Source organism: Triticum urartu, chromosome 1, assembly GCF_003073215.2.
Source record: "Triticum urartu cultivar G1812 chromosome 1, Tu2.1, whole genome shotgun sequence".
Classification (NCBI taxonomy): Eukaryota; Viridiplantae; Streptophyta; class Magnoliopsida; order Poales; family Poaceae; genus Triticum; species Triticum urartu.
Window position 1 is genome coordinate 150,756,571 of NC_053022.1, and position 72,089 is coordinate 150,828,659.

Here is a 72,089-nt window from a genome sequence, read left to right on the forward strand (position 1 = left end):
ATCATCTCTTGTGCCACAAGTTTGTTCCCGCATATATACCATTGCTATCTTGGTTTGTGCATTTCGCATAGTGGCCAAAATAAAAATAAAAAATAAGCTTTTAAAAAAAGAGAAAGAGCAAAGAAGCTTGTAAGCAAGAGCCATAGCATCGTATCATAGTGCATTACAATATATCATGTGGTATCATATCCGATCATCTTGTGAAGAACACGGGGAACCATACATACATAGCATACTTGGGATAGAAAATTGATACATTTTGCATCTTATAGGTTGTGCACAAGTGTCATATCCACCTTTTGAGCAATCGTGCTAGCGTCTCTCCTGAGTTATGCAACACGAGCGTTTTTCGTGGATTCCACATTTTGTGCTCATTCCTTGGTTGCACGACCCCATTTATCTATCTGTGTGTGCGTTTCCGTGTGCCATTCATTGCTATTGGTCTACTTGTTTCACTTGCGAATTTGTGAATCTCTTTCAACATTATTGACTCTTGCTAACATTTTACATCAAATTTTGTGCCAATATCCTCACCAAGCTACTCCATAAGCTTTACTTGATAGGTGTGAGTGAACAAGTCCGGCACCAATTCCACTATTCTTTCATTTCACATTGAGTGAAACGGGATACATTCTCAACTTTGGGAAAAGGTAACTTGGTATTGTTTATCTCATTTCCTACTCACCTCTATTCGAGTCTTGTGATGGATAGGAAAAGCACACCACCTTCGGTCTACAACAACAACGATGAGTTCGATGCCATGAAGAACAACTTCGACACCAAGATGGATACTCAAATGGAAGAGATCAATGCCCTCATCAAGTCCTACAACAGATCTTCCTCATCTTCGAGAAAACACTCAAGTGCACATCCTTCCAAGCTAACATCTTTGGCAAGGTCACATCGGCATCGACACCATCACCAATAAGAACGTGAAGATCAAGAGCTCAACACCAACAACCGCTCAATGACTTCACCATCTCCCTTGGCATCTTCGCCAAGCGACTTCAAGGCATCTTTGCCTATGGACATACGACATCTTCGACAACAAGCACCTCAAGACTACTCTCAAGAGAAGCTCCCCAAGCTCAAGTCCACGACTTCCACGAGCTACACGACCTCGACATTGACCATGAGGTTCCTTTCTATGGAACTCTAGAACCCGAGGAGTATCTCGGGTGGGAATGCTTGACGGACGACTACCTCAACCTACATCAAGTTCCTCCCGAAGATCAAGTGAAGTGTGCCACAAGAAACTTCCACGACTACGCGTACACATGGTGGCTTCACACACCTTCGGAGAGCTACGATATGAGTTGGCCCAAGACGAAGAGAGCTATGCAGCGAGAGTTCGTGCCTCCAACCTACACAGAACAACTTCTATGCCAATTGGAGAACACCACCCAAGGATCCAAGTCCATCGACGAGTACTTCAAAGAGATGAAGATTGCATTGCGACGAGCCGGCATGGACGACCCCATTTCGATTAAGTTCCACTTCATGATGGTATTGCACAACGACATCTCCAAGAAGATCTTCCTCGAGAACTACAAGTCCCTCGACGACAACTACATTGGTGCTCTCAAGGCGGAACAATAACTCATGAAGTCCAAGGCTTCTCCACCCCAAGCACACTTCGCAATGACCAAGCTCCAAGAGAACAAGCATGAGGATAGTACCACCAAGATGTCCAAGCCCGACGAGCTCCAAGATGATGCTCCCAAGTTCGACTTCACCGCAATCCCTCTTTGTGGCATTAATGATGCCGACTCTACTTCGACTCTTTGTCAAGATGGTGCGGCGACAAGTACGACTATGGAGACCCTCAAGGACCAAGCTTTGGAGGCGAGCGACACAGTGGCGAGCAAGGAGGATGCTTCCATCTTAGGAGGCGAGAGTGATGATGTTCTATCTTCGGCCTTCATCCACGGCAACAGTGACGAGATGATTGGGCATGGGATTTTCTCTTCGGTCATGGAGGAGAGTGATGATGTGCCATCTTCGGCCTTCATCCATGGCGACAACAACGAGATGGTTGAGCATGGGATTTTCCCTTTGACCACGGCGATGTATGATGACTTGAGTGACTTGTGCCACCATATTGAGGATGAGAGTGACTTCACCACTAGCCCCATATATGATGTGTTGCCCCAATTCCCATGTGAGGAGAGCCACAACCCCCACCACTTGAGTGAGATGAGTGACTCCACCATACGTGAGATTGAGTGCACCTACCTTGAGGGAGTGAGTGAACCACCACATAGAGAGTGTGATAGTTGATAGGTATCATGAGGCCATTTGCGTTTCTAACAACTTGACCTCTACCTCTATTGTGTCTTATCATTTGGTTCTAGGTCCCATTTATGATGACGCACCGATCCTCGATGACTTCGTCCTCCCTTTGGACAAGACAATGGCCATGGTGGAATATTATGCACCCCCCACATGGTTCCATCAATATGAAGATGACCACCATTTGATCTTTCCCACCTCACCTACACCACTTGAGTGGGATGAAAAAAGGTAACATAGGTGAAGGTGATTCTCTAGTCACACTAGTGGACATTCTTGACATTGATTGCTTGCATGATGGTGATCCACCTATTACCATGCTTCATGCTAGTGCGACTTACCCATGCGATGATTTACCGATTTATGATGAGTATGATGATTGCCATGTGGAGTCTATTAGTTGTGATGCCATGTTAGATAGGATTTCTTGTGATTATTCTTTAGGTCACATCATGTTTGACAATCCGCTTGAATTGTCATATGCTATGCATGAGATCAATCATATGTCATATTTGCAATCTTATCATAGTAACTATGCATATGCCATTAAAATAAACCCAATTTGCACTTATGGCATAGATGACAAGACCATGGTTATTGGCATTTGTTTCTCTTGTGATGATATTGATATGCTCCCTTTGCATCATTTATCTCATATGTCATGCCATGACCACCTAGCTTCGGATATGCATTGTTTTGGATGTTGTCCATTTTCTCCATGTGATGTTTACGATATTGCTCATGAGGAGACCCCCATAGTTTCCTCATACATTTTAGGAGATTTTGATTCATCCCATTCATTGCATGATCCCAATACTTGTGTGCACCATATTCATCCCACACATGCACATACACATCATGATGGATGATGTGTACATTTACCACACACACAATTTCTTTCACTTGTGTATTTGTTTTGTAGGTACCCATGCTTACTTGTCAACCTCACAATCCCATGATTTGACAAAATGAGCTATAGAGAGCAACAATGATTTGGGATCCCATGGATTGTCTTTCCCACCGCTCTCTTCACGCAAATACTTCGTGCATTTCTTCTACATGGCCCTCACTTGGTTATGGGTTAGTTCCCATTATATATCATATGCCCATCTTGCCATGTTCACTTTGCATGATATGCTCACTCCAATGCCTTTGCCATGCATTTGTGACCCATGCTTTGCATTACACATGATGATTGATTCTCATACTTGTATGTGTATTTGCAAGCTTGGTGGAGATATCACTCATTATTGCCATGTTCCTTTTGTGACCCATTCCCATGATGATACTATGATCTTGCTTTCTTCTCATGCTTGCGATATGTCATGTGCATTGTCTATGCCTACTGTTTGCTCACATGACATGATTGCCATGATTTCACCTAGTGTGTTGCATCTTTGCTCCACTAGTTTGCACGACATGATTTCTATGACTGCTTGCCTTGTTGCATCACTAATGATTCATACTTGCTCTCTTCATGCGGTTGATGACAACCATCTACATGCTTTGCACATGATTGTTATTGCTTCTTGTCATATATCTACATGTGTTGCCTCTCTCATGCTAGATGATTTTCCATGTATAGAGTGCAACAATGATTTTAGTATTGCTAATGAGATTGCCCCCATAGCATTCTCGCATATATTTGGAGATTTTGACATATTTCTTGTGAAGCATGCTTGTCTTACCTCTTTGCACCATATGCCTAGTGCCATGAATATAGCCATTGTTGCATCATATTATTCATGCACTTGTGCTTCTAATGGTTATGTGCAAAAGATGAGAACCATCATGATGGATGATGTGTTTATCTACCATGTGCATACATTCTTTATTCTGTTGTGTGCATGTGTAGGATACTTGGACTTCGTGTCAACTTCCATGTCACGTGAGTTGACAATCTGAGCTCTTGAGAGTGAACCACGTTCTACCACGATGATTCTACATCGCACTTGCTTGTACTTTGACATTGTGAAGGATGCGCAAGGACATGGTTTCAAGGTGATATCCTTCTATTTTGAGAACCCTCAAACCATGAGCATGAATATTATGGATCATACTACTTGTGTTGCTTGCACCATGAGACTTATTGTTCATCTTGGACCACTTGATTGCACACATGTTAGAGATCTTGCTTTGACTTGTCATTTTCACCACTCCATGCATCATGATATATATGCCTTGTGTGTTATCATATGCTTGGTTGCAACAATATCATTTCTTCACCTATGCCATGTTCCATTGCTTGTCACATGATTGACTTGATTGCCTCACACATGATGAACAATTACTCTTTATATTGTGTTGAGTGCCACACTATATTCACTACACCCTATGCACGTTATGCTTGGATTGTCTTGCACTTGTCCCATGTGTTTAGACACTTCATTTTATTTGGTGTTGTGAATGCTTCTTATGCCTACCATCGACCATTTGTCGAGTGCTTTATGCATGATTGCTATGAACTTGAGGTAGATGCTTATTCTCTTGTCACACATATTTGCATCACTACCTCACATTTACATGCTTGTTTCCATGATGTCCTTGATTGTTCTCAATTTATGCGCTTACATGCCATGTCACAATCCTTTGTCACACTTTATGCTATGCTTGATGACGACACTTGTTTGGTGAATCACCTCTTGAATGCTTGGTTTTGCACTAATGCTAACCACATTTGTTTTTCCAAGTGTTTGTTGTCCTTAATCCTTTTCAAGGAATCATAAGACGGTGCGAGATTGGAGAGTGCCCATTTCAAGCTTCAAGATGACGAGTACTTGGTGAACGTCCACTTCTGCACGGCGAAGCCATCTCTTCCCATGGTGATTTGGTTTTCGATCCGAGGCCGGATCTTTCCCAAGGGGGGGAGATGATGCAGAGCATCCTATGGACATCACCATGTCAAGAGTCCGTTCGGCGAGTGACACGTGCGACATCTACTTCACATACACAAAGGTGAATCATCTCCTTTACACGTGCTCAGTTGACCCCTTCGAGGATGGTATACTACTTGACACTTCATCCGTGTGCATGCATAGGTATTGTCAGAGCTTCACAGATGTTGAGGAGGAGTGCAAGCGCCAAGGAACAACTACACCATCCGCAAGGGAAGTCTGGAAGCAATGACGGAAGAAGACGGAGCTGCTGACGCTACAGCGGCCGGACATCTGACGCCTGTGCAGCCTCCAAGGAACTGCACCAACAAACGGCCGAAGCATCAGTCGACGGACATCCGGCCCGTGTGCCACGACATCCAGTGCCTTGGCAACCCCCGGAAATCTGGCAGTGACGTATCCAGAGAGCAATCGGAGTGCCACTTCAGCCCGGACATCCGGCTCGTCCCGAAGCCCCGGACATCCGGCCCCCAGCCCGGACATCCAGCACCTGCGCATGCCTAACTGGGCCAAAGGCCCATGTATCCCCTCCTCACTTACCCCTTCATGGCCCTAGACTATATATACTCCTCCACCTCATTCTAGTTAGGGTTAGCAAATATGATAGCTCATTTAGAGATAGAGCTTTGCTCATCCATCCAGAACTACTCCACCAAGAGAGACCGCGGCCTCTACGGAGAAGATCCATCTTGGATTCAAGACCCCACAAGGGCAGATCCGTCTAGGATATCATCAAGAACACCTCATGGATATAAACTTTACCTTGTATCTTTCCTTTTGTTGTTCATGTACCTTATGGATCTTTGGTGTTTGATTGTCTAGTGGATGTGTGATTGGACTTGTTCTAGAGTGTTTCCCCTTTTGATTTCTCTCCATTCTTCCCCGTGTTCTTCGTGTTCTTCGAGGGAATCCACTCCAATCGTAAAAGATCGGCCTACACCGGGTTTGCCATGTATCAGCATCTAGGTTCTGCTATTGGTTATTGACCGGAGAGGTGTCTCGGTCATGTCTACATAGTTCTCGAACCCGTAGGATCCGCATGCTTAACGTTCGATGATGATTTTGTATTATGAGTTATGTGATTTGGTGACTGAATGTTGTTCAGAGTCCCGGATAAGATCATGGACATGACGAGGAGTCTCGAAATGGTCGAGAGGTAAAGATTCATATATAGGACGATAGTATTCAGACACCGGAAGTGTTCTCGGGGTACTGGGTACGTATTGGGTCACCGAAAGGGGTTCTGGGCAACCCCCGGCAAGCTATATGGGCCTAATGGGCCAAGAGTTGGACAGACCAGCCCCAAAAGGGGCTGGTGCGCCCCCTATAGTCCGAATAGGAGGGGAGGGAAGGGAAGTGAAGGGAGAAGGAAAGGGGAGGATTCGGCCTCCCCCTTTCTTTTCCTCCTCCCTCTCTTTCCTTCCCCCTCCGATGGATATGGAAGGGGGGAGGCCGACTTGGAGGAGGCGCCCAAGTAGGATTACTCCTACTTGGGGCGCCCCTTGCAGCCCCTCTCCCTCTCCCACCTATATATATGTGGGCGGCACTGCTAGAAGACACAACATTGATTCCTAGCCGTGTGTGGCGCCCCCCTCCACCGTTTACTCCTCTGGTCATATTGTCATAGTGCTTAGGCGAAGCCCTGCGCGGATCACTTCTCCATCACCATCACCATGTCGTCGTGCTGACGAAACTCTCCCTCGACACTTTGTTGGATCAAGAGTTCAAGGGACGTCATCGAGCTGAACGTGTGTAGAACTCGGAGGTGTCGTACGTTTGGTACTTGATCGGTTGAATCGAGAAGACGTTCGACTACATCAACCGCGTTAAACTAATGCTTCCGCTTTCGGTCTACGAGGGTACGTGGACACACTCTCCCCATCTTGTTTCTATGCATCTCCTAGATAGATCTTACGTGATCGTAGGAATTTTTTTTGAAATTGCATGCTACGTTTCCCAATAGTGGTATCAGAGCCAGGTCTATGCGTAGATGATATGCACGAGTAGAACACAAAGAGTTGTGGGCGGTGATCGTCATACTGCTTACCACCAATGTCTTATTTTGATTCGGTGGTATTGTTGGATGAAGCGGCCCAGACCAACCTTACATGACCACGTTCATGAGACCGGTTCCATCGATAGACATGCAACTAGTTTTGCATAAAGGTGGCTGGCGGGTGTCTGTTTCTCCAACTTTAGTTGAATCGAATTTGACTGCGGCCGGTCCTTGTTGAAGGTTAAAACAGCAAACTTGATAAATCACCGCTGTGATTTTGATGCATAGGTAAGAACGTTTCTTGCTAGAAACCCATCCACGTAAAACTTGCAACAACAAAGTAGAGGACGTCTAACTTGTTTTTGCAGGGCATGTTGTGATGTGATATGGTCAAGACATGATGTTATATACGTTATTGTATGAGATGATCATGTTTTGTAAAAGTTATCGGCAACTGGCAGGAGCCTTATGGTTGTCATTTTATTGTATGAAATGCAAACGCCATGTAATTGATTTACTTTATCACTATGCGTTAGCGATAGTTGTAGAAGCAATAGTTGGCGAGACGACAACGACGCTACGATGGAGATCAAGGTGTCAAGCCGGTGACGATGGAAATCATTGATACGTCTCCATCGTATCTTTAATTTTTGATTGTTCCATGCCAATATTCTACAATTTTCATATACTTTTGGCAACTTTTTATACTATTTTTGGGACTAACATATTGATCCAGTGCCCAGTGCTAGTTCCTGTTTGTTGCATGTTTTTTGTTTCGCAGAATATCCATTTAGTTGGCTTGTATATTCATTACTAGTGGGAATTTTAATTATAGAACTTGGCTTGTATATTCCAACGATGGGCTTCCTCAAATGCCCTATGTCTTCATGAACAAGCAAGTTGGATTCACACCCACTTAGTTTCAGTTGAGCTTTCATATACTTATAGCTCTAGTGCATCCGTTGCATGGCAATCCCTGCTCACTCACATTGATATCTATTGATGGGCATCTCCATAGACCGTTGCTACGCCTAGTTGATGTGAGACTCTCTTCTCCTTTTTGTCTTCTCCACAACCACCATTCTATTCCACCTATAGTGCTATATCCATGGCTCACGCTCATGTATTGCGTGAGGGTTGAAAATGCTGAAGCGCGTTAAAAAGTATGAACCAATTGCTCGGCTTGTCATCGGGGTTGTGCATGATGTGAATATTTTGTGTGGTGAAGATGGAGCATAGCCAGACTATATGATTTTGTAGGGATAACTTTCTTTGGCCTTGTTATTTTGAAAAGACATGATTGCTTTATTAGTGGGCTTGAAGTATTGTTGTTTTTATGTCAAATGATAGACTACAGCTTTGAATCACTCGTGTCTTAATATTCATGCCATGATTAGATATGTGATCAAGATTATGCTAGGTAGCATTTCACATCAAAAATTATCTTTTTTATCATTTACCTACTTGAGGACGAGCAGGAATTAAGCTTGGGGATGCTGATACGTCTCCGTCGTATCTATAATTTTTTATTGTTCCATGCCAATATTCTACAACTTTCATATACTTTTGGCAACTTTTTATACTATTTTTGGGACTAACATATTGGTCCAGTGCCCAGTGCTAGTTCCTGTTTGTTGCATGTTTTTTGTTTCGCAGAATATCCATATCAAATGGAGTCCAAAAGAAATAAAAACTGACAGAGATTTTTTTTGGAATATATATGATTTTGGGGAAGAAAAATCAACGCGAGATGATGCTCGAGGGGCCCACGAGGCAGGGGGCGCGCCCCTGACCCTCGTGGCCACCCCGTAAGGCAGTTTATGCCCTTCTTTCGCCGCAAGAAAGCTAATATCCGGATAGAGATCATGTTAAAATTTCAGCCCAATCGGAGTTACGGATCTCCGGGAATATAAGAAACGGTGAAAGGGTAGAATCTGAGAACGCAGAAACAGAGAGAGACAGAGAGACAGATCCAATCTCGGAGGGGCTCTCGCCCCTCCCACGCCATGCAGGCCAAGGACCAGAGGGGAAACCCTTCTCCCATCTAGGGAGGAGGTCAAGGAAGAAGAAGACGAAGGGGCCCCCTCTCCCCTTCTCTTCCGGTGGCGCCGGAACGCTGCCGTGGCCATCATCATCATCGCAATCTTCACCAACAACTTTACCGCCATCATCACCAACTCTTCCCCCCTCTATGCAGTGGTGTAACCTCTCTCTTACCCGTTGTAATCTCTACTTAAACATGGTGCTCAACGCTATATATTATTTCCCAATGATGTATGGCTATCCTATGATGTTTGAGTAGACCCGTTTTGTCCTATTGGCTATTTGATGATCAAGATTTGTTTGAGTTGCATGTTTTATTATTGGTGTTGTCCTATGGTGCTCTCCGTGTCGCGCAAGCGTGAGGGATCCCCGCTATAGGGTGTTGCAATACGTTCATGATTCGCTTATAGTGGGTTCCGTGAGTGACTGAAACACAAACCCAAGTAAGGGGGTTGTTGCGTATGGGATAAAGAGGACTTGATGCTTTAATGCTATGGTTGGGTTTTACCTTAATGATCTTTAGTAGTTGCGGATGCTTGCTAGAGTTCCAATCATAAGTGCATATGATCCAAGTAGAGAAAGTATGTTAGCTTATGTAACATCCCAAATTTTCAATTTGGAATGTTATACATAGATCATTCTTGCATATCATATTTTATTGCATTTCGTCTCGCGATCCTTGAAATCCTAAGCAACTCAAGGACCCTCGGAGAGAGTTGGGGATTTCCTCGGTTTTCAAATTTGATTTTATCAAATTTTGAAACGAGGATTTTTGGTTTTAATTATTTTTCTCTCCAAAAAAATTTCATATTAAAAATATATGAGAGGAGATAATATGACTTCTCCAAAATAATTGAAATATTGGGGGAAAATATTAAAATCAAATGTTTGTTTTATTTGGATTTTATTTGCAATTTTGTTTGCATTAGAAAAATAGCATGTTTTCAAAATTGCATTTTAGGGCCAAGAAAATGTCCATCTTGTTCTAAATATTTTATTTAGACGGTGAAAATTTGTTTTGTCATTTTTAGATTTTTATTTTATTTTCTAGGATTTTTTTTAGTTTCGGTGGAATTATTATTAAAAAAAAGTGCGCAGGCTAACTGGGCCGAAGCCCAGCCGCTGGCCCATCCCCTCCCGCGCGCCGTCTCCTTCCAGGAGACCAGCCGCGCCGCCGCCGCCCGACTCGAGGAGTCCGGCTAGGACTCCTCCCCGCCGCCTTTGCCCCCTCCCCAAGGCACACCCCCTCCTTATATACCCTCCCTCCCCCGCCGCCACCACCACCCACCACCGCCGCCCCACAGCCCAAGCCGCCGCAGCCGCCGCTTGCCCGCGCCGCCGCCGCCTCGCCCGCTGACGCGCCTCGCCTTGCCGTCGCCGCCGTGCCTCGCCGGACCGACGAGGTAGTCGCCGGTTTTAAAAAAACGATCAGTTTTTTTAAAGAAAACCCTAGTTTTTTTGGTTCGCCGGCTTTTCCCGGTTTTTCTTTTTAACGGGCGCTCATCTGTACGTTCATTTTAACGAACGGTTTTCGCTTGTTAGTTACAGACAACGAACGCTCGTTCGTTAGCCTGTTCGTCAGTTTTCTTTTATCGGATTTTTCCGCGGTTATTTCTGATCGCGATTTCTGATCCGATTTTTGTTCTAGTTTATCTTTTCGCTCGTTAGTCGGAATCAGGTGATTCAAGCGCCTAGATCTTCGTCTCGAGACCCTGTTTCCGCTTAACCAACTTGAATAAGTTTTTGCTACTATAAAATTTGACCTAGGTACAGATTAGTAAACGGATCTTGTTTCTTTCGCCGTTTGAGTTTCGTTGCTCTGTTTGATTTGATTCTTTTTGCAAACCGGAGTTCTTAAGTTGAACTTTCTGGTTATATCTTCTTATTTGAGTTTTACCCGTGCTTCTTTGTTTGATTGCTTATGTATGCTATTGTTTGTTTGCGATAGAATTCCCGGAGTGCGAAGCATGTTATTTGGAGTCTCTAGGCTACGCGGATCGTCAGCAAGGCAAGTAACACTTTGATCATACCCCTTTATCACCCAGTTTTATGCATTAGTTCCAATCCTCAAACATTGCATGGTTAGGATGTCATTAACATGTGGGTTGGGAAGTAGTTGATGAGGTAGAACCTATTGCCCTGTTACATTCAAACCCTTGGGAGTTACTTCTACGCGTTGCTTATATTGCTATGCTATGCTCATAGACGTGGTTTGGGAGAGTGAAATCCATGACATATGTGAGATTGTTAATTAATGGTTCGACTTAAGGTGGCAACTTAAATACACATCTGGGTGAACTGAGGCACCTGGAGTACCCAGTGTTGCCTGTATTTTTGGAAATCCCGGAGTACCCGTGTGATCTTCCTATGGACCGCCACCCAAGATCAAAGGGAACTGAGATTATTCATGCTAGAAACTTCCGTGTGCAGCCACAAGCTATTATGGGCTCTAGCATAGTTGAGTAAGTTATGTGAAGCTCTTGAAGAGGTGGATCAGCAGGTAGTGGGTTGTAGGTTTGGTATGGTCTGCCCGGAGTAGAGAGTTAATATTTCTGAAATACTGTGTCTCGGTCATCCGTTTCTCAAACATCATGTAGTGCGAGAAATTTAACGGAGGCGATCGAGTCTTGTGGGGAAAAGTGCGCAAACCTCTGCAAAGTGTACAAACTAATCATGGTTAGCCGTGTCCCCGGTTATGGACAATCTTGAGTATCTAGTACTTGGAGTATCTTAAGTATCTCATCACTCTAAATTAATATTGTTGGGTTGATAATTACCTCAATTGGGATTGAGTTGGAGGAACCTTCTCAATGATGTTTCAACTACCATGATAGTTAAATTAAAATTCTATTCCTTTGTTGTAGGGAAAAATTGGCTTTTCGCAAAACTATAACCATAGAGCTTTCCACCAGCCAAATATGCATGTAGTGATAGCATTATTCTGTTCTTGCTCTACTGTGTTACTTTGCCAGCATATTCCATGTGCTGACCCGTTTTCGGGCTGCAACATATTATGTTGCAAACTTTTCAGACGAGGAGTAAGGTTCGTTAGGTCATTGTCGTGCAGCTCAGCTATGTCGTTGGAGTTGATTGACTCACTTTATCTTCCAAGCCTTCCGCTATTATCGTATTAGATGGCCTTAAGCCATATTTATTGTATTAAGTTCTCTTTCGAGACATTCGATGTAATAAGTGTGTGATTGCTACTCTGTTATAAATCCTCGAGTACTGTGTGTGTCAGCATTATCGATCCAGGGATGGCACTGAAGCACAGAGACTTGACCGTTTGAGGTCGGGTCGCTACAAGATGTTATCAGAGCACACGCTGAGTGTAGGACACGACCATTAAGCTAAAACCATAGATCACTATTCTCTCCTCATTTCTGACTCCTCTCCATTTTCTACTCTTTAGGATGGCGGACGCAAGGAACAAGTTTGCACAACCGGATGAAGAAGCCCCTTTTGGACGACACTTGAAGGAAGTCACTAGGTACCTGAACATAGGAATACCAAGCTTCACCAGGACCTACAACGCCACTTTACCAGAAGAGGAGCGATGGATGATTCAAGTTCAAGTTCCAGGAAGAACCTTCACGCCAGTCACTAAACCCATAGAGTTTTCCTTCGATGCACCAACCTGGAGTTTAGGAAAGAGTATGAAAGCTCACATCACCATGGGACGCATTGGAGAAGTTTACCAAAAGGAGCTTAAGGATACTATCTACCAGATCTGTGGGTGCCGAGATGAGCAATGGGAGATGATCAACACCAGGAAGGATAGATCAATTGCAGCTTTCATCCAGGAACTAAACCAGCACATTCGACGCTAGGAGAATCAGATGTGCGCAGGCATGATATATCTGAAGAAGGCAATGACTAGGATCGCGGAACTGGAGGAAGAACTCAAGGCTACACGTGAAGATTATGAGGAGGAAATCGTTTTACTAGTGGAGAAGAATGACGACCTGATTAAGAAGATCGGAATATTCATGGGAGACCCCACCCCAGTAGAAGAAGACGAAGAACCCAAGGAGATTCGCCCGGAGGACTACATCATCATCGACGACACCGACTCCGACCTTAGCGATGATGACTTTGAAGACAAAGCTGGAGCAGATATCATGGAGTCTGCAACCGAGGAATATTTTTAGTAGACCACCACATCAGTAGTAGTATTCCACCATGTAAATAGTATAGTCCAAGCACTTTTACGATAGTTAGACCAATTGTATGCCTTGCTTGATTGATTGAGTGAAATGATTGTGTTTGTCTCATGTGCATATGGGTAGTGCTTTCTCATTAGACCTCATTCTATTCTAATCTCTCCCCTCTAAACCCATCAGATGCCTCCGAGACATGACCCCGGATTTGCTTTCCCACCGGAGCTCACTCAGTTGATCCAGCAACAGAATACCATGATGCAGTTGTTAGTTCAGAACCAAGGCAACAACAACAACAACAATAACAACAATCCACCACCACCACCACCAGTGGACAACTTAGCCCATTTTCTGAGGTTGCAGCCGCCGGTGTTTTCCAGTAGCACCGAGCCTATAGTAGCAGATGATTGGCTCCACAGGATTGGAAGGGAGTTAATCACTGCATGATGTACTGATGCTAAGAAGGTGTGTTTTGCCGCACATCAGTTGGATGGACCAGCAGCCTCATGGTGGGAGAATTACACTGTCACCTACCCTATAGCCACGGTGACATGGGACCAATTTCAGCAAGCCTTCCGTACATCCCATGTCTCAACTGGAGCCATGAATTTGAAGAAGCGTGAGTTTCGCAACTTATGCCAGGAGAACCGTACTGTGGCTCAGTACGCGGAGGAGTTTAGCAAGTTATCTCGCTATGCCCCTGATGATGTGGCCACAGATGCCGCAAAGCAGGAGAAGTTTATGGAAGGGCTAAATGATGAGATGAGTATGCAGTTGATGGTGGCAACATTCACCAACTACCAGGAGTTGGTAGATGAGGCTCCTATGATTGAAGGGAAGCAGCAGCAGATTGAGAGCCGTAAGAGGAAGTATGGACAAGGGAGGTATAACTCAGGAGCTCAGCAGAAGCCTCGTCTAACCCCGAACTCAGGAGGACTTGTTCATAACCATGGAGGTCACACCCATAATGGAGGAAGTAACCATAATCATACTGGCCCTATGTAACACCCTCGATGCGACTGTATCTCCCACGTGTCGCGGCACGACTTAGAGGCATAATCGCATTGAAGGCATATGTCGCAAGTTAGGCAATCTCCACAACATCCCATGTAATATGCATAATAAAGGGGAGATAACATAGTTGGCTTACACTCGCCATGTCAATCAAGTACATAAATAACATTACATCATCCAAACACTCATGGCCCGACTACGGCGCCAAAATAAAAGAGAACCCAACATGCGACAACGGTCCCAATCACCCCCAACTGGGCACCACTACTGATCATCGGGAAAGGAAACATAGTAACGTTGAGAGTCTTCGTCAACTCCCACTTGAGCTCATACGCGTCTCCTGGAGCGGAATCATCAGGCCCTGCATCTGGTGTAATAGTAATATGTGAGCCACAGGGACTCAGCAATCTCGCACCCTCGCGATCAAGACTATTTAAGCTTATAGGTATGGCAAGGTAAATATGAGTGGAGCTGCAGCAAGCGACTAGCAAGTATGGTGGCTAACTTATTCGCAAAAGAGAGCGAGAAGAGGAGGCAAGGCGCGAGCGAGAAACTAGAGAACCACCTGCGCAAACATTACTCCAACACCGTGTCCACTTCCCGGACTCCGCCGAGAAGAGGCCATCACGGTAACACACTCAATTGATTCATTTTAATTAAATTAAGGTTCAAGTTATCTACAACCGGACATTAACAAATTCCCATCTGCCCATAACCGCGGGCACGGCTTTCGAAAGTTCAATCCCTGCAGGGGAGTCCCAACTTAGCCCATGACAAGCTCTCACGGTCAACGAAGGAATAGACCTCCTCCCAAGACGTTCCGATCAGACTCGGTATCTCAGTAATTCAAGACACTTCGAGAGGTTAAAACAAGACCAGCAACACCGCCCGAATGTGCCGACAAATCCCGATAGGAGCTGCACATATCTGTTTCTCAGGGCACACTCAGATAAGAAATCCGTACAACTAAAACCAGCCCTCGAGTTTCCCCGAGGTGGCGCTGCAAGGGGCTCTAGTTTGGACCAACACTCAGAGGAGCACTGGCCCGGGGGGGTTAAAATAATGATGACCCTTGAGTCTGCAGAACCCAAGGGAAAGAAAAGGCTAGGTGGCGAATGGTAAAACCAAGGTTGGGCATTGCTGGAAAAGCTTTAATCAAGGCGAACTATCAAGGGGTTCCCATTATAACCCAACCGCGTAAGGAACGCAAAATCCGGGAACATAACACCGATATGACGGAAACTAGGGCGGCAAGAGTGGAACAAAACACTAGGAGAGAGGCCGAGCCTTCCACCCTTTACCAAGTATATAGATGCATTAAGATAACAAGATAATATAATGATATCCCAACAAGTAAATAAATGTTCCAACAAGGAACGGCCTCCAATCTTCACCTGCAACTAACAACGCTATAAGAGGGGCTGAGCAAAGCGGTAACATAGCCAATCAACGGTTTGCTAGGACAAGGTGGGTTAGAGGTTTGACATGGCAATTTGGGAGGCTTGCAAGCAAATGGTAGGCATCGTAGCATTGGCATAGCAAAAGAGCGAGCAACTAAGCAAGCAAAGATAGAAGTGATTTTAAGGGTATGGTCATCTTGCCTGCACAGTTGTGAGAGTTGACTGGATCCTCAAAAGCAAACTCAACGGGCTCCTAGTTAGCGAACTCGTCTCCCGGCTCTACCCAAACAAGACAAACAAGCAACAAGGATACAATCAACCACGTGCAAACTCAAACAACGCAATGCAAAGATGATATGCTATGCGGGATGCAATGCGGGATGCGAAATGCAAGATATGACGGGATATGCAAGAACCTGGCCTCAACTTGGGAATCCAAGTGTTCCACTTGAAAGATGAGATGAAATCGCTTGAAAACGATATAAAGAACACCGGAATCGGAGTTACGGTTTGGAAATGGCAAGCGATTCATGAATGACACCGGTCTGCGATTTACAGCAAGTAGGCATCTAAATGCAATGAGATGAACATGCTAAAGCACCCAAACATGACAACAAAATACATGGCAGGGATGCACACAAGATGCTTAACAAAAGTCTAGCACTGAGCTACGGCCAATTCATCCATTAACAGGTTCAAACAAGCATGGCAAAAATGTATATGGCAAACAAATCTCAGACTTAGTGAAATTAGCACTTGTCTGGAATTTCAGATCAGGTAGCCCTCTTCGGAGCAACAAAACTACATGCTACAGGAACTGAACATGGCAAAGTAAAGCATGGCATAGAGCTACTAAAAGAGCTTAACAAAAGTCCCTTAGTGACCTTGAGCCAAAAGGGGTCAGAAAATACAATTGCAAGCATGTGAACATAGCAAAAACATAATCAGTTTTTAGACTTTGTGAAAAACTGGCACATGCTGAAATATAACTCAAGTAGGCATGTTTACGAGCTCGATGCACTCACTACGGTGCAAGTCATGGCAAGACAAGCATAAACCCATCAAGAAGGCACAAAATGCAAGCTAGACATGGCAAGAACAATAGTATAGCATGCACGGATCAACTACAACATCATCGGCAAAATTGCAAACAAGTTGACAATCTGCCCCGATTCACAAAGTAGCAAAAGTAGAGCTCGATTGACTCAAGCTAGGGTTCTCCATAATTGCAAAAAAAGACATGGATGGATAGAGCACTACAATATTAACAAAACGTCCTTACTGATCATCCTCAAAAGAGGCACGGATCGTTAGGAAACAACATGAACATATGGCATCATGAGATGAACAGCTCCATGACTTAGTGAAATTGCTAAGTCCCTGAAAACAGAATTACCGAGTGCACCACTTTGCAAGCTTGCACAAGACACCTCACACATCAAAAAAATACATGGGTTGCACCTCTGGAAAGATGGCAAAACCCTTAATAAAACACATGTAGAGCATCATGGCATATCATGCACACATTAATCATGGCAAAAATGACAAAAACCTAAAACGGATTAGCAGATCAGACAAATAACTCAAGTAGCCCTCTTCTAACAGCATTCCGGGCATCAAGATGAGCTCAAATGAAAATGATGAAATGGAATGAAATGATGTACTCTCTGAGATGAACATTTTGATATGCTATATGCATGAATCGGAGCTACGGATGCAAAGTTACGGGGCTAGGAAGAAGGGCACATGGATCTGGAATTTCGGGACTTAGGAAAAATTCAACCTCCGGATTAGGGTTTGACCCGGCGCGGAAATGAAGGAGCTCGCCGGATCTGCACTGTAGCTCGCCGGATCCGTCATTCCCCGGCGACGGGAGCTTGCCGGACGGAGGGGGGCTCGCCGGGGCGGCCTTACCGGCGACGAGGGCTGCGAGGAGGCGGCGGGGCGACCGAGGCGAGGTGCGGCGCGGCGTCCCGGTCGCGGCGGAGCGGGCGGCGGGGGACGGCAGGCTCGGCGAGGTGGCGGCGACCACCGGAGCGGGGCGGCGTGGCACGGCGACGCGCGGCGGAGGCGGCGGAGTGCGGCAGGCGGCGGGAGGCGGCGGGCGCGGGGCGGCTGGGCCGGGAGGGCCTGCCCCGGGCCCGAGCAGGCTGCGGCGGCGGCGGTGGTGGGGCGGCCACGTGGCGCGCTGCCACTGGCTGCGGGCGGTGGAGCGGACGCGTCCGGCCGGCGCGGATCTGGGATTTAGGGTTTCGGGGAGAGGGGATTCGGATTTCGGGGAAGGGGTCTTTATATAGGCATAGGAGGAGCTAGGAGAGTCCAAATGAGGTGCAGTTTTCGGCCACGCGATCGTGATCGAACGCTCTAGATGATGGAGCAGAGTTAGGTGGGTTTTGGGCCAAATTGGAGGGGTGTTGGGCTGCAACACACACGAGGCCTTTTCGGTCCCTCGGTTAACCGTTGGAGTACCAAACGAAGTCCAAATGGTACGAAACTTGACAGGCGGTCTACCGGTAGTAAACCAAGGCCGCTTGGCAAGTCTTAGTCTAAGTCGGAAATGTTTAATCCCCACACATGAAAGAAAGCTAGAAATGACCACCGGAGGAGAACGAAGCGCCGGAATGCAAAACGGACAACGGGGAAAATGCTCGAATGCATGAGACGAACACGTATGCAAATGCAATGCACATGATGACATGATATGAGATGCATGACAACGATAACAACACACGGAGAAAAAGACCCGAACCCGAGGAAATAAATATAACTTAACGACGGAAACGGCAAGAGTTGGAGTACAAATTGGGAAATTTACATCCGGGGTGTTACACCCTAGGAAGGGAATGGGAATGGAGCAAGCAACAATCAGAACGGCCCCAATACAGCCACACCCACCAAGAGAGACCTAAGCCATGTTACTTGTTTCAAGTGCGGGAAGACTGGACACTATGCCACGGAGTGCCCTGAAGGGAAGAATGGAAACAGAAATGGGAGCGCTGGGAAGAAGCCCAATCCATTCAACAAAGGACAAGTAAACCACGTTAACGTGGAGGAGGTTGAAGAGCAGCCAGATGCGGTTATAGGTAAGTTTTTGGTTAAGGCATTTACCGCTCTTGTTCTTTTTGATACTGGTGCATCGCATTCATACATATCAAGGGAATTCATGGATAAGTTTAAACTACCGACCCAAACTCTTAGGACCCCTCTGTTAGTAAGCTCACCTGGAGCAGAGTATATGGCTAGTAGATGGTGTGACCAGATATCCTTAACCATTGGCAACCATGTTTTTCCGTCCGACCTAATTATCTTGGAGTCACAAGGGTTGGATGTGATATTAGGAATGGACTGGATGTCAAAGTACGGAGGAAGCATTGACTATGTTAGTAAGTCAATTTGTCTCATCACCCCGGAGGGAAAAAGGATCAAGTATATATCTAGGCATGCGCCAAGAAGTAGCCAAGTAAATACCCTCACAGGAGTTGTTCAGGAAGAAGTGCATGTAGTAAAGGATTGCCCGGATGTTTTCCCAGAGGAGTTACCAGGCATGCCACCGGACCGAGATATTGAGTTTTTGATAGAGCTATTGCCAGGCACAGGGCCAATATCCAAGAGACCCTATAGGATGCCCGCGAATGATCTGGAGGAGATTAAGAAACAGATCAAGGAGTTATTGGAGAAAGGTTACATTCGACGGAGTTCATCACCATGGGGAGCCCCAGTGCTTTTGGTTGAGAAGAAGGATAAATCCCTAAGAATGGTTGTTGATTATCGAGCCTTGAATGAAGTGACGATTAAGAACAAGTACCCATTGCCGATGATCAATGATCTGTTTGACCAGCTGCAAGGAGCTAAGGTGTTTTCGAAGATCGATCTGCGATCAGGATATCATCAGTTGAAGATACGAGAGAAGGATATACCAAAGACAGCCTTCACCACACGGTACGGGTTATACGAATATACGGTCATGTCATTCGGACTGACTAACTCCCCTGCCTATTTCATGAGCATGATGAACAAAGTATTCATGGAATATTTGGATAAGTTTGTTGTGGTGCTCATTGATGATATAATGGTATATTCGAAGAATGAAGAGGAACACAAGGAGCATTTGCGTTTAGTTCTCGAGAAACTCAGGGAACATCAGCTGTATGCCAAGTTCAGCAAATGCGAGTTTTGGTTGAAGGAAGTCGGATTCCTTGGACATGTTATATCAGGAGAAGGTATAGCAGTAGATCCCACCAAGGTTCAGTCAGTCATGGAATGGTTGGCACCCACTTCAGTTAGCAAGATCCGCAGTTTTCTTGGACTCGCGGGATACTACCGGAGATTCATTGAGAATTTTTCCAAGATCGCGAAGCCAATGACGGAGTTATTGAAGAAGGATACCAAGTTTAAATGGACGGAAGATTGCGAGGCAAGTTTCCAGGAGTTGAAGAAACGTTTGACTATAGCCCCAGTGCTGACACTGCCAGATATACGTAAGGATTTCCAAGTGTATTGCGATGCCTCTCGCTTAGGACTTGGAAGCGTGCTTGTGCAGGATGGAAGAGTTGTTTCGTATGCCTCACGACAACTAAAACCGCACGAGTTAAATTATGCCACGCGTGATTTGGAGCTAGCAGCCGTAGTTCATGCATTGAAGACTTGGAGACATTACCTTATTGGAAATCATTGTGATGTGTACAGGGATCATAAGAGTTTGAAGTACATTTTCACCCAGAAGGAACTGAACCTTAGGCAGAGAAGATGGTTGGAGCTTATAAAGGATTATGACATGAAGCTTCACTATCATCCAGGAAAGGCCAATGTCGTAGCAGACGCTTTGAGCCGGAAGAGTTATGCTAATACCCTAGAGATCACGGGATTGCCGAAGGAGTTAGCAGAGGATCTCCGGGAACTACGTTTGGAGATTGTTCCTAGAGGATTTGTTGCAACAATGGAGGTTCACTCTACATTTTTAGGAAAGATTCGAGAAGCTCGGGAGGATGACAAAGAGATTGCCGAGATAAAGGAGAAAATGAGCAAAGGAAAGGCCAAAGGTTTTCGTGAGGATGAACACGACACCTTATGGTTTGAGGACCGTGTTTATGTGCCCAATAACACAGAGATCAGGAAGTTAATACTTCAGGAGGCTCATGACTCACCATACTCGATACACCCCGGAAACACCAAGATGTATTTGGATTTAAAGGAACGTTTCTGGTGGACAGGGATGAAGAAGGATATCGCCGAGTATGTGGTCGTATGTGATGTATGTCAGAGAGTGAAGGCAGAGCATCAAAAGCTAGCAGGATTGCTACAGCCTATGCCTATACCCGAATGAAAGTGGGATAAACTTGGCATGGATTTTATCACCGGATTACCCAGGCCCAAATCAGGATATGAATCTATATGGGTAGTAGTTGATCGTTTGACCAAAGTGGCACACTTCATCCCAGTGAAAACAAGTTATACCAGTGCAAAATTGGCCAAGATATATATGACCAGGATCATATGTCTGCATGGAGTTCCGAGGACCATCGTATCGAATAGAGGAACACAGTTTACTTCAAAGTTTTGGCATCAGTTACACCAGACCTTAGGAACGAGATTGGAGTTCAGTACAGCTTTTCACCCGCAGACGGATGGACAGACCGAGAGAGTCAACCAGATTCTGGAGGATATGTTGAGAGCCTGTGCGCTAGATTATGGGTCTAGTTGGGATGAAAATTTGCCTTACGCAGAGTTCTCATACAACAATAGTTACCAAGCCAGTTTGAAGATGGCACCGTTTGAAGCCCTGTACGGCCGAAGGTGCAGAACACCGTTGATGTGGGATGAAGTTGGAGACCGACAGTTGTTTGGACCAGACTTGATCAAAGAGTCTGAGGAGAAGGTTAAACTGATTCGGGATAGACTGAAGATAGCTCAGTCCAGACAGAAGAGTTATGCAGATTCGAAACGCAAGGAGGTAACCTATGAAATTGGAGACAGAGCATATCTGCGAGTATCACCTTTGCGAGGAGTGAAACTTTTTGGAGTTAAGGTAAAGTTAGCCCCGAGATTTGTAGGACTGTATCATGTTTTGGAACGGATGGGAGAAGTTGCCTATAAGTTGGAGTTACCTGAAGGACTGTCAGGAGTTCACGATGTGTTTCACGTTTCCCAGTTGAAGAAGTGCCATGCTGAGATGGCCGACATACCGCTAAGAGATACCGTGTCCTTGGAGGCAATTCAGTTGGACAATGACTTGACTTATGAGGAGAAGCCAGTCAAGATTTTGGAGTTTGCTAGTCGAGTCACCCGCAGCAAGGTTATTAAGTTTTGCAAAGTTCAGTGGACCCACCATACCGAGGACGATGCCACATGGGAATGAGAGGATGATCTCTGCAAAGACCACCCACACCTATTTTCTAGCCAACCCGAATCTCAAGGGAGAGATTCATCTTAAGGGGGTAGGTTTGTAACATCCCAAATTTTCAATTTGGAATTTTATACATAGATCATTCTTGCATATCATATTTTATTGCATTTCGTCTCGCGATCCTCAAAATCCTAAGCAACTCAAGGACCCTCGGAGAGAGCTGGGGATTTCCCCGGTTTTCAAATTTGATTTTATCAAATTTTGAAACGAGGATTTTTGGTTTTAATTATTTTTCTCTCTAAAAATATTTCATATTAAAAATATATGAGAGGAGATAATATGACTTCTCCAAAATAATTTAAATATTGGGGGGGAAATATTAAATTCAAATGTTTGTTTTATTTGGATTTTATTTGCAATTTTGTTTGCATTAGAAACATTGCACGTTTTCAAAATTGCATTTTAGGGCCAAGAAAATATTCATCTCGTTCTAAATATTTTATTTAGACGGTGAAAATTTGTTTTGGCATTTCTAGATTTTTATTTTATTTTCTAGGATTTTTTTAGTTTCGGTGGAATTATTATAAAAAAAAGTGCGCAGGCTAACTGGGCCGAAGCCCAGCCGCCGGCCCGTCCCCTCCCGCACGCCATCTCCTTCCAGGAGACCGGCCGCGCCACCGCCGCCCGACTCGAGGAGTCCGGCTAGGACTCCTCCCCGCCGCCTTTGCCCCCTCCCCAAGGCACACCCCCTCCTTATATACCCTCCCTCCCCCGCCGCCACCACCACCCACCACCGCCGCCCCGCCTTGCCCCGCAGCCGAAGCCGCCGCAGCCTCTGCCCAAGCCGCCGCGCCGCCGCCGCCTGCCGCTGCCGCGCCGTGCCACCGCCGCCGCCTCGCCGGACCGACGAGGTAGTTGCCGGTTTTAAAAAAACGACCAGTTTTTTTAAAAGAAAACCCTAGTTGTTTTTGGTTCGCCGGTTTTCCCGGTTTTTCTTTTTAACCGACGTTCGTCCGTACGTTCGTTTTAACGAACGGTTTTCGCTCGTTAGTTACAGACAACGAACGCTCGTTCGTTAGCTTGTTCGTCAGTTTTCTTTTATCGGATTTTTCCACGGTTATTTCTGATCGCGATTTCTGATCCGATTTTCGTTCTAGTTTATCTTTTCGCTCGTTAGTCGGAATCAGGCAATTCAAGCGCATAGATCTTCGTCTTGAGACCCTCTTTCTGCTTAACCAACTTGAACAAGTTTTTACTACTGTAAAATTTGACCTAGGTCTAGATTAGTAAATGGATCTTGTTTCTTTCGCCGTTTGAGTTTCGTTGCTCCGTTTGATTTGATTCTTTTTGCAAACCGGAGTTCTTAAGTTGAACTTTCTGGTTAGATCTTCTTATTTGAGTTTTACCCGTGCTTCTTTGTTTGATTGCTTATGTATGCTATTGTTTGTTTGCGATAGAATTCCCGGAGTGCGAAGCGTGTTATTTGAAGTCTCTAGGTTACGCGGATCGTCGGCAAGGCAAGTAACACTTTGATCATACCCCTTTATCACCCAGTTTTTATGCATTAGTTCCAATCCTCAAACATTGCATGGTTAGGATGTCATTAACATGTGGGTTGGGAAGTAGTTGATGAGGTAGAACCTATTGCCCTGTTATATTCAATCCCTTGGGAGTTACTTCTACGCGTTGCTTATATTGCTAGGCTATGCTCGTAGACATGGTTTGGGAGAGTGAAATCCATGACAGATGTGAGATTGTTAATTAATGGTTCAACTTAAGGTGGCAACTTAAATACACATCTGGGTGGATTGAGGCACCTGGAGTACCCAGTGTTGCCTGTATTTTTAGAAATCCCGGAGTACCCATGTGATCTTCCTATGGACCGCCACCCAGGCTCAAAGGGAACTGAGATTATTCATGCTAGAAACTTCCGTGTGCAGCCACAAGCTATTATGGGCTCTAGCATAGTTGAGTAAGTTACGTGAAGCTCTTGAAGAGGTGGATCAGCAGGTAGTGGGTTATAGGTTTGGTATGGTCTGTCCGGAGTAGAGAGTTAATGTTTCTGAAAGACTGTGTCTCGGTCATCCGTTTCTCAAACATCATGTAGTGCGAGAAATTTAACGGAGGCGATCGAGTCTTGTGGAGAAAAGTGCGCAAACCTCTGCAGAGTGTACAAACTAATCATGGTTAGCCGTGTCCCTGGTTATGGACAATCTTGAGTATCTAGTACTTGGAGTATCTTAAGTATCTCATCACTCTAAATTAATATTGTTGGGTTGATAATTACCTTAATTGGGATTGAGTTGGAGGAACCTTCTCAATGATGTTTCAACTACCATGATAGTTAAATTAAAATTCTATTCCTTTGTTGTAGGGAAAATTGGCTTTTCGCAAAACTATAACCATAGAGCTTTCCACCAGCCAAATATGCATGTAGTGATAGCATTATTCTGTTCTTGCTCTACTGTGTTACTTTGCCAGCATATTCCATGTGCTGACCCATTTTCGGGCTGCAACGTATTATGTTGCAGACTTTTCAGACGAGGAGTAAGGTTCGTTAGGTCGTTGTCGTGCAGATCAACTATGATGTTGGAGTTGATGGACTCACTTTATCTTCCAAGCCTTCGGCTTTTATCGTATTAGATGGCCTTAAGCCATATTTATTGTATTAAGTTCTCTTTCGATACATTCGATGTAATAAGTGTGTGATTGCTACTCTGTTATAAATCCTCGAGTACTGTGTGTGTCAGCATTACCGATCCAGGGATGGCACTGAAGCACAGAGACTTGATCGTTTGAGGTCGGGTTGCTACAGCTTATGCCTCTCCCTCATATAAAATTGCAATAATGATTACCGGTCTAGTTATCGATTGCCTAGGGACAAATAACTTTCTCGTAACAACAAGCTCTTTACTAAACCTAACTTAGTTGTGTGTTTATCTAAACATCCCCTACTTTTTATTTACTTGCTCTTTACCTTAATGAACATTAGTAGTTGCGGATGCTTGCTAATAGTTCCAATCATAAGTGCATAGAATTCCAAGTCAGGGATGGCATGCTAGTAGTGGCCTCTCCCACATAAAACTTGCTATCGGTCTAGTAAAGTATTCAATTGCTTAGGGACAATTTCGCAACTCCTACCACCACTTTTCCACACTCGCTATACTAACTTTATTGCTTCTTTACCTAAAGCAGCCCCTAGTTTTTATTTACGTGCTCGCAAACCTATCCCATAACACCTACAAAGTAGTTCTAGTTTCATACTTGTTCTAGATAAAGCGAATGTCAAGCATGCGTAGAGTTGTATCGGTGGTTGATAGAACTTGAGGGAATATTTTTTCTGCCTTTAGCTCCTCGTTGGGTTCGACACTCTTACTTATCGAAAACTGTTGCGATCCCCTATACTTGTGGGTTATCAATCATGACGGTGCTTTGGAGATGGAGATCAAAGGTACAAGATGATGATGGCCATATCATGTCAGATATTTTGATTGCATGTGATGTTTATCTTTTATGCATCTTATTTTTCTTAGTACGACGGTAGCATTATAAGATGATCCCTCACTAAAATTTCAAGGTGTACAGTTCATCGTGTTGAGACACCACGTGATGATCGGGTGTGATAAGCTCTACGTTCACATACAACGGGTGCAAGACAGTTTTGCACATGCGGAATACTCGGGTTAAACTTGATGAGCCTAGCATGTACAGGCATGGCCTCGGAACACTGGAGACCGAAAGGTCGAACGTGAATCATATAGTAGATATGATCAACATAGAGATGTTCACCATTGAAAACTACACCATCTCACGTGATGATCGGACATGGTTTAGTTGATATGGATCACGTGATCATTTATATGACTCGAGGGATGTCTATCTAAGTGGGAGTTATTAAGTAATATGATTAATTGAACTTAATTTATCATGAACTTAGTCCTAATAGTATTTGCATAGCTATGTTGTAGATCAATAGCTCGCGTATAGCTCCCCTGTTTTATTTTTGATATGTTCCTAGAGAAAAACTATGTTGAAAAGATGATAGTAGCAATGATGCGGACTGCGTCCGTGATCTGAGGATTATCCTCATTGCTGCGTAGAAGAATTATGTCCTTGATGCACCGCTAGGTGACAGACCTATTGCAGGAGCAAATGCAGACATTATGAACATTTGACAAGCTCGGTATGATGACTATTTGATATTTTAGTGCACCGTGCTTTACGACTTAGAACCGGGACTTCAAAAATGTTTTGAACGCCATGGAGCGTATGAGATGTTTCGAGAGCTGAAAATGATATTTCAGACTCATGCCCGTGTTAAGAGATATGAGACCTCTCACAAGTACTTTGCCTACAAGATGGAGGAGAATAGCTCAGCTAGTGAGCATGTGCTTAGAATGTCTGGGTACTACAATCGCTTGAATCAAGTGGGAGTTAATCTTCCAGATAAGATAGTGATTGACAGAGTTCTCTAGTCACTATGACAAAGTTACTAGAACTTCGTGATGAACTATAATATGCAAGGGATGACGAAAATGATTCCCAAGCTTTTCACGATGCTAAAATCAGTGAAGGTAGAAATCAAGAAATAGCATCAAGTGTTGATGGTTAACAAGACCACTAGTTTCAACAAAAAGGGCAAGGGAAAGAAGGGGAACTTCAAAAAGAATGACAAGCAAGTTGCCACTCCCGTGAAGAAGCCCAAAGCTAGACCTAAGCCTGAAACTAAGTGCTTCTACTGCAAAGGGAATGGTCACTGGAAGCGAAACTACCCCAAATACTTGGCAGATAAGAAGGATAGCAAAGTGAACAAAGGTATATTTGATATACATGTTATTGATGTGTACTTTACTAGTGTTCATAGTATCCCCTGGGTATTTGATACCAGTTTAGTTGCTAAGATTAGTAACTCAAAATAGGAGTTGCAGAATGAACAGAGACTAGTTAAGAGCAAAGTGACGATGTGTGTTGGAAGTGATTCCAATGTTGATACTGTTGGGGAACGTAGCAGAAATTCAAAATTTTCTACGCATCACCTAGATCAATCTATGGAGTAATCTAGCAACGAGGGGAAGGAGAGTGCATCTACATACCCTTGTAGATCGCTAAGCGGAAGCGTTCAAGTGAACGGGGTTGATGGAGTCGTACTCATCGTGATTCAAATCACCGATGATCCTAGTGCCGAACGGACGGCACCTCCGCGTTCAACACACGTACAGCCCGGTGACATCTCCTACGCCTTGATCCAGCAAGGGGAGAAGGAGAGGTTGGGGAAGACTCCATCCAGCAGCAGCACGATGGCGTGGTGGTGGTGGAGGAGCACGGGACTCCAGCAGGGCTTCGCCAAGCACTACGAGAGACGAGGAGGAAGAGGGGTAGGGCTGCGCCAACAGGGAGATTGAATCGCGTGTTGGGCTGCCCCTTTGCTCAAGTATATATAGGGGGACGGGAGGGGCTGCGCCCCCACCTAGGGTTCCCTCCCTAGGGGTGGCGGCAGCCCCCAGATCCCATCTGGGAGGCGGCCAAGGGGGAGAGAGAGGGGGGCGCACCTATGGTGGGCCTTAGGGCCCATCTGCGCCTAGGGTTTGCCCCCTCTCCTCTTGAGGATGCCTTGGGCCTTGGTGGGAGGCGCCCCAGCCCACATAGGGGCTGGTCCCTTCCCACTATTGGCCCATGTAGGCCTCCGGGGCTGGTGGCCCCTCCCGGTGGACCCCCGGACCCCTCTGGTGGTCCCGGTACACTACCGGTGATGCCCGGAACACTTCCGGTGGCCAAAACCATACTTCCTATATATCAATCTTTACCTCCGAACCATTACGGAACTCCTCGTGACGTCCGGGATCTCATCTGGGACTCCGAACAACATTCGGTAAACGCGTACATACTTCCCCTATAACCCTAGCGTCATCGAACCTTAAGTGTGTAGACCCTACGGGTTCGGGAGTCATGCAGACATGGCCGAGAAAACTCTCCGGCCAATAACCAACAGCGGGATCTGGATACCCATGTTGGTTCCCACATATTTCATGATGATCTCATCGGATGAACCACGATGTCGAGGATTCAATCAATCCCGTATACAATTCCCTTTGTCCAGCGGTATTGTACTTGCCCGAGATTCGATCGTCGGTATCCCGATACCTTGTTCAATCTCGTCACCGGCAAGTCTCTTTACTCATTCCGTAACACATCATCCCGTGATCAACTCCTTGATCACATTGTGCACATTGTGATGATGTCCTACCGAGTGGGCCCAGAGATACCTCTCCGTTTACACGGAGTGACAAATCCCAGTCTCGATTCGTGCCAACCCAACAGACACTTTCGGAGATACATGTAGTGTACCTTTATAGCCACCCAGTTACGTTGTGACGTTTGGCACACCCAAAGCACTCCTACGGTATCCGGGAGTTGCACAATCTCATGGTCTAAGGAAATGATACTTGACATTAGAAAAGCTTTAGCAAACGAACTACACGATCTTGTGCTAGGCTTAGGATTGGGTCTTGTCCATCACATCATTCTCCTAATGATGTGATCCTGTTATCAATGACATCCAATGTCCATGGTTAGGAAACTGTAACCATCTATTGATCAACGAGCTAGTCAACTAGAGGCTTACTAGGGACATGGTGTTGTCTATGTATCCACACATGTATCTGAGTTTCCTATCAATACAATTCTAGCATGGATAATAAACGATTATCATGAACAATGAAATATAATATAATAATAACTAATTTATTATTGCCTCTAGGGCATATTTCCAACAGATACGATCACCATCGCACACTCCCTCTACCTTCGGGAGTAGTATTGAACCTAGAATAAATGTTATTTGGTGTTTGCATTGAGCGTGAATATGATTAGATCATGTTTACTGCAATACGGTTATTCATTTAAGTCGTAGAATAATGGTTGTTCTGTTTACATGAATAAAACCTTCTATGGTCATACACCCAAGGTGAATGGTTTATTGAATCTCGATCATAGTGATACACATATTCATAATATTGATGCCAAAAGATGCAATGATAGTGCAACATATTTGTGGCACTGCCGTTTAGGTCATATTGGTGTAAAGCGCATGAAGAAACTCCATGTGGATGGATTTTTGGAATCACTTGATTAGGAATCATTTGATACTTGTGAACCATGCCTCATGGGCAAGATGACTAAGACTTCATTCTCCGAAACAATGGAGCGAGCCATTGACTTATTGGAAATAATACATACCGATGTATGTGGTCCGATGAGTGTTGAGGCTCGCGGCGGGTATCATAATTTTCTAACATTGACAGATGATTTGAGCAGATATGGGTATATCTACTTAATGAAACACAAGTCCGAAACATTTGAAATGGTCAAAGAATTTCAGAGTGAAGTGGAGAATCGTCGTAACAAGAAAATAAAGTTTTCTACGATCTGATCGCGGAGGCAAATATTTGAGTTACGAGTTTGACCTTCATTTAAAACAATGTGGAATAGTTTCACAACTCATGCCACTTGGAACACAACAGCATAATGGTGTGCCCAAACGTCGTAACCGTACTTTATTGGATATGGTGCGATCTATGATGTCTCTTACTGATTTACCACTATCGTTTTGGGGTTATGCATTAGAGACAGTTGCATTCATGTTAACTAGGGTACCATCTAAATCCGTTGATACGACACCGTATGAACTGTGGTTTGGCAAGAAACCTAAGTTGTCGTTTCTTAAAGTTTGGGGTTGCGATGCTTATGTGAAAAAGTTTCAGCCTGATAAAGCTCGAACCCAAATCGGAGAAGTGTGTCTTCATAGAATACCCAAAAAGAAACTGTTGGGTACACCATCTACCACAGATCCAAAGGCAAGATCTTTGTTGCTAAGAATGGATCCTTTCTAGAGAAGAAGTTTCTCTCGAAAGAAGTGAGTGGGAGGAAAGTAGAACTTGATGAGGTAGTTGTACCTTCTCTCGAATTGGAAAGTAGCACATCAATCAAATCCGTTCCCGTGATGCCTACACCAACTAGAGAGGAAGCTAATGATAATGATCATGAAATTTTGGATCAAGTTACTATTGGACCTCGTAGGTCGAACAGAGCACGTTCTGCACCAGAGTGGTATGGTAATCCTGTCCTAGAAGTCATGTTATTAGACCATGGCGAACCTATGAACTATGAACAAGCTATGATGAGCCCAGATTCTGACATATGGCTTGAGGCCATGAAATCTGAGATAGGATCCATGTATGAGAACAAAGTATGGACTTTGGTGGACTTGCCCAATGATCGGCAAGCCATTGAGAATGAATGGATCTTCAAGAGGAAGACGAACACTGATGGTAGTGTTACTATCTACAAACATCGACTTGTCGTAAAAAGTTCTCGACAAGTTCAAGGTGTTGACTACGATGAGATTTTCTCACTCGTGGCGATGCTTGAGTCTGTCCGAATCATGTTAGCAATTGCCATATTTTATGAAATCTGGCAAATGGATATCAAAACTGCATTCCTTAATGGATTTCTTAAAGAAGAGTTGTATATGATGCAACCAAAAGGTTTTGTCGATCCTAAAGGTGCTAACAAAGTGTGCATACTCCAGCGATCCATCTATGGACTGGTGCCAGTATTTCAGACACGGGAAGATTCATATATAGGACGATAGTATTCAGACACCGAAAATGTTCTGCGGGTACCGGGTACGTATCGGGTCACCGGAAGGGGTTCTGGGCAACCCCCGGCAAGCTATATGGGCCTATTGGGCCAAGAGTTGGACAGACCAGCCCCAAATGGGGCTGGTGCGCCCCCTATAATAGAAGGAGAAGGAAACAAAGGGAAGGAAGAATGAAAGGGGAGGATTCGGCCTCCCCCTTTCCTTCCCCCTCCTCCCTCTCTTTCCTTCCCCCTCCGATGGATATGGAAGGGGGAGGCCAACTTGGAGGAGGAGCCCAAGTAGGATTACTCCTACTTGGGGTGCCCCTTGCAGCCCCTCTCCCTCTCCCACCTATATATATGTGGGGGGCACCGCTAGAAGACACAACATTGATTCCTAGCTGTGTGCAGCACCCCCCTCCATCGTTTACTCCTCCGGTCATATTGTCGTAGTGCTTAGGCGAAGCCCTGCGCGGATCACTTCACCATCACCGTCACCACGCCATCGTGCTAACAAAACTCTCCCTCGACACTTTGCTGGATCAAGAGTTTGAGGGACGCCATCGAGCTGAACGTGTGCAGAACTTGGAGGTGTCGTACGTTCGGTACTTGATCGGTTGAATCAAGAAGACGTTCGACTACATCAACTGCATTAAACTAACGCTTCCGCTTTCGGTCTATGAGGGTACGTGCACACTCCCCCCCTCATTGATATGCATCTCCTAGATAGATCTTGTGTGATCGTAGGAATTTTTGAAATTGCATGCTACATTTCCCAACACTAATGCAAACGCTACTAAAGAATCAGCTCAATCTGAGGCCAATCCTGAATGCGCGCTGGTTGTCACCACTGAAGCCAATCAGCCTCCTGCAACTAAGCCAATGATGCTGCAAGGACACCGTCATCACCAAAACTTTATCCGCCAACCTCTTTTTCGGGTCCTGATCCTTTCTACACAACTTTTGTGCCCTACATGGTCCTCGTAGTTTTCTGTAGGATTTTTGTGGCTTCTTTTGGCATTTTTTATCCACGCCCATTCTCTTGCTGCCAAGCTTCTTTCGCCGCATGTTTTCTTAGGCTATGATTTTGTGTGAAATGCCTCATTCTCTTGGTGTGCCAACTTGTTTTGACAAACATCTTCTATTGATACTTGCCTTGTATCTTCTACTGATGCGGTGTCTTCCTCTGACGTCATCTTCTTCGTTATCCCCTTTGGCTTGACTCTACAGGTTTTGAAGACTCTTCATGCTATGATAACACTCTCAAGATACGGATTTTGAATTATATTTGTTTTCTAATACTACACTTCAAATGTGAATGTTATTGCATGCACTCTGCATTTGAGGCAGGGGGGTGTTAAGGAGTATTAGTATTTGTCTAGAAGTAGTTATTACGCTAAATTTCCTTTCTTGTGCCTCAAGTTTTTTATACTATACATTTGCTTTTTTTCTTTTTTTTTCTAAAAATATATATTTGCCCCATGGCCCTTGCAATACAATCAAATTGCATCCATAACAGTGACACACTCAGGACAAGGTGGCATAAGATTAATTAGCTTATCTTTACAAATACTAAGCTCCCAAGAAAGGGAGCTTTGTGGTGAGGCTTGAGCATCGTGTAAGATGTACACGTGTGGACCTATGGTGTACGGTAATTGGGCCCACGTGCAGGTATGTGTGACGTGTGTGTAAAGCCCGGTGTATCACGTGTCACGCTAGTGGGATCTAGGTTGCATGGGGTGTAGGTAGGTAACTGTCCATGTGGTTGGCTCCTATCTAGAGTTGGTGGCGTTGCTACATGCCACTCTTTGCTAGATATGTGGTTGTGCCTATGGAATTTAGAGTTCGTTAAAGATAGCACACATTCCATTCTATTCTTTGATGCTGCCTCTCCTCTCTTCCGCTCAGGAGAGCACTCGTTCGTCTACTAGGTGTGTCCCGGGCTGATCGTGTTTTGACCTTAGATTTGACAAATCCAAAAAAAGCACCCCTCTAGCAAAAAAACAGCAGAAAAGCTTGCGTGTGAGTTATTAGCTTTAACATAATAACAAAAATGTTTGTACCAAACAGTCATCAATGCCACTGATCATGAAATTCCCTAACCCCAAACCTACACAAATACCTAGAATTTACATCACACCACCATTAATACAACTCCATAACAGTTAGACGCACTAGTCCCAGCTGCTTGTAGGAATAAATACGAGTCCACAACAAGTGAAAAATCACTAACAAAATAAAAATGACAAGCTGAGAAAAAAAGATCTTAAAAAATCTAGCCATGGCTGTCAGAATCTATTATCAATATTTCTCTCAAAAGGATTTCTCTTCTATATAAAGTATAATATTACAAGGGGCAGCTTAAATATCATGAAGTTGAAATGTAAAAAGGGTAATAATCAACACTACACGAGGCTCTCTTTTCCCAAGGTTGTTTCCTAAGACTGATTGACTGCTTCCCCGGCGATATGATCGCGTCTGCCCCTCCTCAACTTCCACCTTCCACCATGGAAGTTAAACCTCCAGCATGGACGCTGATGTGACCATCTGTATGCGACCTAGAGAAAGTCAGTTAGCTTGACCGTTGAATCAAGATAGAGCGCAATAGTGCCCATATGTCATAATTCACACTTTCACAGGCAAAGAAGTTTATGCTCGCAACAAGATCCAGAAGAACCAATCTGCCATAAGCAATGTACAACAATAATGATGCCTCGTGTCTACTTTCAGATAAATTACGGTGCAGTGAAACAGTGTTGTAACGTTTGTTTCACTTATGATCACAAAAATGCAAAGGGTTTGCACAAATGGCGACTTAAACACCAATGGGAGTACTAGAAGAAAAAAAATCAGCTGCCCAATCTTGTAAACTCCATGCTGTTTGTGCTAAAAACAACAGTGCTACTGAAATGCAATTAGAGAGCTGTGATGTCCTTCTAGTTGATACATACCTAAGGCATCATCGTCTGATTCTAGGCTTGCAACGGAATTCTGCTAAGAGTGCTATGTGATCTGATGACCATTCAGGTGAAGGGAGAGCAGTGTCTTTTCTTAAGCTCTCCTCATCCAGAAGCTCCAATAAAGACTCCACTGACAACGAATCCGCTGAAATAAGAAAGGAAACATGGCAACTGACAATCATCAAACATATCACGGTACTAAATGCTTATTCCAGAATAATGGAGATATCAAAAATGCAAACATAATATACAAATACAATGCATCAGGCACCTACCTGTGTAAAATATGTAATCAACAGTACCAGTGAAATCTCTTGTGCAATTTGTGAAAAGTGGTTCATTTGTTCCTGAGTCCATCCTCCTCCGCTGGTGCTCCAAATCATAACCGACACCTACCATCCTTGCAAATGAAGAATATGCACTGACCTATAAACAAGTAAAACCTTTGGTCAGAACAGTTGAAAAGGAGAAAGATAAACAAGTCATGGTAGTTTTACTGTACCAGAGGAAGCTGATGTGTCAGCTTGCTCACAGGGCGTAAAATTCCAAGGGGGTCAATGGCCAGATCTGGATGCAATTGATCAACTTTGCCTATCGCAAGAAGCCCGTGTGGAGTACTGAAAGGCAAAAGGAAGCACAAAGGGATTAAGAGTTGGAGAAAACAAATAAGTATGAAAAATATTGCTCCGATGGGATCTTGATACGCACCTCCCAGGGATTGAATTGAAATCCCCACAGACCAACATTGGAATGTCCGCACTGTTAGCTATCTTTTCCAATCCTTTCAAAAGTGTTTGAACCTGCAAAACCATACTTGCTGTTAATCTGAATATTTCAGATGTTGCCGAGTTCTAGCCTACAAAGAATGTGATGATACAGACCTCCCATAGCTTGACATCTTTGAGATCTTGGTGGACATTTACATGTGTATTGGCCTGCAAATTGGAAACATTTGAAAAGAATAAAAAATTGAGACACCCATAACATTAAAAGGCTTTCAAGCCTGGACCACTACGAATAATGACAGAGGTCAAGGACTAACATCATAAACTAAGCGCTATAAGGGGGAACTTGCAGTAAGATGCGCCTTTTACCAAGCACCCATCATTGACATACAGATGCTTTCCATGCATCTCAACTTATTAGTCATCATATATATGGTAGTATATATACACCCACGTCATCCTATATATCATGATAGTTCACCCATGTCTCATATACTACTATGTGGTACTCCCTCCGTCCCAAAATAAGTGTCTCACTTAGTACAAAGTTGAGACACTTATTTTGGGACGGAGGGAGTAGTATATATACTACTTTATCCTTACATATATAAAACTTCTAATTCCTAAATGTAGTGACTAAACAAGAAAAATAATGTCACGTGCTATTTTGCATTATACTGCTAGCAGTTCAACAGCTAAATATCTATATCTATACCAATATATAAAGACCCAAAGGGGCAGATCCAATTAGTCTTGGCCGTCAAACCATGTCAATCCAATGACCTAGATTGCTCCAATGGTGAGCGCTCAACATGTCTAGCGTGCAATTAATATCATACTCTTATATTTCTTTACGGAGTACCAAATATCATCACATAGTTAACAGGTAACTGATATCCTACCTAATATGAATATGCAATTAATTTCCTCCCTGATATCAACGTGTATCGACGTACACATTTACTATTATAGGAAAAGGTCCATTTTTGATCCGTTAGCTATTGTCTTGGTTTAACACTTTAACATACAACCTGTACTTCAAAACTGTCTAATTTACACATCAACTATCTAAATGTTCAAATTACGTCCTAAAGTAGTATTTGTGGGCGGTTTTGTGTGGCCTGGGATAAATGTCAACACGTTTTGCCACCCAATTCTCTACTGGGCACTTCCTTGGCCACTCTATGGCCTCCGCTATAGCTTCCGCTGCTCACAACTCTTTCATCACCCCTCTTCTGTTTCAGAGACAGTGCTTTGACACGTGGGGAGCAGGCGAAGAGAGGATGGCCAAGGAGGAAAAGGTGTTAGTGTTAAGAGCTAGGAAGGAGGAAAGGGAATAGAGAGCGCAGACAAGGATAGGGTAGAGAGAAACGGGCGCTTCCTGAATAATGTGGGGCTACTGCTAAGTAAAGAATGAAGTGCCAAAGTTGGCGATAAAGCAGCCTCCTCACCAGGTCCATTGACAAGGGTGGCCAAAATTGGCCGACCGCACAGGGCCCCCAAATTTTTGGGGCCCCCCAGTCCAGCAGGCAATAGGTATAGGTCAGGCCCAGCACACGGTCCACTTCAAGGCCTGGGATCATGTGCTGTTTATTTCTCGGTGCTGAAAGAAAGATCCAACACACGATACTCCTGATTGGCCCATCAATTCAACCAGTCTGGATCGATTAGCGACCGATCAACCTACGCATATGCACGCACAAAATCAGCGCGTTAGTTTCCCAAATCACAACTGACTAGATCCATTAGCGATCGTATATTGCAGGGATTTGCTCGGCATCGGTGATTCGCAATTTGAGGACTCGGGCAGGGATGCAGGAGACTGGACGACGGCGGCAGGTGCAGGCGGCCACGCCTCACGGCACTCACTGACTTGTACAGTTGCACGGTAGCGCTGTCCGATGCTGAGCGGAACGGAATTAGCCAGCTCAAGCCCTTTCGTGCTTTTCCACATAATATGAAGCCTTACTAATGTAGGCTACTTCATTGTTGAATATATTTTTTAGTAAGTATTAGAGCACTTTTTCCATCAGTACATCTTATATTGTTTATGTCAATTTGGTTATTTCCATCTTTTGTGTACATGTGCAGTATTTTTCATCTTCTGCTTTGCAGTCAAATTGTTTGGGTTAGATAGTCAAGCAAACATGCGTCCAAGATTTGCGAAGTAGTTGCTTCAAAATGAGGTTAGTTTATTAGTTTAGCACAAACTTTACTCTTTTAGCATTACTATTTGATATATTTATATTTATTGTAGTAAATAACATATATTTGAACTTAAATAATTAAGTGAGACTAAATCTACTTTGGTTCTTCAGTTATATGATTTTTCTCAAAATTTAGGGCTCTGTTTTACTTTTTGCTCCAAGCCCCCAAATATCTGGAGACAGCCCTGCTCTTCTCCAAACACCACTCGAGAACCCAGCTCCCAAACAGTCCTGAGAGTCTAGGGTGTAAATTGAACGGTAATGAAGTTGATAGACCAAAAGTAGACCTTTAACAAACATGCATATAAAAATGCCATATCTAGTAAGTGCATAGCTACTTTATACACATCTAAAGAAAGAAGGGTATTGACGTACCACACAAAGGAGCTGTCTTTTACCAGGGTTTTCAGTTCCTTGGTTGCCAAATTTGGCTTCTAAGACCGCAATCAGTGCAATGTTATCCTTCAAACAGAATGTGTGATAATAAGAAGTCGGTACAGAATCCAATAGCATATAATCTCTTCTAAAATTAATCTTACTTTAATCAATCGATTTAAAGCCACCCTCTTTTGTGCAGGTGGAATAATCGCATCTGTTAAAGACTGTGCAGCCTTATTGAACTCGACCTACACACAAGCAAGTACAAGAAGTATCAGATAGCTGCAAATCAGCAGGTAGCTGCAACGTACAGTGGAGGTACCTCATATTTCTTTACGTGTGAAAATCTGTCTCTACGGAAGAAAGTAGCACAGCCGTCAATGGCATGAGGAACTCCAGCATACACCTGTGACAACAATGAAGTAGAATCAAATAAGACAACGAAAGGTATCTAACCAATTTGTGACGATAAACTGCAAGTCAAAGATACCTCTGTTGTCCTTTTCTTGTAAAGCGCCTGATATCCATGTTTATCAAACTCAGGTGCAAAAAAATCCTCAAAGTGGTTCAATTGTACCTGAAACCAGTAGCATTTTGCTTAAATTGTCACCTTTTATAATCTTAGGGCACTTCTCATTTTTAGCATTTTTAATATGCAAATTAGTTCAAATAAAGAAACCAATCATGCAAAGAAGAGAATAATCATAAGCACCTTCAAGAAAGAAGAAACTGTTCATAACGATCATGCAGAGATATTTTTGAAAGCTTAAACAATGGGCAAACTATGATAAATTCAAATCCAACGTCCCTATAAACAAGGAAAACAAGTGACGACCCAAATGAAAAATGAAACAGGCTAACAAGAGTATATAAGAGACATTGTAGGTTGTTGAACAGAGTCGTCACGCATAAGTGCACCGGGATGCAATATTTTTATTATGCAAACAATTGAGACTTTCTCAGTTCATTAAATCAAATATATGATGCAACTAAAGGCGAAACATAGGTCACACAAAAATTAAATTGACAAGAAAGGTTATCACATCATACCTCCTGAAGACATATGATGTCAGCATGATAACCAATAATTTCACGCATCAAATTTTGTCTCCGGTAAGTCCATGAAAGAGCCCATGTTGGGCAGTAGCTATATGCATCGCTTGTAGCATATGCATCTGCAAGAATATTATAAGACAGCACTGTGAATGTCCCGAAAGAAGAACTCTGGCTGTCCATATCCAAGTGACCCAAAACATCTCCATTCACTTGGATAAGGCGGCGTGGAGTAGGGGTTGGTGCTGGAATCACACGTGACGTCATAATTGAAGTTGGAGGTCCTGCTGGTACTTTCTTTTCTGTATCCACCGCTGCACATTCAAATCTCAGAACATGGCCAATATCATCTGCAGTCGGTGTATATGTCTGCGAGCGTCCCACTTCAAACCAAGTTTCACCCGAGCTTTTGTCAGAGCCCGAGGGATACAAAGGAACAGGTCCATTATTAACACCAGGGCTCTGTCCAAGATTTGACATTGAGCCAGACCCAGAACTGAGAATCCCTGAACTACCACTGCCAAATCTACCAAATAGCTCCTCCTCTTCAACTCCATTTTCATTTAAAGCACTACTAGCTCGCTCATGCAAAACCTTGTGGTGCTGCCACGCATCAGAGAAGCACTTAGCAGAACAATGGTAGCTCTTAGCAGCAGGTATTTTTGACTTGAGACAACCTAGACACTGGATTGTTGCTTGCTCCATTGGATGTACACTGCAGATAGCAACTTTCCGATCGCTTTGTATGCGGTACCTTCAAGAGAAGAGTCAAATCAGTATAACTATGTGTTGTAAGATACAGAAAAGCTGTAAGATACCATGAAGAGAGAACAAGACTCGAAAAGTAAAGACACAAAAGAACACCTAAAGAGCTTATTTTAAGTTGTATCAGCTCGTGGTAACTTGCTAACAGCACCTTGGATGTCAGTTTGTTAGGGCACTTTGGGAAAATAGGGCACTTTGGGAAAATACATTTTCTCTACTCCTATAAAAGACTCAGTTGGTGATAATGGTGTGTCTGCCATCCGTCATTTCTGCCCATTAGATCTGCATCTAACGACTGTGATGCAAGTTATGGCCTTTTTGCAACAATATCCCACTTCTCTGCTCCAATTTCTCTACTCCTATAAAAGACTCAGTTGGTGATGATGGTGTGTCTGCCATCCGTCATTTCTGGCCACTAGATCTGCATCTAACGACTGTGATGTAAGTTGTGCCTTTTTGCAACAATATCCCACTTCTCTGCTCCAATTTACAGAAAACCCCTTAGTATCTTGAAACCAACCACATTCCTCCCTTAACTCATCAAAACAGCCCAAGAAATATATTTTGAGTGAAACATAATATATTTTTAGTGATATATGTATATCAAAACTAGACTGTTTTCTTTCAAATTTGTGAATATGTATTATTCTACTTTGGATCCGTTGCAACGCACGGGCACATTGCTAGTTTCTTATAAATAATGAGGCAAGATGAAGAAAATTGGCAATACATCAGGGGAAAAAATCAAGTTTTCTTGTGCATGTGTTTTTTTCTATGAAGGGCACGTTTATTAACTCAAAATGTAGCATAAAGCGGATACAAAGCATGATGAGCAACTTCTCAAAACAGGTCATAAATGTACACTGTTATAACATGGACACCAGCAAAAAAAGATCATTCAACAATATGATCAAATAAACCCTGCGCAAAAAACAACAGATAAATTGATTTCTTTTATAATACAACTACAACCACTTGTATTTTGCGCACAGGACACATATTTTTGCATGATTTTTTTATGGTGCACAATTGTACATATTACATGTGGTTCTGTCAAACTAGCGACTGAAAAGCAAACAAAATGAAAGCATACAAAAAAAAAGATTTGGTGGGCAATACTAATATTTTACTCCCTCCATCCCAAATTACTTGTCACAAAAATGGATGCATCTAGACATATTTTTAGTTCTAGATAGATCCATTTCTGCGACAAGTATTTCAGGGCGGAGGGACTATCTGTGTAAAAAAAAAGATTTGGTTTGTGTTGTAACAAAATAATATTTTATTTATCTTAAAACACTTATAACATATATCTTAGCAGTGTAACATAGTGACTAGTGAGTTTATTGTAAGTAAATTTGAAGAACTGACATAATGTGTCAGTCTTCTAAAAAATTGTCTATAGGCAGTGTACGAGGAAGCGGCTAATAAAAAGCAAACCAATGAATCTACATGTGTTAACGGACTAGCTCCGCTATCTTCATAAGTGTGCAATACTAAATTCTCAACATATAGCATCCAATTGATGCAATTTAGCATTGTTTATAAGGCGACCTAAGGCGAGCACCATCCGCCCTGATGCCTAAGCGCCTAAGGTGGACGCCTAAACGCCTAAAGCGGGCACACTTGCAAGGCACTGGGTGCCTTGCTGCCTAAGCGTCAAAGGTGGGACACCTTATAAACAATGCAATTTAGACCTACTTGACATGACAAACAATGGACATGATGAAATGATTAACCATCCAAGCAAGAGTGTAATGAGTAATGCACAGCAATATTATATATATTCAATAACAGGTAATCGTCCGGACACCCAGCTGGTAGTGATTGTATTGCCAATTGTATATGTGGCATACACACAGCTTGTAAGCAACAGGTAGGGCACCGCATCCTCGTACACTGCCTATAGATCATTTTTTAGAACACTCGAGCATTATGTTAGTTCTTCAAATTTACTTACAATACATTCGCTATGATACACTGCTAAGATATATGTTATAAGTGTTTTTACATAAATAAAACAGTAACTAGGACAGTGCCTGTGTGTTGCAACAGGATATAAATATTCTAGTATATTTATCAAATCCTGCCATGATTTACCTTATAGTTTGATGAGAAGTTTGGTAAGTAAACTGAAGTGGAATTGGTTCATAAGGTAAGTAAATTAAGATGATTGATTGTCATACGGGGAAGGTTGGACGGAGGGGTGGTGGGAAGAGAAGTGATGAAAGATGGAACCTTACATTTTTTTAAGTAGTAGAGATACAGATTTGTTATAACAAAGGAAGAATATGGATAAGGTGGGGTGTGGGAGTGACAAGGACAGTAAGAGATCAAACAAAAGAGAAGGACACGTGTAGTCAACAAAACAAAAATAATGGAATGTGTGTTCAATCTCTCACTAACCGTAAGCAAGTAAAGTAACTTGCAGCTGAACCTAATATGCAACCAATTTTAATATGCAGTACTTCAAAAGAAGTACATATAATAATCCTTTTTGAGCTCCAGAGGCGTCAAAATTCAGTGTACAATCAAGCAGCCTCTTTGTTCAACAAGTGCTGTTCAGCTCAAGGATTGTATCACAGTCTAAGAATCATGTGACCCCAAGTGAACAGACTGATAGCACTTGTGGAATAGCTATCTCTACAAAATTATTTATATGATCCAGTGCAATCCCAAAATTTTACAATGCTCCTATTCCACCCAAGATGGATAGGACCATTATTGCCCAATGATTGATAGCATTCTACAAGCCAAGCAGGCTTCATCTCCATTACGACTCTTACGATCCTATCTAACTGTCAAGAGCTCTAAGCACAACCAAAATCAGACAGCATATTGACTTGCTCGATGAATTACTCAGTTATTCTTATAACCATTCTACGTTATCCCATGTGGTGGCTTAATATATCATAGACTCAATAGTTTTATCTGTAAGTGAATCAAGATACAACTTCTGAGTCCTGAAAACTGTTCTACGTCTCCAACTCAACAATCTAGTTATGTCTCAAAGGCAACCGTTGACATTTAATATTCTCTGTGTTTCCATTCATTTACAAAAACACGAAATTGGCTTGTTAGAGCGATCGATGCTCCGAATTGACACGGTTGTGCTTCATATATTCAGGAACTAAGAAGAACAGGACTTTCCTGAGTTTAGCAAGTAGTTAAGCATATAGCAATCTGATCAATACTAAAAGACCCTTCTTTTAACAGAATTAACTAGTACTAACGCACAAGCGGAACTAATCATTCCACAATGCATATCCTATTGAACCAAAAGTCAGAGTCACGAGCTGCTCGCTCACCATCTGTATCGCATGAAGTGACCATCAACAGCCGCGGTCTCAGGTACGTCTTCGGTGGAGATGGCCCCATTGGGCAGACGCAGCAGCACATACGGGGTGATCTCACACCCCACAATCGGGATCTCCGACGGCAGGTGCACCCGTACCACGCTCAGCATCCTCCACCCCTGCTCCTCCTCTGCTGCGCTCTTCCCTACAGCCCCAGCACTAGCACCAGCACCGGCACCAGCACCAGCTCCAGCTCCTCACGGGGGCGGGCTTAACACGGGGCATGGGGGTTCAGTTGAACCCCCAATTTTTTTCTGAAAATAAACTGTTGTTAGTAGTATAATTCGGGATCTCGAAAATTGTAGTCGTAGTTCCGCGAAATGGAGACCAAAATACATGGGTGGGCGGATGCGCCCGCCGCGCCTTCATAGTCCACCCTACTGATGGGATGGAACGGGGTTAACTGAGACAAATCTCGAATAAAGAGATCTGGCTGGATTCGATTGCTCGCGGCCAAGAGGAAACCGGAGAAGAAGAAAAAACGAAGAGCAGTCCGAGCAAAGCTAGGGCTTCCTTACCAACAAAATGAATCGCGTCGAGCCACGCCACACCAGCAGCGGCAGAAGGGATCGGAGGAGGAAGATCAGGAGAGAACCGCGCGAGCTCCTCCGCTTCGAGATGGCAGTCGCGCTTCGGTAGGAGGGGGAGGGAAGGGGTTTCGGCGGCGAGGGACTCCGGGATGGTGCGGTGGATTTGGGAGCAGAAGCATAAACATTTTTTTTAGGACATGCTTCATCACTCCTTCCTCTCCTTGGGCCGAGCCCATTCTCCATTCATTTTCTTTCATGCAGCCACATGTTCTGCCCTAATGGCCCATCGTCACTGCCTTGTTTTTCTTTTCACGGGATTGTGACTGCCTTGCTTTTTTTTTCTTTGATTATATAATTGTCGTGCGTTGCAACGAGAGTATAAACATTCTAGTAGATTTATTTTTTTTGCATCGTATGGAGATTTTATTCATCGAACTAACATCCGGTTACAATCTGCCCGTAGGCTGCTAATAAGAAAATCTGGATATTGATCCACCCACCTGTCTGTTCCCTCCAGCGTAAAAGCACGTTGTGCACAAGTATGTGCCGGAAAATTCAGATTCCTACCAACATGATGAACCGAAAAAGAAGAAAAGGAAGGTAATATATTCTCCAACTCTTGTAAGATAGGGGCTGCAATAGAGCGTGTATCTTGGCGCGATTTCCAGAGATTAACGAGATCGAGGTAGTCGACCTCCATGATCACATGTGAGAATCCTCGTAGGTGGGCAAAAATCATCCCTTCTCTCATTGTCAGCACTTCTGCCACGAAAGGATCGGAGACTCCCGGCAATGGCTTACTCCATGCACCAATAAAAGCTAGGTGAGACCGGGCCACGCCTCCCGCTCCCCCCGTACAGAGCATCAGGAATAATAGAGCCATATGTGTTGATGGTGATACATCCTGCCTCCGGTGGTTTCCAACCTTGGCCCCCCTGCATTTGAATTCACGAAGGGATGTCAAGTATGGCTAGGGCTTCATGCACTCCTTTGATCGCCTGCACCGGATCATAGCCAGCTTCATTGTGTGTCCATCGGTTCCGCGATGACCAAATAGAGTGCACAATTGTGATGATTTTGCATCTCGTATCAGCAGAGAACATTGGGTCAATTAAGATGTCCTTAGACCATGTTTCTGGGCGTAGTCGTGGAAGTTGAAGATCGAATATGTCCCTTGCTGCAATCCAGAACTTTTTTGCATGCGTACATGAAATGAGAGCATGCATCAAGTCCTCCTCCATCGCCTGACATATGGAACATATGCTCAGGGGTTTAATGTGTCTATATTTGAGGGTATTGGCATCTGGCAGAATGTCACGGAGCACCCGCCGCCAGAAAACCCTTACCTTCGAGATGACAGGCAATTTCCAAAGTGCAGACCACAACTGTTTATTTGATGTTGAAGTTTCGGTAGTCATCCCTTCCTCTAGAGAGCTCAGTTCATTACGAGTCACGAGAGATCGATACGCAGACTTTACCGTGTAGTTTCCAGACTTTTCAAATGCCCACGCGAGGCTATCTTCACCCCTGATGGATTCAATGGTATGTTCAGTATAGCCTCAGCATCTGGTGAAAGAAAGTTCTCACGAACTAGATCAATATTCCAGCTCCCTGTATATTCATCAATCAAATCTGAAACATGGGTTAAAGGTGCGGTACCTAAACGCCCCATAAGTTTCAGGGAGGCTGTATTGGGAATCCACTGGTCATTCCATATGGATATACTCAAACCGTCCCCTATTCGGTGGATCAAACCCGCGGCCAAGGCTTGCCTGCCCGCTATGATCGCCTTCCAGGTAGACGAAGATCATGCAGGTGTTGTAGCATGTAGGAAATCTGTATTTGGATAGTACTTGCCTTTCAGCACTCTTACACAAAGGGAGTTTGGATGGGTCAGTAGGCGCCAACCTTGTTTGCCAAGAAGCGCAAGATTGAACAGAGGAAGATCCCTGAAGCCCATCTCGCCTTTAACTTTCGGTGTTGTTAGCTTCTCCCAGGAGAGCCAATGCAAAGATCGCTTATCCAGGGAGCTGCTCCACCAGTATTTCGCCATGCACGAGGATAGGCCCTTGCAGACTTTTTTCGTTAACTGAAAACAGCTCATACTATATGTGGGGATTGCTTGCGTGATTGATATCAAAAGCACCTCACGGCGGGCACATGCCAGATTCCTCTCTGACCAGCCCTGAATCTTGCTTTTAATCCGTTCAGTAATGTTGTTGAATGTGCCACTCGTGATCCTTCCAATGGCAGTAGGCAGGCCCAGGTAGCGCTCGGAGAACGCCTCTGCTTGGATCCCTAGAGTAGTTTTCAGCGTCTCTCGAAGGTCTTGGCCTGTGTTAGCACTGAAGAAGACCGAGCTTTTTCTCCCCGTTCACTGCCTGCCCGGAGCAGCCAGCGTAGATCCGGAGAATATCATTGAGTCTATTTGCACTTTGGGTTTTGGCACTGAGGAAGATGAGACTATCATCAGCAAATAATAAGTGATTGACCCATGGTGCATGAATACTCACCCGGATACCTCTGTCAATATATGCACCCCCATAATTGTTGAGCAGCGATGTGAGGCCTTGTGCACAAATGAGGAAGAGATATGGTGAGATCGGGCATCCCTGTCGTAGACCTCTAGATGGATTGAAAAAAGGAAGGAGTTCCCCATTAACTTTGATAGTGGAGCGGACCGAGGACACACACACTTCATAATCAACCTGACAAAGCGATCTCGAAAGCCAAGCTTCTCTAGCATTGCCTCCAGATAATGCCACTCCACTCTATCGTACGCTTTGAGCATATCAAGTTTTACGGCGCAACAAGCATTCTTGCCTTTCTTCCTCTATCGTATAGCATGGATGGTCTCATACGCCACAAGTACGTTGTCTGTAATTAGACGATCCGGTACAAAGGCACTTTGTTCCTCTCCAATGACATCATCAAGAATCAAGCGTAATTGGTTTGCTATTGTTTTCACTGCAATTTTGTACAGAACCGGACATAAAGCAATCGGCCTGTACTGTGAGATTTTCTGTGGGTTTCTTACCTTGGGAATCAAAGTGATTGTTGTATCATTCAGTCCCAGAGGCAATTCACCTCCGTTGAGAAATCCCAGCACCGCCAAAGTAACATCTTCACCAACGACATCCCAGTGTCGTTAATAGAAACCCGCTGTGAACCCCTCAACGCCCGGGGGTTTTGACGGAGCCATCTCAAATAAAGCCCGTTTTACTTCCTCCGTCATGAACTCCTTCTGTAAGGTCTCGTTCATGGCATCTGAAACACAAGGATGCACAACATCTAGCAGCTCATGCATCGGCATATACCCTTGGGACTGGTATAAAGCTTGATAAAAACTGGCAATCTCTTGCTTAACTTCCACTGGGTCAGTGCACGTTTGTCCATCAGATCTTCTCTAGTGAAGTAATCCTATTTATTCTCTTCCGTTGGGCAGCTGGGCTTGGAAATATCCAGTATTGCGGTCACCCTTCTTAAACCATGATACACGCGAGCGTTGTTTGATCCAGATCTCCTCCTGTCTCAAAGCATCGCGAAGTTGTGAAGCTACTGTTTTTTCTTCCTCCGTTGGCCCACGGCCTAACGAGGCACCTCTTAGCCGATCAAGCCGATGTTGTAGTTTGCGGACTTTTTTCGCCAAGTTCCCAAATTCTCGGTGCCCCCATGCCCCCAGATTGATCTGGACTTCGGCAAGGGCATCGACAACACCCTGCAAACCTCCATGGCCGGCTCATGTACGCCACATATTCCGCACCATCTCATCATAATTAGCATGAGTTTGCCACACATTTTCGCAGTGGAAGGAGCGTTGTGGACGTGCCCAGCCGGTCACCGGTGTTGTCCTTAATTCCGCAAGCACAAAGCAATGATCAGACTCAATGCTACTGATATGCTTAACACCTGAGAACTCAAACAGATCAAGGAAATGTTGATTAACTAGAGCACGGTCCAGTCTTGCTTTGACGTTCATATCTCCTTGCTGCCTATTATCCCATGTGAATGGGTCACCACGCCACCCCAAGTCTTGGAGTGCACAATCTACCAATGCATCTCGAAATGCTCGCATTTGCCATTCTGGTCGTACATTGACCCCAAAGTGCTCTTCGGCGTACAAAGTTTCATTGAAGTCACCTAAGCAAATCCATGCCTCATGTGGAATGATGACCCACAAGTGTAGGGGATCTATCATAGTCCTTTCAATAAGTAAGAGTGTCGAACCCAACGAGGAGCAGAAGGAAATGATAAGCAGTTTTCAGCAAGGTATTCTCTGCAAGCACTGAAATTATCGGTAACAGATAGTTTTGTGATAAGGTAATTTGTAGCGGGTAACAAGTAATAAAAGTAAATGAGGTGCAGCAAGATGGCCCAATCCTTTTTGTAGCAAAGGACAAGCCTGGACAAACTCTTATATAAAGTAAAACGCTCCCGAGGACACGTGAGAATTATCGTCAAGCTAGTTTTCATCACGCTCATATGATTCGCGTTCGGTACTTTGATAATTTGATATGTGGGTGGACCGGTGCTTGGGTACTGCCCTTTCTTGGACAAGCATCCCACTTATGATCAACCCCTCTTGCAAACATCCGCAACTACAAAAGAAGTATTTAGGTAAACCTAACCATAGCATGAAACATATGGATCCAAATCAGCCCCTTACAAAGCAACGCATAAACCAGGGTTTAAGCTTCTGTCACTCTAGCAACCCATCATCTACTTATTACTTCCCAATGCCTTCCCCTAGACCCAAACAATGGTGAAGTGTCATGTAGTCGACGTTCACATGACACCACTAGAGGAAAGACAACATACATCTCATCAAAATATCGAATGAATACCAAATTCACATGACTACTTATAGCAAGACTTCTCCCATGTCCTCAGGAACAAACGTAACTACTCACAAACCATATTCATGTTCATAATCAGAGGGGTATTAATATGCATAAAGGATCTGAACATATGACCTTCCACCAAGTAAACCAACTAGCATCAACTACAAGGAGTAATCAACGCTACTAGCAACCCACAGGTACCAATCTGAGGTTTTGGGACAAAGATTGGATACAAGAGATGAACTAGGGTTTGAGATGGGATGGTGCCGGTGAAGATGTTGATGGAGATTGACCCCCTCTCGATGAGAGGATCGATGGTGAAGACGATGGTGATGATTTCCCCCTCCCGGAGGGATGTTTCCCCGGCAGAACAGCTCCGCCGGAGCCCTAGATTGGTTCCACCAAGGTTCCGCCTCGTGGCGGCGGAGTTTCATCCCGATAGCTTGCTTATGATTTTTTCTAGGGCGAAAGACTTCATATAGCCAAAGATGGGCACCGGAGGCCTGCCAGGGGGCCCACGAGGCAAGGGGGCACGCCTAGGGGGTAGGGCGCGCCCCCACCCTCATGGATGGTGGGTGGCCCCCTCTGGTGCTTCGTTCACCCAATTTTTTTATATATTCTAAAACTGACTTCCGTGAAGTTTCAGGACTTTTGGAGTTGTGCAGAATAGGTCTCTAATATTTGCTCCTTTTCCAGCCCAGAATTCCAGCAGCCGACATTCTCCCTCTTTGTGTAAACCTTGTAAAATAAGAGAGAATATGCATAAGTATTGTGACATAATGTGTAATAACAACCCATAATGCAATAAATATCGATATAAAAGCATGATGCAAAATGGACGTATCAACTCCCCCAAGCTTATACCTCGCTTGTCCTCAAGCGGAAACCGATATCGAAAAATATGTCCACATGTTTAGAGACAGAGGTGTCGATAAAAAATACGGACATGAGGGCATCATGATCATTTCTTAGAACAGAAACACACACACACACATATATATTGTCATATGATTTCTTATGCTAAAGTAACAATTCATTCACAATTTCAAGTATGAATCAGAAACTTCATTGAAAACTAACAAACTATAATCTCAGTCACTGGAGCAATTGCAATTTATCATAACATCGGAAAGAGTCAATATAAGAGCTTTTCAGCAAACCCACATACTCAACTATCATTTAATCTTTCACAATTGCTAACACTCATGCAATACTTATGGGTATGAAGTTTTAATCGGACACAAAGAAAGATAGGGGCTTATAGTTTTGCCTGCCAACCTTTTACCTCAAGGGTAATGTCAACAATAATAGTTCATGAAAACTCACATCAAATTAGCTATATATATCAGGATCTTTCCAACACACAGTGCTTGCCAAAGGATAAAATGTAAAAAGGAAAGATGAAGATCACCATGACTCTTATATAAAGTATAAGACAAGAATAGAAGAGAGGCCCTTCGCAAAGGGAAGAAGAGGTTGTCATGTGTTTTTAAGGTTGGATGTACGAAATCTTAATGCAAAAGAACGTCACTTTATATTGGCACTTGTGATATGGACCTTTATTATGCAGTCCGTCGCTTTTATTTCTTCCACATCACAAGATCGTATAAAGCTTATTTTCTCCACACTAGTAAATCATACATATTTAGAGAGCAATTTTTATTGCTTGCAATAATGACAACTTACTTGAAGGATCTTACTCAATCCATAGGTAGATATGGTGGACTCTCATGGCAAAACTGGGTTTAAATATATTTGGAAGCACAAGTAGTATCTCTACTTGGTGCAAATAATTTGGCTAGCATGAGGGGGAAAGGCAAGCTCAACATGTTGGATGATCCATGACAATATAATTTATTTCGGATGTAAGAAAACATAACCCATTACCTTGTCTTCCTTTGTGACGCCCGGATAATTAGGCTACAGTAATCCCACATTATTGATGCCATGTCACCATGGTTACTGTTGTTAATCTCGCATTAGTTCAAAACCGGTTCGGTATTTAAACTTCAAATTAAAGTCGATTGGTGAAAGTTTTGAAACATTAAAATTAAAATGTTCGTTTTGTGTCAATTACTCCATACTAAATGTGGGTGAAAAAACCACACTTTTATAAAATTCTGAAATACTCTAAAATGATTAAAACAGTAGCAACAACAATTATTTAAATACCTTTTATAAGTAATAAAATGTCAAATATAAGTTATTTGGTGCTTAGACTTTTTGTGACTATGGACTAGGTTGAAATACTAATTTAGATGCTAAGTTTATATTTTTACTAGGACTAAAATAAATGGCAACAAAAAACAAGAACAAAAAAACAAAAGGCCTTCCCACCTCCCCTAGGCCTTGGCCCAACTGGCCACTAGGCCGGCCCAACCCGCCCCTGTTACCCCCTTCCCCTGTTTACTGCAGCTATGACTGCCACTGATGCCCGCCACGACACCGGTCGGCGCCGTGGCGACCATCCGCCGGCGAACTGCCCCCTACAAGACCCCGGCGCCCCCCCACTAACCCTAGAGCGCCCCTCCCTCTCCCTCTCTCTCTGACCCCCCTCCTTCAGATCCAACCGCGCCCGATGCCGTCGTCGTGTGCCGCTCGATCCCACGGCCACCGTTCGTCCCTTGCCTCGTCGACGAGTCCAGGAGCACTTTAGCGCCGTCCTCTTCCTCGATGTCGAGCCACAAGGCACCGGACGGCCCCGTGACGCCACCCCAACCTCCACTTCCTCCTCGGGCTTCGGCGGCCACCGCATCGATCCGCGCCGCCTTGAGCTTCTCCGGTGTCCCCGGTCCTTCTCGTCAATGCAGTGAGCACACACGCACGCCCCCCACTGCCCCCTCCAGTTTTGCTGTCGTAGCTAGCCCCGCCGCCGCGCCTACTCGCTACTGCTGCCGCCGCAACCGCCTACGGTCGTCCGCGTGCACGCCAGTAACTACGGCCACCCAGGGCCGCACCCTACTCCCCCCGCCCTGCTACCCGAATGCAACGCCGTCCCCTGTTTGCTCGCGCGCCCGGCCGTGGCGGCTCCGCCCGACTGCGCCCTCCACCCACTGGAGCTACCTGTCATGCCGCTCGCTCGCGTCGGCCGTCGTTGCCTTCGACCCCTGCCTACTGCGGCTGCGCGCGAGCCTCGACCCGCCTCTCCTCGCCGCGTCGTCCCTGTCCGGCGCCCCACTCCGGCTACGCGCGCGCCCGCACGCGTGCAGCCGCGCCCTGCTGCTCCCCCTCCTCGCGTTGTTGGCTGCAGCTTGCTGCCGCCGTCGCTGCGCTCGCCGATGCCCGCTGACCCGCGTCCCCGACGCGCCCTCACACGCACCCGCGGCTACTCGCCTTCGCCACCGTGCCTCCTGCTCCACCCCGCGACCGATGCTGGCCTCCTTCGCCTGGCCATTCCCCACGCCGCGCTCGCTGCCCCTGCCATTGTCGCGCCGTTGCTCGCCCCATACCGCAACGGTCACCGCAGCCGCCCTGCCCGTGAGCCGCGCCGCCATCGCCCCGCTGACCGCCGCCCCCTGCGTCGCCTCTGCTTGCCGCGGCCGGCCGGCGAGCCGAGCCGCCGACCACGCGCCCGGCGCCAACGCCCCGTGCACGCACGCGCCCGTGCCTCGTTCGGGTGGGCGCCCACATCCCACGCCCGCCGCGTTAACCCGCCCCGGCTGGCCCTTGTGCCACTGGCCTACGGGCCCCATGCCCCTTTAAAAAAAGTAATAGATAAAATATTTAATGGTAAAATAAATTAGTTAATTAATTATTACTTAATTAACTTAATTAATTTAGGCTTAACTAGGTAATTAACCTAATGTCTCTATGACATGGGGCCCCACTTAGTAGATTTGACCAGTCAACGGTCAGCTCTGTTGACAGTTGACTGGGTCAACTAGGACCCCCTAGGCCCCACTGTCACCCTCTGGTTGTAACACCCCGGTTGTAACTTTCCCAATTTGTACTCCAACTCTTGCCGTTTCGGCGTTAAGTTATTTTATTTTCTCGGGTTCGGGTCATTGCCTCCGTGTGTTGTTATCGTTGTCATGCATCTCATATCATGTCATCATGTGCATTGCATTTGCATACGTGTTCATCTTTTGCATTCGAGCATTTTCCCCGTTGTCCGTTTTGCATTCCGGCGCTTCGTTCTCCTCCGGTGGTCATTTCTAGCTTTCTTTCATGTGTGGGGATTAAACATTTCTGGATTGGACCGAGACTTGCCAAGCGGCCTTGGTTTACTACCGGTAGACCGCCTGTCAAGTTTCATATCATTTGAACTTCGTTTGATACTCCAACGGTTAACCGAGGGACCGAAAAGGCCTCGTGTGTGTTGCAGCCCAACACCCCTCCAATTTGGCCCAAAACCTACCTAAGCCTTCTCCATCATCTAGATCATTCAATCACGATCGCGTGGCCGAAAACCGCACCTCACGCACCTCATTTGGACTCTCCTAGCTCCCTCTATGCCTATTTAAAGACCACCCCCGAAATTCCCCTTCTCCTTCCCCCCGAAACCCTAGCCTCCCTCCATCCGGCGCGCCGGACACGTCCGGGCCGCACCGGACAAAACGCCGCCGCCGCCCGCAGCCAGTGGCGTGGTGCCACGTGGCGCGCCGCCACCCGCGCCGGCACCGGCCCGCTCGGCCCGGGGAGAGCCCCCGTGGGCCCGACACCGGCCGCCGCCTCCTCCGCAACCCCGCCGCCGTCCTCCTCCCGCCCGGCCGCCCGAGCCGCCGTCCGCCACCTCGCGCCGCCTCGCCCGCGTGCCGCCTCGCCCGCCGCGCCGCCTCGCCCGCCGCCGGCGCCGTGCCGCCGCCGACTCCGGCCGGCCTCCTCTCCCTCACTACTCCGGCGACGGATCCGGCCGCCTCGTTTGCGTGCCACCGAAACCCTAGATCCGGAGGTTGTTTTTTTCACCAAGTCCCGAAAATTCCAGATCCATGTGCTCCTGTTCTTAGCCTCGTAACTTTGCATCCGTAGCTCTGATTTGGGCATATAGCATATCAAAATGTTCATCTCAGAGAGTACATCATTTCATTCCATTGCATCATTTTCATTTGAGTTCATCTTGATGGCCCGAAATGCTGTTAGAAGAGGGCTACTTGAGATAATTGTCAGATCTGCTGCTCCATTTAGCCTTTTGTCATTTTTGCCATGATTAATGTGTGCATGATATGCCTGAGCTCTACATATGTTTTGTTAAGGGTTTTGCCATCTTTCCAGAGGTGCAACCCATGTATTTTTGTGATGTGTGTGGTGACTAGCACAAGCTTGCAAAGTGGTGCACTTGGTATTTCTGTTTTCAGGGACTTAGCATTTCCACTAAGTCCTTGAGCTGTTTATTTCATATTGCCATATGTTCATGTTGTTTCCTAGTGATCCGTGCCTCTTTTGAGGATGATCGGTAAGGATGTTTTGTTAATATTGTAGTGCTCTAACCATCCATGTCTTTGTTTGCAATTATGGAGCACCCTAGCTTCAGTCAATCGAGCTCTACTTTTGCTACTTTGTGAATCTAGGCAGATTGTCAACTTGTTTGCAATTTTGCCGATGATGTTGTAGTTGATCCGTGCATGCTATGCTATTGTTCTTGCCATGTCTAGCTTAAATTTTGTGTATTCTTGATGGGTGTATGCTTAGCTTATCATGACTTGCTCTGTAGTGAGTGCATCGAGCTCGTAAACATGCCTACTTGAGATATGTTTCTGCATGTGCCAGTTTTCACTAAGTCTGAAAACTGATTATGTTTTTGCTATGTTCACATGCTTGCAATTGTATTTTCTGATCCCTTTTTGCTCAAGGTCACTAAGGGACTTTTGTTAAGCTCTTTGAGTAGCTCCATGCCATCCTTTACTTTTCCATGTTCAGGTCCTGTAGCATATAGTTTTGCTGCTCCGAAGAGTGCTACCTGATCTGAAATTCCAGACAAGTGTTAATTTCACTAAGTCTGAGACCTGTTTGCCATATGCATTTTTGCCGTGCTTGTTTGAACCTGTTAATGGATGAATTGGCCGTAGCTCAGTGCTAGACTTTTGTTAAGCATCTTGAATGCATCCCTGCCATGTATTTTGTTGTCATGTTTGGGTGCTGTAGCATGTTCATCTCATTGTATTTAGATGGCTACTTGCTGTAAATCGCAGACCGGTGTCATATTTGAATCGCTTGCCATTTCCAAACCGTAACTCCGATTCCGGCGTTCTTTATATAGTTTTCAAGCGATTTCATCTCATCTTTCCAGTGGCACACTTGGATTCCCAAGTTGAGGCCAGGTTCTTGCATTCCTTGTCACATCTTGCATATGCATCCCGCATCGCATCCCGCATAGCATATCATCATTGCATCATGTTGTTTGATCCTTGCACGTGGTTGATTGTGTCTTTGTTGCTTGTTTGTATTGTTTGGGTAGAGCCGAGAGACGAGTTCGCTAACGAGGAGCCCGTTGAGTTTGCTTTCGAGGATCCAGTCAACTCTGACAACTGTGCAGGCAAGATGATCATACCCTCGAAATCACTACTATCTTTGCTATGCTAGATTGCTCGCTCTTTTGCTATGCCAATGCTACGATGCCTACCACTTGCTTTCAAGCCTCCTAAATTGCCATGTCAAACCTCTCGCTCTTTTGCTATGCCAATGCTACGATGCCTACCACTTGCTTTCAAGCCTCCTAAATTGCCATGTCAAACCTCTAACCCACCATGTCCTAGCAAACCGTTGATTGGCTATGTTACCGCTTTGCTCAGTCCCTCTTATAGCGTTGCTAGTTGCAGGTGAAGATTGGAGGCCGTTCCCTGTTGGAACATTTATTTACTTGTTGGGATATCATTATATTGCCATGTTGTCTTAATGCATCTATATACTTGGTAAAGGGTGGAAGGCTCGGCCTCTCGCCTAGTGTTTTGTTCCACTCTTGCCGCCCTAGTTTCCGTCATATCGGTGTTATGTTCCCGGATTTTGCATTCCTTACGCGGTTGGGTTATAATGGGAACCCCTTGATAGTTCGCCTTGATTAAAGCTTTTCCAGCAATGCCCAACCTTGGTTTTACCATTTGCCACATAGCCTCTTTTCCCTTGGGTTTCCGAAGCCCGAGGGTCAACTTATTTTAGCCCCCCGGGCCAGTGCTCCTCTGAGTGTTGGTCCCACCGAGCGATGTCAGGGGCTACCAGGGGCAACTCTGGGCTGGCCTACCCAACGTCTTGCTCATCTGAGTGTGCCCTGAGAACGAGATATGTGCAGCTCCTATCGGGATTTGTCGGCACATTCGGGCGGTGTTGCTGGTCTTGTTTTAACCTGTCGAAGTGTCTTGAAGAACCGAGATACCGAGTCTGATCGGAACGTCTTGGGAGGAGGTCTATTCCTTCGTTGACCGTGAGAGCTTGTCATGGGCTAAGTTGGGACTCCCCTGCAGGGATTTGAACTTTCTAAAGCCGTGCCCGCGGTTATGGGCAGATGGGAATTTGTTAATGTCCGCTTGTAGATAACTTTAACCTTAACTTAATTAAAATGAATCAACAGTGTGAGTTACCGTGATGGCCTCTTCTCGACGGAGTCTGGGAAGTGGACACGGTGTTGGAGTAATGTTTGCGCAGGTTGTACTCTAGTTTTTTGCTCGCGCTTGCCTCCTCTTCTCGCTCTCTTTTGCGAATAAGTTAGCCACCTTATATGCTAGTCGCTTGCTGCAGCTCCACATATTTTACCTTGCCTTACCTATAAGCTTAAATAGTCTTGATCGCGAGGGTGCGAGATTGCTGAGTCCCTATGGATCACAGATTACTATTACACCAGATGCAGGGCCTGATGATTCCGCTCCAGGTGACGCGCTCGAGTTCAAGTGGGAGTTCGACGAGGACTCTCAACGTTACTATGTTTCCTTTCCTGACGATCAGTAGTGTTGCCCAGTTGGGGGTGATCGGGACCGTGTCGCATTGTGGGTTCTCTTTTATTTTGGCGCCGTAGTCGGTCCATGAGTGTTTGAATGATGTAATGTTATTTATGTACTTGATTGACGTGGCGAGTGTAAGCCAACTATGTTATCTCCCCTTTATGATTTATATTACATGGGATGTTGTGAAGATTGCCTAACTTGCGACATATGCCTTCAATGCGATTATGCCTCTAAGTCGTGCCTCGACACGTGGGAGATATAGTCGCATCGAGGGTGTTACACTAGTACACCTCTGTGTACATAGATCTAGGTGCGCATAGCATTTAGCTATTTAATTGCTTATTAATAACAAATTCAGAATATTGTTTAAATCTTTGAAAAATCGTAGAAAATAAACCGTAGCTCAGATGAAAAAGTTTTCTACATGAAAGTTGCTCAAAACGATGAGACGAATCCGGATACGTAGCCCGTTCGTCCGCCACACATCCCTAGCATAGTGAACACACAACTTTCCCCTCCGGTTCATCTATCCGAAAACGCGAAACACCGGGAATACTTTCCCGGATGTTTCCCCCCTTTTGCCTGTATCACTTAGTACCGCGTTAGGTCACCCCTAGCACAACGTAATGCCGCATCTTGCTTTCTGTTACATTGATTGCTCTATTATTTATTGTGTTCCACCTCCGTTACTTCTTTTCGGTAGACCCCGAGACTGCCGGAGACCCCCAGTTCAACTACGGTGTTGACGACCCCTCTCTCTTGCCAGAGCAACCAGGCAAGCCCTCCCCTTGATCACCAGATATAGCCTACTCTTCTCTATACTGCTTGCATTAGAGTAGTATGGCATGTTACTGCTTTCCGTTAATCCTATTCTAAAGCATAGCTTGTCATTGTTACTACAACTGTTGATACCTTACCTGCAATCCTAAATGCTTAGTATAGGATGCTAGTTTATCATCAGTGGCCCTACATTCTTGTCTGTTTGTCATGCTATACTATCGGACCATGATCACGTCGGGTGTTGATCACGGGTATATACCATACATACATACTATACAGGTGGTGACTAAAGTCGGGTCGGCTCGTTGAGTACCCGCAAGTGATTCCGATGTTGGGGGCTGAAGGGGCAGGTGGTTCCACTCAGGTAGTGGTGGGCCTAGGTTCCCGATGGTCCCTGACTGTTACTTTGAGGCAGAGCGACACGGCAGGGGGAGACCACCTAGGAGAGAGGTGGGCCTGGCCCTTGTCGGCGTTCGCGGTTACTTCAAAATAACACGCTTAACGAGATCTGGGTATTTGATCTGAGTCTGGCTACTGGCCTATACGCACTAACCAACTACGCAGGAACAGTTATGGGTAGTCGATGTCGTGGTATCAGCCGAAGCCTTCGTGACGTCGGCGACTGAGCGGCGCGCGCCGGGTTGGACTGGAACGCCTGCTCTTGTATAAGGGAGGCTAGGTCTGCTCACCGACCGCGTACGCAACGTGCAGGTGTGCAATGGGCGATGGGCCCAGACCCCTGCGCCATAGGATTTAGATCGGCGTGCTGGCCTCTCTGTTGTGCCTAGGTAGGGCTGCGAAGAGTTGACCTTCCGAGGCCGGGCATGACCCCGACAAGTGTGTCCGGACAAAGGGGATCAATCGTGTTGGGAAACGTGGTGCACCCCTGCAGGGAAGTTAATCTATTCGAATAGACGTGATCTTTGGTAACATGATGACTTAGAGTTGTACCTTGACCTTATGACAACTAGAACCTGATACTTAATAAAACACACCCTTCCAAGTGCCAGATACAACCGGTGATCGCTCTCTCACAGGGCGACGAGGGGAGGACCATCGGTTAGGATTATGCTACACGATGCTACTTGGTGAACTTGCCTTCTACTCTCTTCTTCTGCTGCAAGATGGAGGTTACCAGAAGCGTAGTCTTCGATAGGACTAGCTATCCCCCTCTTTTTCCGGCATTCTTCAGTTCAGTCCACATATGATACCCTTATTCTATTTGATACCAATGCATACATATGTAGTGTAGCTCCTTGCTTGCGAGTACTTTGGATGAGTACTCACGGTTGCTTTGCTCCCTCTTTTCCCCCTTCCTATACCCGATTGCTGCGACCAGACGATGGAGCCCAGGAGCCAGATGCCACTGTCGATGACGACTACTACTACTCGGGAGGTGCCTATTACTACGTGCAGCCCGCTGACGACGACCAGGTGTAGTTTAGGAAGATCCCAGGCAGGAGGCCTGCGCCTCTTTCGATCTGTATCCCAGTTTGTGCTAGCCTTCTTAAGGCGAACTTGTTTAACTTATGTCTGTACTCAGATATTGTTGCTTCCGCTGGCTCGTCTATGATCGAGCTCTTGTATTCGAGCCTTCGAGGCCCCTGGCTTGTAATATGATTCTTGTATGACTTACTTTATTTGTAGAGTTGTGTTGTGATATCTTCCCGTGAGTCCCTGATCTTGATCGTACAAGTTTGCGTGTATGATTAGTGTACGATTGAATCGGGGGCGTCACAAGTTGGTATCAGAGCCGACTGCCTGTAGGAATCCCCCTTCCAAACTCCTTGGCCGAAGTCGAGTCTAGACATTAAAAACTTTTACTAACATGGATGTGTGCCTTACGGGCCCACGTCGCCATTTGGGTGGTATTAGGATCTTTTATTCCTTGTCTATACTCTGGGACTCTGATCTCTCTTCTTGTAACACCCACGATGCGACTATATCTCCCATGTGTCGGAGCACGACTTAGAGGCATAACTGCATTGTAGGCAATGTCACAAGAGGGGTAATCTTTACACATCCCATGTACTGAATATGAAAGGGATAAAGAGTTGGCTTACAATCGCCACTTCACACAATACATGAATATAGCATTACATCATCCAGATACAATCAAGGTCCGACTACAGAACCAAAATAAAAGAGGACTACCCCTAATGCTACAGATCCCCGATCGCCTGACTGGGCTCCACTGCTGATCAACTGGAAACGAAACAACACAATGAACGAGATCTTCATCGAGCTCCTCCTTGAGCTCGGTTGCGTCACCTGCATGGTATAATCGGCACCTACAAACTGGTTTTGGAAGTAATCTGTGAGTCACGGGGACTCAGCAATCTCACATCCTCGCGATCAAGACTATTTAAGCTTATGGGTAGGGAAAAGGTATGTGAGGTGGAGCTGCAGCAAGCACTAGCATATATGGTGGCTAACTTACGCAAATAAGAGTGAGAAGAGAAGCAAAGCACGGTCGTGAACTAGAAGTGGTCAAGAAGTGATCCTGAAACTACTTACGTTCAAGCATAACTCCAACGCCGTGTTCACTTCCCGGACTCCGCCGAGAAGAGACCATCACGGCTACACACGCGGTTGATGCATTTTAATTAAGTTAATGTCAAGTTCTCTACAACCGGACATTAACAAATTCCTATCTGCCCATAACCGTGGGCACGGCTTTCGAAAGTTGAAAACCCTGCAGGGGTGTCCCAACTTAGCCCATCACAAGCTCTCACGGTCAACGAAGGATATTCCTTCTCCCAGGAAGACCCGATCAGACTCGGAATCTCGGTTACAAGACATCTCGACAATGGTAAAACTAAACCAGCAAAGCCCGAATGTGCCGACAAATCCCGATAGGAGCTACACATATATCGTTCTCAGGGCACATCGGATTGTCCAAGGTTCCGGTAGGCCAGCCCAGAGTTGCCCCTGGTGGCCACCGGCAGCTGACAGGTTGGACCAACACTCAGAGGAGCACTGGCCCGGGGGTTTAAAATAAAGATGATCCTTGAGTCTGCAGAACCCAAGGGAAAGAAAAGGCTAGGTGGCAAATGGTAAAACCAAGGTTGGGCCTTGCTGGAGGAGTTTTATTCAAAGTGAACTGTCAAGGGGGTCCCATTACCCCAACCGTGTAAGGAACGCAAAATTAAGGAACATAACACCGGTATGACGGAAACTAGGACGGCAAGAGTGGAACAAAACACCAGGCATAAGGCCGAGCTTTCCACCCTTTACCAAGTATATAAGATGCATTAATTAAATAAGAGATATTGTGATATCCCAACAATAAACATGTTCCAACAAGGAACAACTCCAATCTTCACCTGCAACTAGCAATGCTATAAGAGGGGCTGAGCAAAGCGGTAACATAGCCAAACAACGGTTTGCTAGGACAGGTGGGTTAGAGGCTTGACATGGCAATATGGGAGGCATGATAAAGCATGTGGTAGGTATCGCAGCATAGGCAAAGCAAAAGAGCGAGCAACTAGCAATCAAAGATAGAAGTGATTTCGAGGGTATGGTCATCTTGCCTGCAAAGGTCTCCGAGAAGACGAAAGCTTGATCCTCGTAAGCGTACTCAATGGGTACCTCGATCATGTACTCGTCTCCCGGCTCTACCCAAATCAAGAACACAAGCAAAGGGAACCACGATCAACCACAGTGCAATGCGCAAGCAACATGATGCAAAACATGGCATGATATGCAGGAAGTGATATGCAATGCATATGCATACTCCGGAAGGAAAAGATTGAACCATGCCTCAACTTGGCAAAACAAGAGTGCCGCTAGAAAGATGAGTTTATTTCGGTCGAAATCGATATAAAGATCACCGGAAACGGATGCACGGTTTGCAAATGGCAAGCAAATCAATAATGGCACTAAACTGCTGAAAGATCGTGGATGTCGCCTAGAGGGGGGGTGAATCGGCGTTTTAAAATAATTACGATTTAGGCTTGAACAAATGCGGAATAAACCTAGCGGTTAATTTGTCAAGCACAAAACCTAAAACAATTAGGCTCAGCTATGTGCACCAACAACTTATGCTAATCAAGACAAGCAACTATGTGATAGCAAGATATATGACAAGAAACAATATGGCTATCACAAAGTAAAGTGCATAAGTAAAGAGCTCGGGTAAGAGATAACCGAGGCACGCGGAGACGACGATGTATCCCGAAGTTCACACCCTTGCGGATGCTAATCTTCATTTGGAGCGGCGTGGAGGCACAATGCTCCCCAAGAAGCCACTAGGGCCACCGTAATCTCCTCACGCCCTCGCACAATGCAAGATGCCATGATTCCACTAAGGGACCCTTGAGGGCGGTCACCGAACCCGTACAAATGGCAACCCTTGGGGGCGGTCACCGAACCCGTACACTTTGTCAACCCTTGGGGGCGGTCACCGGTACCCGTCAAATTGCTCGGGGCGATCTCCACAACCTAACTGGAGACCCCGATGCTTGCCCGGAGCTTTACACCACAATGTTTGAGCTCCGAACAACACCAACCGTCTAGGGCGCCAAGGCACCCAAGAGGAACAAGCTCTAGGGTGCCCAAACACCCAAGAGTAATAAGCTTCTCAAACTTCACTTCCACGTATCACCGTGGAGAACTCAAACCGATGCACCAAATGCAATGGCAAGGGCACACGGAGTGCCCAAGTCCTTCTCTCTCAAATCCCACCAGAGCAACTAATGCTAGGGAGGAAAATGAGAGGAAGAACAAGAAGGAGAACACCAAGAACTCCAAGATCTAGATCCAAGGGGTTCCCCTCACATAGAGGAGAAGTGATTGGTGGAAATGTGGATCTAGATCTCCTCTCTCTTTTCCCTCAAAAACTAGCAAGAATCCATGGAGGGAGTGAGAGTTAGCAAGCTCAAAGAAGGTCAACAATGGGGGCAAAAACAAGCTCAAGAGATGGGGAACCATTGGGGAAGAAGACCCCCTTAAATAGGTCCCCACGAATCTGCCCGTTATGTACAGAACAACATAGGAGCGGTACAACCTCTATGAGCACCGGTACAACCGGTAACAGGCAATAAGCGGTACAACCGGCCCACAACCGCCCAACAACCGCACCACAACAGAGACCAGTCCGGTGGTAGAGTGGTACATGACCGGTACAACCTCCGGACCAATTCTGGAGCGGTACAACCGCTCCAAACACCGGTTGTACCGGTCAAGCGGTACAACCTCTCCATGGGGCGGTACAACCTCTCTGTGTAAAACATGCAATATTAAAACAGCCACAACTTTCGCATACGAGCTCCGAATTCAACGAAACCAAGTTTGTTGGAAAGCTAACGATAAGGGCTAACACAATATTGAGAGAAATATCAATAAGAAGCAAGTGAGAAAAGGACCATAATAAAATGGTGAGAACCCTTCCTCGGATAAGACCGGTAAAACCTCCAACACCGAAAACATCATAGAAGATGCATGCGAACTCCGTTTTCGATGAACTCAAGCTTGTCATCAAGATGACCATAAGCTCTAAGACTCACAAATGGAACCAAACAAGAACCAAGAAGGATGATGCAAGGATGCAATGGTTTGAGCTCTCGACTAATGATACGATCAAGCTACTCCCTAGAGAGCCCCCCTTGATAGTACGACAATCGATCCTACAACCCGGTCTCCCAACTACCACTATGAGACCGGTAAAATAGAAAAGCTATCAAGGGCAAACCTTTGCCTTGCACATAGTCCACTTGAGCTAGATGATGACGATCTTGACTTCCTCAAGTTGGACAACCTTTCTTGATTGTGTTGGCTCGATGAAGACTAGTTGATTGCTCCCCCATACTCCACTATGGGCGAGCCACTCTTTGGCACATCTTCACAATTCCATTGACACCACAATGGATGGCAATCTTCAAGCTTGATTGCTCCCCCATACTCCATTATGGGTGAGCCACTCTTCGAGTTGCTCCACTTGAACTTGCACACTGCAAACTTGATGACGATCACCACTTGATGTCATCCTCCATGGGTTGTATGAGATCTTCCTCTTGACGCAAGACCATGGAAACATACATAACCCCACAAAGAACTCTCACGTAGACCATGGGTTAGTACACAAAGCGTAATGGACAATGCTTACCATACCATGGGATCACTTGATCCCTCTCGGTATTTCTTCTACGCTTTGTGAGTTGATCAACTTGATTCACCCTTGACTTAGTCTTGATCAACATTGAATCTTTCCAACTCTCTTCATTTGGATCATGTCTTGAAGGTAAACATGAATGATCACACAATCTTCTTCTTCAAGAAATGCTTGCAATAAGCTCAACTCACACATGACCAATCTTTGGATAATTCATTGAAAAGCACTTTGGCCATCTCAACTCACACATGACCAATCTTTGGATAATTCCTTGAAAAGCACTTTGGCCATCTCAACTCACACATGACCAATCTTTGGATAATTCCTTGAAAAGCACTTTGGGCATCTCAGAAACTCCTTGAAACCAACACATGGACTTCAAGACAATCCTATGGACAAATGCTTCAAATATAACTCAAGGCAACCGTTAGTCCATAGAGATTGTCATCAATTACCAAAACCACACATGGGGGCACCGCATGTCCTTTCAACTGCGATTAACAACACGATGCCATCTAGAATGCAACAAGAAACTAAGCTACTGCACTCCAACATAGCAACAAAGCACATGGCAGTGATCTACTCAAGATGCTTGACAAAACATGAACACTGAGCTATGGCTAATTCACACAATAGAAGGTTCAAACAAGCATGGCAAAAGTGCAAAAGATATCAGGTTCACAGACTTAGTGAAAATACTAACATGTCAGGAATTAACATCAGGAAGCAATGTTTGGATCAAGATAACAACATGCTACAGGAACATATCATGGCAAAGCAAGGCATGGCATGGAGCTACTCAAAGCATATAACAAAAGTCCCTTACTGACCATAAGCCAAAAAGGATCAGAAGATATGATGGCACTCATGTAAACATAGCAAGTTTCGTTAACAGATTCAGACTTAGCAGAAAATTGGACATGGCATAAACAGAGTTACGTAGGCACGTTTGCGAGCTCGATGCACTCACCACAAGGCATTGCATGACAAACCAAGCATACAACCAGCAAGAAGAAATGATCAAGTAGCTAACCATGGAAAGAACAACCTCATAGCATGCATGGATCAACTACAACAACCTTGGCAAAATTGATTAACACGTAAACAATCTGCCAGGATCATTTTATAGCAAAAGTAGAGCAAGATTGAGTCATGCTAGGGTACTCCATAATTGCAAACAAAGACATGGATGTATAGAGCATAACAATATCTCCAAATCATCCTTACTGAACATGCTCAAAAGAGGCATGGATCACTCTTTAGCAACAAGAATACATGGCATACAAATAACATCAGGGAAATGACTTAGAAGAATTCTAAGTCCCCGAAATCAACAACATCATGGGAGCTACTTTGCATGCTTGTGCTAGTCACCACAATGATCACAAAAATACATGGCATACACCCCTGTAAAGATGGCATGGCATAGCCCAAAACACATGTAGGGCTCAAGTTCATAGGAGGCACACATTAATCATGGCAAAAATGACAAATGTCCATAATCTGTTAAGAAACAGAAACTAACATTACATAGCACTCTTGCAACAACATTTAGGGCATCAAGATGGACTCAAATGAACATAGTGCAATGGAATGAAATGAAGAGGACATCCAGACGAACAATTTGATATGCTACACACACGAATCGGAGCAACGGTGATGAAGTTATGATGCGATGAACAGGGGCATAAAATTAGTGAGATCCTCAGGACTTAGTGGAATTTTACCTCCGCGAAAGTCAACGCGGGACGGAGAGAAGTAGGACGAAGAGATCCGGGATTGGGGCACCGTTTGGATCGGGGACCGGTGGATCTGGTCCCGATCCGGATCCGGCCGGAATGTGGCCGGAGACGACGAGGGAAGGCGGCCGGAGGACAAGAAGAGGCAGCGGCCGGCTCAAGGTTGCCGGATCCGGTCCGGCCCGACCAGATCCGTGACGGGCGACAACGGAGGCGGCCCGCGGCGGCGGCGTGGCGGGGCAAGGAAAGCGGCAGCGGCGGTGCGCAGTGGCCGTCGCGGTGGTGCGGCGGCGAACGCCGGTGAAGGGCGGCGGGGCGGCGCGCCGCTCGAGCTTCCGCGCGGGGAGGTGGTGGCGAGCAGCTTGGGCCGGGAGGGTCGGCCACGGGCTCGTGGGCCCGCGCGCGGTGGGGGGAGGTGACTGGTGAAAGTGCGTTATATCGACTAGAGGAGGGGGTGAATAGGCGATTTTTATGAAATTCTTCACTGAGGAATTTGCTGGTGAGGAAATTCCTTAGCAAAGAACTACTAGCAGCGGAATAAGTACTCAAAAGTAAACACAACGGAATACAAGCATAGTTATCATGATGAAATGAAGACAGGCACAAAGTACATGAAGGGTAATCACAGGATAACTCAGGATGAAGACAAACAGACTGAAGAAATTGAATTGAGGAAATTGAGAAAGTCTTCAGTCAAAGTCTTCAAACACAGATATGAACAAACATACAGCATAGTTATGAGGAAATGAAAGAGTTGAGGAAATAAAACCAGTAAGCTCGGTGAAGACAATGATTTGGTAGACCAGTTCCAACTGCTGTCTCAGTTGTACGTCTGGTTGGAGCGGCTGAGTATTTAAACTCGAGGACAGACAGTCCCGGACACCCAGTCAAGGACACTTAGTCCAAGACACGCAGTCCTCACCGTATTCTCCTTGAACTAAGGTCACACAGACCTCGTCCAATCACTCGTGGTAAGTCTTCAGGCGACTTCCAAACCTTCACAAACTTGGTCACTCGGCGATCCACTATTCCTCTTGGATGCTCTAGACCATGACGCCTAACCGTCTGGAAGAAGCACAATATTCAAAGGTAACAAGCGTCGGATCCACTCAGGATCAATCTCTTCAGTGATGCTCAATCACTTGGGGTTGTAGGTGTTTGGGTTTTTGGTTTTTCCTCACTTGATGATTTTCGCTCAAAGTCCTCGGAGGATGGGTTGCTCTCAAATGACAAGTGTCAGTTTCTCTCGGAGTAGCCAACTAGCTAGTGGTTGTAGGGGGCGGCTATTTATAGCCTAGGGAGCAGCCCGACATGATAAGACATAAATGCCCTTCAATGATATGACCGTTAGGTGGATAGATATTTTGGGACAGCTGGCGCATAGCACAACAACGGTTGGAATTTTGAGTAGTAAAATCCTCAGGGCTATCATGTTCCTCACTGTGTAGGCAATCCGCACTGGCGAATTCCTAACTCCTCAGTCAGGACAAATTCCTCAGAGACCAGAAGAACTTCGTCTCTGTCACTGAAGAAATTGACTGAACTGTATGAGATTTCCAATGGCTTCACTCGAAGGGATTGGTAGGTGTAGGATTTTGAGTTGAGCGTCACATGGAAATTTTCCCTTAGTATTTCCTCGACCCCCTTTAACAGTACGCTGTTTCCTATGACTCAAGAAAGAGAAAAACAAAACTATGAACACGAAAGTCTTCAAGCTTCATATTTCTCGCATGAATATCAAGTCTTCACGGACACACCAATTTCTTCACTTTCAAAGTCTTCATGAAAGTCTTCAGAAATACCAAAATCTTTAGTCGAAGATATTCATTTTTAGGGGTCGACTTTTCCTGTAAATATCAAACTCCTCATAGACTTATAGACCCGTGTACACTCACACACGCATTAGTCCCTTAACCTATAAGTCTTCAATACACCAAAATCACTAAGGGGCACTAGATGCACTTACAATCTCCCCCTTTTTGGTGATTGATGACAATATAGGTTAAGTTTTCAACGGGGATGAACATATGAAGTGTAAATACTGATATTGAGGAATTTGATTGCAAGATATAGAAGAACTCCCCCTGAAGATGTGCATAGTGAGGAATTTGCTTTTGAAGCAATGCACACTTGAAGAGTTGAATCATGGAGATCTCCCCCTATATCTTGTAATTCATACGCGCATTTAACATATAATATGAAGAATTTGAAATGCATGATGAAATATGGTGCCTGATGAAATTCAGCATGCGTGCAATAATATTAACAAGGAATAAGCATGCAGAATAGTGCATCAAGAGTATCAGAGCATAGTGCATCAAAAGTATCAAAGCACCATCGAGTTTAAGATTACAACTCGATCCAATAAAGTTTCAGAAGAACGAGAGTTGTAACTTAGCAAAAAAACGCCCATATAGTAGACCCGCTTGAAGACTAACTCATATTTCTCCCCCTTTGTCATCGAATGACCAAAAGAATCGAAAATGAGGACTAACGCCCCTAAAGATAATCATGTTGATGAAGGAGCGCCAACGTTGTTGGGGTCGTTTGTTGATGTAGGGCCTGCAGCAGTGTTGTCCAAATCTTCATGTTCATCAGTGTCGCGCGATGAAGAATATGAGCTGGCCACCAGAGAAGGAACCTTGACCTTCTTGAATTTCTTCGGAGGAGGTGCAGACTAGTCAAAATCTTCATTAAGACCCATGTTCTTTAGATCTTCTTCACCATACAGATGTGACAGGATTGCCCAGGTGCGACCGAAGACTTGATGGAGGTAGTAGTGGTTTTTCTTCACTGCATTGTGTGTGGCAGTCATGTTGTGAAGAAGTGAACCAAACTGACGCTTAACCCATTTGTGATTTCGATCCACCTTCTGGTGAAGACTAAGCAGAAGTTCACGGTCAGTCATCACGCGCGGAGCAGTGGCTTGTGGAGTGGACTTAGGTGCATTGGCAGAGTCATGTGTGGCAGAGTCATCATTGGTGGAATAAGATGGAGCTTTGCGAAACTGACCATCCAATGGACGAATGCCTTCATCAATTACAGTTGGTGCCTTGCCCTTTCCATCAACTGAGGAATATGTCTGCTTGATGACTTCAATTGGGGGCAAGTAGCTGAGATGATTCTAGAAATCAGCTTTGTAGTTGAGTGAAGACCTTGTCCTGAGGAATCTCATGATCCAAGGTGCATAAGGCTTCAGCTCAAACGGAGACAGTGCAACATTGGCCATATTCCTCATGAAGAAATCATGATAATTGACAGGAATACCATGAATGATGTTGAATACCAGATTCTTCATGATGCCAACAATTTCCTCATCAGATGAGTCGTGGCCTTTGATAGGACTGATTGTCCTCGTAAGAATATGATAGACAGTTCTGGGCACGTATATCAATTCCTTCACGAGGAATTTGGTTCTTGGTGCTTGACCTAGCTTCAAAGGTTTCATCAGCACCTGCATGTAATGATGTGTGAGCTCAGGTTCACTGTAGATGCAGCGAGCTTTTTCAAGGGGAGGACTGAGTGGTAGAGCACGAAGCAATTCAGAGGCTGGTGCAGTGTAGTGAGTGTTTTCAGACATCCAGTCCAGCACCCATGAATTCATATCTTCAGCATCTCCGGTGATGTGCAGCGTTGCATAGAATTGAAGAATCAGTTCCTCATTCCAATCGCAGATGTCAGAGCAAAAGTTGAGCAGCCCAGCGTCGTGAAGAACACTGAGGACTGGTGCGAAGCACGGCAGAGATTCCATATCCACGTGAGGAATATGATCATGGTAGAAAATCTTCTCCTTGTTGAACAACACTGAGGAATAGAAATTTGCTTGACTGGCAGTCCAGAAATGCCTCTTCCTAATGCGAGCAGAGTCATATGGGTTGTAATCTTCGAAGAATACGTGCTCGCCGAAGAAATCATCAGCCTTGAACTTTTGCTTGCGTGAGAATGGATCCTTTGGCTTCGGCAGAGGAGTGTCAGTGAGTTGCATCACGACTTCAGGAATCTCAATCACAGGTTCTTCAGGCTGAGGAATTTCTAGTTCCTCCTTAGTGGTAGTCTGCGTAGTTGGTTGTGCAGCAGTAGCAGTTTCATCAGCGCTAGTGGCTGGAATTTCCTCATGGACAGATGCAGTGGGATGAGTTTCTTCAAAGCCCATGTGAACAGTTTGTGTGGGGGACTGAGGAATTTGCTGTAGAGGAGTGAACATTGGAGAGTTTGGATGCTGACTTTCCCAGAATTCATCACTGATGACGGGTGTGGAGCAGCCAATGTCCACATCATCATCTTCCATTTCTTCAACGCCAGCCTCTTCAGCTGTGAACTGAGGCATAGGCGAGGAGATGATAGGTGTTGAAGGGATCGCATCCACTTCAATTTCTTCATCCAATGGTTCAGACGAGGCAGCAGAATGAGTTTCTTCATTAGATCCGCCGGGGATCACATATTCTTCATCAAAAAGAACAAGGTCCTTTGATATCCTGGTTGAGATGTGAACAACATCAATCGGATGTGCAAATGAACTTGTCATAGGCTTCATTTTCTTCGGAGCTGAAGAATCTGAAGCAGCTGATGCTTTCCTTTTCTTCACTGCAGCATGCTCTGCAGCCTTGGTCTTCTTCACATCTGATGCAGATGGAAGGATTGGAGTTGAAGTTGGTGCAGGAGCAGCTGAGGAATCTGGTTGATTTTCTTCAGGTACAACTGATGCAGTTGCCCTGAGTCCTTCAGTTTCTTCAGGCACACCACTAGTGGGTGCCCTGGCAATTTCTTCAGCGGCTGGAATGCAGTCATCAGCCCTGGAACTCACATTATCTTCAGCAGCCTGATTGTCACCAGCGGTGCTGGCATTTTCTTCAGTAGGCTGAGCAGATGCTTCAGCCTGAGGAGTTTCCTGTTGCGTTGGGGCTGCAACATTGGAAGTGAAGTTATCCGCACGTTTCACAAAACGAACCTTGGCTCCAAGCCAATCAGCGCAATATGCTTCAAAGTCATCACTGAGTTTCTTAATCTCAGTCTGAGTAGTGACAAGTTCTTCAGTTGTCATAGAGACAACGTTTTTCTTCAGATAGCGCTCTTTCTTGTACATCGCTTTCTTGATCTGCCTGGCCTTCTCAAATTTCCACTTTTCTTCTTGAATGAAGTGGGTCAGCATGTGACTTTGGCCAGGAGTCAGCTTGAAGTCAGGCAAGGGAGTGTAGGGGTCCTTGTGCCAATCATCAATGTAGTCGAGGATCAACTTGGGATCCAAAAGAAGTAGCACCTCTGATCCTTTGGCTCTAGCGGCCCTGACTTGCCTGTCTCTGATGATTTCTGCAAGTTCATCATCATCAGCTTCGTCTTCATCAGACGACACTTGGAAAGTGACTTGCTTCTTTTGAGGACTTGGGCGTGGACCTCGTCCAGCAGTGGCCTTTGTCTTCAGTAGTGAGGGGCCAGCTGAGGAACTTGGTGCAGCTGAGGAACTAGCTGAGACACCTGAGGCAATGGAGATGCCGGCAGTCCTTTGGCACGACGTGAGATGCACAGGTGCTGAGGATTTGGTCGGAACAGCTGAAGGCTTCGGCGGAGGAGCTGAGGACTTTGGAGGAATAGGAGCAGCGTGAGGAATTGGCCGTGAGGGCTTTGATGATTCTGCTCGTGAGGGCATTGCTAAGGAACTTGGCCTTGAAGGCATTGTTGGTGGAGCACTTGGCTTGCGCGCAGGCTTCTTCGACATAGCCTTCTTTGGCTTGACAGCAAAGGCCTCAGCAGAGGCAGGAGCAGAGTCTTCATTAAATTTCCTCACTGCTTCTCTGGCTTGCTTAGCCAACTTGGCTTGGCGCTTGGCCCATTCATCAGGATAGTCCTCACCGCGCTTGAGACTGGTGGGATCAGCGATTTGGCCAGGTGCCAATGGAGGTCTTGGGCATGGAGGATTGAGTGCGAATTTCTTCATGTACTTAGGAGTGACATATCTGTATTCCCTCCACTCTCTTGCCCATCTCCTCTCTATCTTCCGAATGCGCACTTTGTGCTCATTCTTGGTTTCCTCAGTAGGTGTGCAGTACCCAGCATATATTTCATCAGGGATCTCAAACGCTGTATTTACCTCAGGCCTCTTTCCTCCCTTCTGTGGCCTTTTACCATCAGCCATTTTCTTCAGTTGAGGAATTTGAACAATCGAATTCTTTGAAGAAGTATGCAACTTTTCTTCGAGGAACGCTGCAAATGAGTTAAGTTGATGAGAACCTAGTGATTCAGCAGCTGACATGTGTACCTGTGAACAGAGTATAGTTGCGAGGAATTTGGAGAGGTCATATGCGTTCTCAGAAGGTTTTTCAAAATGAACAGGTTTGAGGAATTTGACCAGACGAGTCTTGAAGATTTTCATTAAGCGTTCTTTGTCTTAGGTTCCAGAGTTGTATAGATCGAAGATCCACACAATTGAGGAATCTTGAAGAAAAATGATGCTTAGAGAAACGAATCAAGAACAGATGACTTGTGAGGTGTTTAGTGTGTGAAGATATGAAGAAAAACACCTTTGAAGATTTTGTAGATAATCATTCGAATCAACGAGGGCAGTAAAAGTAACTTTTATTTACCCTGGATGGAGAACATGACGAACTGGAGTGAGGAGATGTGAAGTTCGTTTGTGCAGATCTTCCACGCCCTAACTTGGTGGAGGAAGACGGCTACGGCGGCGGCGGAGTGAAGATATCCGCGATCGGCGCGAGTACGTCGGCGACGAGGTCGAGGCAGTGAAGCTCTTCCTCACCGGTGGCGATGAAGTAGCGGCGGCGCTAGGGTTTGAGAAGCTCGAGCTGGAGAGAGAGGTCGAGCGGAGTAAAAGAAGTGAGGAAGGGAAGGAGGGGTATTTATAGCCATGGTGAAAAACTGCTCGCCCGAAGAAATTGGACGAACGTGCCCCTGACCCTTCTCATTCGCATGACATGTGTCACCCACGTAGTGAGAGGTGGAGATCGTGTTAGATCATGGGTGAGTGGATAAGTGTATCGAGGGATGCGGAACGGTTTGAGCGGCAAAACCGAAAATTTCGATAAGATAGGTTTTAAAGTTCCGTTCGCAATTTCTTCAGCTGACAAGGACACAGTGAAGATTTTGAACGAGTTTCAAATAGAACGCACATGAAGAATTTGTGAACAGATTGGGTTGAGTATAGCATAGAGGGGAAGGATCCGATCACATTCACTTAGTAGAAAACCAACTTGAAGAAATAGCAATAAGTGAATGCTGTAGAGGACATAAACTCAGATATATATATATATATCCAATGAAGAAAAACGATGGAACCAGTAAAGACTATGCAAAGTTGAAGAATATGAATAATTTGAGGAATTTCAACTTTTGGTGGTGGCGTTACCCACCGTATAAGAATGATGATTTCAGACACCGCGTACAATTATCGTAGGGTTCTGAGAATCAAATTCTTCATTAATTTCTTCACACTAAGAGTGTTATTCTTCATTGATTGAAGAAAAACGTTTCTTCATGTGTTGCACATCTAAGTCATCAATTTTGCATAAGTGTTAGGATGAGTGTCCTTTTCAAAGAACATTCGAGGATTCTAGGATATTTAGCTCACACCGCAACTTGCTAAATCTCTTCTCATCCAAGGGCTTTGTGAAGATATCGGTTAGCTGTTCTTCAGTCTTCACATGCGCAATAGAAATGTCGCCCTTCAACACATGATCACGAAGAAAATGATGACGAATCTGAATGTGCTTTGTCTTCGAGTGCTGAACTGGGTTGTGTGCAATCTTGATGGCACTCTCATTGTCACAGAAGAGAGGTACATTCTTCATGTTGACGCCGTAGTCCTTGAGAGTTTGCTTCATCCATAGCAATTGGGCACAACAAGAACCAGCGGCAATGTACTCAGCTTCAGCAGTAGATAGTGATACGCAGTTCTGTTTCTTCGAGGACCAACAGACCAAAGATCGTCCGAGGAAATGACATGTACCAGATGTTGACTTGCGATCCACACGATCACCAACAT

The 72,089-nt window shown here is 45.1% G+C and overlaps 1 protein-coding gene across 2 annotated transcripts; it reads right to left on the reverse strand.

Annotated features, from left to right (window-relative positions):
* Positions 1-33,045: 33,045 nt before the first annotated feature.
* Positions 33,046-42,949, reverse strand: LOC125552188 (carbon catabolite repressor protein 4 homolog 1-like). 2 transcript variants are annotated; one of them, XM_048715675.1, is made up of 13 exons: positions 42,742-42,949; positions 42,176-42,477; positions 38,100-38,856; positions 37,540-37,626; positions 37,372-37,455; positions 37,211-37,297; positions 37,047-37,133; positions 34,621-34,674; positions 34,448-34,539; positions 34,242-34,356; positions 34,015-34,165; positions 33,731-33,884; positions 33,046-33,326 (listed from the first exon to the last, which is right to left on the reverse strand). In XM_048715675.1, the coding sequence occupies exons 2-12, from the start codon at positions 42,331-42,333 to the stop codon at positions 33,739-33,741; spliced, it is 1,818 nt and encodes a 605-aa protein (XP_048571632.1). In that variant the 5' UTR covers positions 42,334-42,477; positions 42,742-42,949; the 3' UTR covers positions 33,046-33,326; positions 33,731-33,738. The 2 variants fall into 2 exon arrangements, with proteins under 2 accessions (XP_048571632.1, XP_048571626.1); XM_048715669.1 differs by having other exon boundaries at positions 33,046-33,337.
* Positions 42,950-72,089: the final 29,140 nt, after the last annotated feature.

Bases quoted from the DNA above. Each gene is read 5' to 3' on its own strand.
- LOC125552188 (XM_048715675.1), bottom strand. From the start codon at position 42,333: ATGCTGAGCGTGGTACGGGTGCACCTGCCGTCGGAGATCCCGATTGTG. The intron at 37,298-37,371 runs GTACCTCCACTG...GCTTGTGTGTAG, and splicing joins CACACGTAAAGAAATATGAG to GTCGAGTTCAATAAGGCTGC. The intron at 33,885-34,014 runs GTAGGTGCCTGA...TTCTTATTTCAG, and splicing joins TGATTACATATTTTACACAG to CGGATTCGTTGTCAGTGGAG.